General features: G+C 38.4%; 1 protein-coding gene across 1 annotated transcript; it reads left to right on the plus strand.

Moving 5' to 3' along the window:
- The first annotated feature begins 2 nt into the window (after nt 1-2).
- On the plus strand, nt 3-473 carry LOC149148410 (uncharacterized). Its single transcript, XM_089442165.1, has one exon. It carries the CDS (start codon nt 3-5, stop codon nt 471-473), a length of 471 nt encoding a protein of 156 aa, XP_089298291.1.
- The last annotated feature ends 71,616 nt before the right edge of the window (nt 474-72,089 follow it).

Here is a 72,089-nt window from a genome sequence, read left to right on the forward strand (position 1 = left end):
AAATGAGGAAGAGTTTACAACTTGGAAAGGAAATCAAAATAGATTTTGCCTGTTCTTCGACGGCGCCTCTGGTAAAAGTAGGTGCTGGAGGCAACATAAATGATCCTTGGGGGAAAATGTTGATCTCTTATGAATGGGGTCTGGGGGGAACTTCAAATAATAGGGCAGAGGCTTACAGTTTGTTATTGGGTTCTAAGACTCTAAAAAAAAAGGCGATCAAAGACCCAATAATCTTGGGGGACTCGGCAATCATAATTGAAGCAATGGTCAGCAACAGAAATCCATCAAATGCAGCCATGAACATGATTCTCAAACGAATCAGGAACAATCTGGTAAGTTTAGGCAATGTCACATTCAAACACATCTTGCGTGAGAAAAATAGCACAGCTGATCATTATGCTAACATGGCAGTTACCAAAATGGAAGGAGAAATAAGAGAAAATGAGGAGGTTTATCATAATTCGATCCCATAGTTACTGTCCAATCAATGACCATGACAAAATACACATTTTTCCAAACAAATCAGAAGATCAACAAGAGGCAGATTTGAAGGACCATAGCAAATCACTGCAAAGAGATACCAACAACTCAAACAACATGGAGGTCTCGTGACTTCTATCAAAAAGTATTGAGAAAATCAAGGTTCAATCTTAGCCCAAAGTTCAAGGAGGTAAAGCCACTTATTCCCTTGCAGACATGCACAAACCACAACTTTCATGACCATTATCTCACTTGCCTTCCTTCTTTAAATTATGATCCCTCCTTATCCTTACACATACGCAACCCTGTCGATGATAATCCGTAAACTCTGCTCCACACCTTCCTCCTCAGTCCTCTGGTTGCATAACCCATCTAAGAATCCTGGACATTTCCCTCAACAAGTATTTTCCAAATTACTAGTGCGAAGACTCCTCTTCCTTATGCGTGCATACTGCTGACAGTGCCCTAACTAAAGTACTGGATATACACCCTCTGCGTTGTAAGTATATTGAGGGTGAGAGATTTTTCGAATACGTTATCCTCATCTCAATTCTTCAACAAGCTTGCAGTTCAGTCAAGCTCCACATTAGTGTCTTAATACAGTCTCTGTCAATAGCTCAAAGAAGCAAAATAAAACATCCAGACTACAGAAAGCAGAAGTGGAGTCATTTGTTCAAGGGAAGTGAAAATCGATTAAGGCTTAGCACAAACAAGAACTTTAGGAAGCAATACAATATCACAGAGAACCAAACTATAGAAATGGAGTTCAACCCGGTGGAGAAAGCTGCCCAGAATGACAACTGCACCACTTGCAAAGCAAATAAATTCATGATTAGCAAACTTAAAGAAACAATCCAAGACCTTAGATCCGAGATGAAGATGGAGATCAACTATCAAAAGAGGCAGTTTGAGAGCCAGAAAGCTGAAATTATTGCCCTCAAAAACAAATGTGTACATCTGGAGGAGGCTGTTACATTCCTCAAAAACACCACTCTGAGCCAGGAGGGAGAAAACTCAACATATCAGGGCAACAAGCAGAGGTCTCAGCAAGAACACTCTGTAAATCAATACTAATCAGCTATTAAGTTTTCTAAAAGTCTCTAAGTAGTATGTCATGTAAGTTTATCTTGTTATTGTTTCAGTTTGTAAGGCAATATGTCAGAATAGTTTTAGGCTCCTCTAGAATTTTGGGAATCAAGTGTTGGGTCAATTTACTATGAAAATTAACACAAGTATTTAATTATCAATCCGGGTTTGTAGAACTTAGAAGTATGTCCAAAGTCTATGGATTCCAATGGTAGTCAATGTTAGAAGATGAAATATAAAGATTGAAAGAAATACATATTACAAATATAAAATCTAATTAAGTAATTTCTGATTCACTTATGTAATATGTGAGGGATGAGGCTCCTAACTTAGGAGAACTAGGTTGTCCTTCCCTACAATACTACTTTCATGAAGAGAAATCCAAAAGCACTAATTAACAATGGTTTATGATGCAGAAGATGTAAAAGAAGAGGCTCCTAACTAAGGAGGACCAGGTTGTCCTTCTTCACAATTCTTACTTCAAACCAGAAATGCAGAAATAACTTCAAATAAGAAAAGGAGAATGAAATTCAGTTTTAGTTCAAGATCAAATAGAAGGGGAATTTAACTTAAATTCCCGTGTGTTCCTTCATATGTAGATTATAATTAAACCACTATCCATTCAACAACCATCACACATCTAAATACACTTGAAACAAGAACTAATTTATGAAAGCTATGAAAATTTAACCAAGAAGTGCAGTTAGCTTGGTGTGGGGGCCCTCCACAGTAAATCAACCAAGCATGAACAACAAATTGAAATGAAACAGGTTCTTCAATTAACTTTCAATCTTCAAATAGTCTCAAAATCAGATTACATAAATTCTACCCTCTTAAGCCTTCAATAGTCTTGGCTTAAATAGAAGATCATGAAACAAACTGATATAAAGTATCTCTAACAACTATATCTATCCATATCCACCTATCCAAGTCGAATTTATCCAACCTATCACTAAAAATATGGAAAATCCCATGAAATCATAAAACTGCCCTATTTTCTAGGGATTTTCTAAATGATTGGTCCTATTTGACCAGCTTTGACCGGGCCTGATTTAGCTTGGTTTGACCGAACCAATTGGAGTTAGTTTAGTCCTAGTTCCCAAGCTTTCCATAAATGTATCCAGCTCGTGCCCAGGTGTTCTGCAAATATGACATCCTTATAGCTATTACGGGAATTTCTGATTCTGTCCAAAAATTGCACTTGAAATTTGATTTTCATAAAAACTTCTAAAAATTGCAAAATTAAATTTAAATACGTGAATATGCATAAAATACATCAAAATGAGGTGGATGTGATGGAAAATGGATGAAATATATAAGAATTAAGTATGTTTTCTTAAGCAAAATTGGACCAAAAACGAGGGCCAACATCTCCCTCTTGCTGATGTTCAAGCATGTCCTCATGCTTGCCTCCTTTGTTTCTTTGATATTTTGTCCCTGTATGCTGACTGACCTGTTGATTTACCTGTGGATATGACCCTTGAAGATGAAGCTTCCTATTGAGCTGCTTGTAAAAGGATATCCATGCCTTCATGTCCTTTTTCTCCTTCCTTTTCTCTGGCAACTAACACTTTATTTTCAAAAATTTCATTCATAATTTTTACACTGTTGTCCACTCACCAACACCACTTGACACTGTTGTGCACGAGCTTTGTTTTGTCATTTTTTTGTAAATAAGAATGAAACTGGGGTCTTGTACTTGAATTTTTTTAATGCCAATCTTACACTTGGAACTTCGATCTTGAACCTATGCTGCCACCAGACATATGTTAATTCAAACTTTGATTATGTTGCCACCAACAGACTTGGGCTATGTTGTCAATTAGATAACTGGAGTCTTCAGATTTTCAAACCATGTAACTATAACTTGGACTTGGAGTTTTCACTGACAACCAATTTAAATCAAATTTCTGACCTTGATTCTTAACTGAACTCAAACACTCCACGCAATCTACAAAATGAGGGTTGAAAGAACTAGGAAAATATCCCAAATAACAATGAATTGGAGAAAACTGCTTCCTTAGAGCCTAATTGGGTTCATTATGAAGAAAACCCATGTTTTCATTTTTCAAATTTCAATTTAGTTTGCTTAGAAAAAGCAACGAAAAATAGTGCCTTCTTAAAATTGAAATGCATTTCTGGGACTAAATAAAATTTCATGATCATTAAATTTGAAATCAATTTCTCTCTTCAAATGCTTCTCTAGTATCCTGCTTACCTCTTTTCCGATGCCCTTGACAAAGAGATGAAACCAATCCTAAAAAAAAATGAACTTACTGCTTTCGCAAACACAAAAATTTGTATAGAAAGATTATAAAAACATAATAAACATGTTTTTATTAATCTATTTCTTATATTCTATCCTTTGTTTCATCAAAAAAAAAAACTCCTCTGTCTCTGATGTAGAATTCTCTGTTTTTGAATTGACTATGTAGAAAAATCAATATATATATATATATATATATATATATATATATATTTTATTTTTATTTATTTTCTTTATTTTTTATTTTATTATTATTATTATTATTATTATTTTATGTCACAGTGTCTTTTTGTTCTTCGAATTCTCACATAATTTCTCCTCTCTTCAATACAAAATCACCACGTAGTCATGCTGCAATGATCTAAGCTCACTGCGTGCAAAATTTTTCAAAGAATAGCTCACTGTATATATGTCAACATTCATCAAATAACTCATGAAATGGCTTCACTGCATTTTCAAAATCCATAAAAACATTTCTCTCTATATACAAAATCATTTTGATCATGTTTGTATTCATCCTTAACTTATAATGCAATCTCTGTTTTTGCCAAAATTCATCAAAATCCCTTCTTGGTTTTGAAAATTCTCACTGTGCACATAAATGAAATGAATTTTACCAGACAACCATACATGAATGTAATGAATTATGCCCATTGTGTTAAAAATAAGAATAATTTTGTTTTCAAATCAAAATCGAAAATCACAACCATGAGACCATCACTACGCATGAGAAATTTGTGAGATTACCTTATTTGGCCTAAGGACCTCCTGGAATGACTCCTTTGGAGACCAGCGTAACCTTGGTCAGGGGTAACTGCGCTGCAATGCAGGTAGGCCCACTGTGGGGGTGCACTGTAGAGCACTTAGCCCCTCTTTGACCCGCGCTGGGCGAGATAGAGCGAAATCTTCATAGGGTTCTGGGAATATTCCTTGATTCTAGAAGGATCCCATCTCTTATCTGCTCCTGTGAGCTCAAAATTGGATAGGCTATGGATCAATTAACCTGCTATCCTCTCATCCCTTTCTCCATGGAGACTAACTCCAAGTTTGGAAATCCATTCAATACCCTCATTTATGAAAAAACCACGTCCATTTCCTTATATATTGAGCACTCATCATAGTGATCAAGGGTTGGACTTTGATGAATTGTAAGGAGATATTGTTGGTTTGAGGTTTGATTTTATAGAAAGTATTGTTATGCTGCCAGAGTGTTGTGCTTTTGATGTGATGTTGGATGGAACTCAAGCTGGATGAGTGACATTGGATCAGACTTCATGGTTGTAACTCTTCCTTCTACTTAATAAAGTTGTTTACACCTTTTCCCATATTCTTGTCTTTATGTACGATTATTATATGTGTAAATGCTTTCAATTCCATTTGCTTATAGTCGATAGATCTCTTGCTTTGATTGGTTTTTGTCATCTATTTATTATTGCAGGTACTTGTTGAGTGGATTAGGCTTGAGAAGGAGCGATGGGAGCCATACAAAGGAGACAAAGGGAAAGAGAAAGATAACAAGTAGGCCCCTTGTCTTATTTATCTTCTATAGAAAAAGGTTAAATGCTTTAATTCTGTTGTTCTAGGTGTAGGTATCCACCTAGGGAAATTGTGTTTATCCGTAGATGCAAAATTCCACATAACAATGTGAAACGTAGATGTTTCTTGTCACCTAAAAACCATGAATGGTGCCTCCATCACGAGATTCCTTGATCTTCCTACCTAGACCATCAATATCCAAAAGAAACAACAACGAATATAATGAGTAACCTTACTAGAGACCTCTATGTGCTCTGGAGAATTTTTTAGTAACCCCATTTATCAGAACATTGTGGCTTTCCGAAGTAACACACACCATTATCCATTCGACCAGGTCTAGGTTCAAATCAATCTTTATTAAAACCATTCTAAGAAAATGCCATTCCACTGAGTCATATCCTTTACGAAGGTCCAATCTCAAAACTAGAGCGCTTCTTTCTTCTTTGTCTTGATAGAGTGAACACATTCCTAGGCAATGGAAACCACATCATGGATTTTCTGGTTCGATAGGAAACCAAACTGTTCAATAGACAAATAAACAACTAACTTCTCTTTGATCTACATCGCAACTATCTTGGAGATCAACTTATAAGTTATGTTGCATAAAGATAGAGGGAGGTAATCTTTAAAATTTAGAGGATGAGAAGACTTTGCAATGAGGGAAATGAAGTTCGAATTAATCAACCCATCAAATCAAATTATACTTCTAGATTCTTCTACCATCCGCAACAGATCGACTCCCATAATGTAAAAAAATGCAAAAGGATCTATACCATCCAACCGTTCGGACTGGGCATTTGTCCTGCGAGAAAGATCGAAGAACCAATTATATCATCTCCAAAATTATAGGTTGGCTAACAATCACATTATTATCCACCATGAACATGGTGGGATATGATTCTACAAAACAAAGTTGATTTTGTATATCTGTTGCTTCGCAGTCCTTGAAAATACCTTCAAAATATTTGCAGGCCTCAATTTGAATATCATCCTAGATGTAAATCCACACACTCGATTCCATCTCAATTTCCCATATAGAATTGATATTTCGCCTCTGAGAGGCATTTTGCTGAAAAAATCGTGTATTACGATCCCCAATCTTCACCCATATAGCACGACTTTTTAGGTGCCAAGAATCTTCCTAAAACTTCAATATGCACCTCTTTTTCATTTTTGTTTCCTTTAACAAGAATTGGTGTTGGGAATTGGGAAGTTAGTTCCCATTTTCTGAAAAACGTTGTCCATCTTCGTCGCAATTTCCACCAATTCCCTTTTCGTTATCATTTTTTTCCTTTTCCCAATTACAGACTATCTTTTTAAGATTCCTCATCTTATCCATAGTCAACTGTATGCTAGGCCTATCCTTAGGAGCTTAGATAGATGACCAAGAGACCCGAACCATTTTACAAAAATCTAGCTCCTCAAGCAAAATCATGTTGAACTTAAAAGGTAGGCCTTTCCATGACCTCTCTACCTTCCACTGTAAGATAATGAGAAAGTGATATGATAACATTGAATGTGAAACCCACGACCACAACTAACCTAAACATTTCACAAGGTTTTCATGCATCAAAATTTGTCTAACCTTTTACCAATATGTTTAGGTCTGCATCTACCATTTCACCAAGTAGGGGCTAATGGGAAAGGTTGGGCGTCCACCAAATGGTTCTCCGCAAAAAGGTATCAGAAACAATTTCCCAAAGGATCTTCTCGACACCGGGATCCCCAACGTTCCTCTACAGAAATAGTGAAATTTAATTCCCCAACTATGATCATGGAACCAATTCTTAGGATCCCACAATCACCCATCCTCTACCAAAATTATGTCTGTCATTGTGTTATGGCAAATGATTATGGAAACAAGATTGGATGTGAGTAAAAGGTGAAATCACAAAGGTAACAAATTATTTCTTCCCAAGGAGTTTTTGGAATAGACCAACGTTCGGTTTCACTTCGAAGCTTGTGAGAATTAGCTCTTATCTTCACAATGTTCATTTTTTATTAAGTATATATAATTAAAGATCACTTTTTTATTTACATTAATAGGCGTCTAATTTGGAATAAGGTTTCCGTAATTTTAATTCAATTATAAATGAATATTAAGTGGATGCTTTTATAAAATAATCTAAAATATTTTTAATAATATTAAAAATTCAAAAGTTGAGATTTATTTTTAAAGTAGTTATGCTTTTCTTGTATCCATGATAGTGCGACAAAGCCTATTTACAGATTAAGAATCTCATTTTTTTTGTTTTGTTTTTTGTTTTTCTTTGTTTTGTTTTGTTTTTGTTTGTTTGTTTGTTTGTTTGTTTGTTTTTTCCAAGTGTAGAAAAAAACATTGGAGATTCATATTAATGAAATAACTAGTGCATATTTTCAAAAATAGTCATAATATAACTACTTCGTGACCATTCAAAAAGAAAACCAAAGCATGTTCCAACATGAAATCTTATATTGAGTTAGAAAACTCCCCAAAATTTGCAGTATGGAAATCTATAACTCCTAATACAAAGAAGATCAAAACCAAAAGCATTTTACACCCAATTATCAGAAAACAAAGTCCTAACCTTGTCAAGAATGAAAGACTCAAAGACGAAAAACTAGATAAAGTATCTAGTATACAAAAAATTGGAGAAACTTTAACATATAGGGAGGGGTCATGCATTTAGTACCCTGCCATTGTGCTTCTAATTGGGAACCAACTAAATGAGGAGGATGAGTACTGCAGGATTCCGTAAGGGTTTGGGTTAAACCCTAGGTTTTACTGCAACCCTTTTACAATTACTCCACAGCGTACCAATCACCGACAGTTAGCATCCACCTTCCCCGTTTCTGGCCCGTTCGTCGTTTTCAGAATGTCTTCTTCAACTGGTATATTGGGGGATACAATGGAAATTGAGGAGGTCGATTATACCGAGGACCCGCAGCCTGATCGTGTCATTTTCGGGCGCCCTGTTTTCTCATCATCGGCAGCTGGCCCTAGTCTTCCGTCGGGCCCTATTCTGCCAAACACGTCACCGGTGGTTGCCTTGCCGGAGCACTGTTCAGCTCCTCCTTTCGTCGGGTCTATCTCCCTCGGATCCCCTGCTCTGGATATACCTCCCTTATCCCCTGGGACCCTTCATATTCTGTTCGCAATTTCGCCTCCATCGCCCTCTTTCGACCCGAATCCACCCATTTCATCTTTCTTTTCCTCGACGACTACATGTTTTCATTCTACGGTGGCCCCAAACCCTTCTGTCCCCCTACATTTGCCATCGGGTTGCTTCGAGACTCCGGCTATCAAGGTAAAGTCTGCCAAATCCATCCCCCTAGATGGTACCCCAGACCCTTTGACGGATCACCCATCTGCACCTCGTTCGGGGAAGAGAAAAACCAAGTGCGTGAAATCGACCTCAAAGGATATCTCGATCCGATTCGGTGAGACCTTTGCGATCGGGGAAGCGACTTTCATGGCTAGCACAATACTTGTCGGCCATGTTCGTGGTAAGGCGTATTCAACCACTCGACTCACTCTATGGGTAAAGGAAATCTGGGGGGGAATACTCAAAGATTTGCCTGAGGTTCAAATTTTACCTAGAGGTTGGTTTGCCCTCCATTTTTCAAAAGAGAATTACACAGAATTGGTTCTTGCCAGATACTGGCACATTGAGATGGCGCCAGTCCTATTAAAGAGATGGAGCCCTCTTTCTGACCCTGAGCGAGAACAAATTGGGGCTGGTCCACTATAGGTACGCTTGCTAGGGCTCCCTCTAGAGTACCGGTGTGAGGAGGTATTCATTCATATAGGGAATGCCCTTGGGACATATCTTGACCATGACCGCACTTTTGTGGAATCAAGGAATAGAACCCTTGCTCGTATTCTGGTACACTTGGACACTCGCGAGGGTTTGGAGGAGAAGATTACCTTGCATTGGGGGAAATACACCAGGATACAGATTCTGGATTACGAAGGGGTTCCATTTTGATGTTGACGGTGCCACAAGGTGGGCCACATATTCAAAGACTGCCCCCTTATCAAGAAACCAGAGGATACCCCTATATCATCCACTGCACCTTCCAGGACCATTTCGCCGGCTATCCAGCGGTCATCTGCTTCGGGACCTACTCACTCGGCCAACAATTCGCATAAGGCAGTAGACGAGGATCGTAGAACTCTCTTGCTGCCAGTCACTAGGTCTCGGGCAACAACAGAAGCCGCCAAAGCTTTGGGTACATCTCTCTCTCCTCCTATCTCTTATATTACTCACTGCCCCTCTTTGATTGCACCGTCCATCTCTATTGCTCATTGCACTTTTTCCACCTCCCCTGTCATTGCACCATCTGCTCCCTCTTTGCATTCATTATCCACATCCTCCTCTTCACCATCTTCGACTAGGGGCCCAAAATCACATCATTACAATCTTCGTCCTCGTTTACTATCTAGAGAATCCCCGGTGCATTTTTCCGGATTGGGTCATTCCATACCTGGTTCAGCCCCTCTGACTTCTCGGGGAAGAAAATCTGACCTATCAAAAGCTATCAGATGTGCTGGAGCTGAAGTCGCCTCTGGTCGCCAATCTACTCTTGACGGGGTTCTTAGAGCAGTGAACACCCCTGGCAGTTTTCCCCCATGAAATGTCTATCCTTTAACTACAGGGGCATGGCTAGTGCCTCTAAGAAACTAGCCCTGTGCAGACTGATTGAGATTGATCCTGTCGACATTATATTTCTGCAAGAAACCCTAGGCCCGGCTAATCTCATTACCGACACATTAAACTCTATTTCTCCAGGTTGGCACTTTTCGGCTATGGATTCTACAGGGAGATCCGGTGGCCTTGCCATTGGATACAACCCAAGGCATCTTGGGGAGGTCATGGGTTTATGGGATTAGATCTATTTTCGACAGATCTTGGTACCAACCTTAGGGTTATTAACATCTACGGCCCATGTCAACAAAGGGAGCACCTACTTGGCCTCTCCATTTTCTCAGCTGATCATATCATTATTGGGGGCGATCTCAATTTCTCCCTAGGTTATGGTGAATCTTGGGGATCCATGGCCCAAGTGGACTCAATCACGGGCTTTATGACTGATCTTCTTGAGCGATTTAATCTGATAGATGTCCCTATGAACAAACCTCTCCCCACTTGGAGGAACAGAAGGGTGGGTGAGGCTGCCCTTGCCCGTAGACTAGACAGATTCATCATGAAAGGGTCCCTTATACAGCAGCTGCATCACTACAAACAATGGGTAGGAGCTGGAGGCATATCGGATCACTCCCCTATATATCTGGAGATCTTGGGACCACACTATAAGCCAAAAGCCCCATTCAAGTTTAATCATGTCTGGCTTCAGGACCCATCTTATGTTCGTATGGTAACGGATTTTTGGGCTGCAAATCCGATCGATAGATCAGACTCCTTGGCAAAAGGCTTCTGTTCCAATCTATCCAAGCTCAAACACCTCTCTATCAATTGGGCCAGAGAAAAACATCAGAGGGAGAATTCGACTCTTCTGCACATAGAATCAGAACTCTGCTCCCTACTCGATGAGCGAAGTTTGGGGTTTATCACTGCTGAAGATAAATCTCACCTAGTGGAGCTTGAGAACCGGAAGTCTTAGATATTAAAGGACAGAGAGGAATCTATCCGTCTTCGAAGCAGAGCCATATGGTTGAAAGCAGGGGATGACAACACTCGGTTTTTCCATAACTATGCTAAAGGCAGAAAGGTCACAAACACCATCTGGAATCTTCCTCTACCTGATGGAGGAGTGGTTGATACTTTTAACAAGCTCTCCCACCTTGGCTCTACTCATTTTAAGAACCTTTACAAAAATCCTCCTGGTTCGAATATTGCTGATATTATTAATATCGCTAGACACTTCCCCAGATTTGTAAATGAGGATGAGGCTGAGGCACTTTTCGACCCTGTGACATCTGGGGAGCTTGAGGGCACTTTAAAATGGTTCAAAAAGGATAAGAGTCCGGGTCCGGATGGCTGGACCATCGAATTCTACCTTGCATTCTATGAGCTTCTTGGCCAAGAGTTGTTGAGGGTTGTGGAAGAATGCAGAATATCTGGGTCTTTGTATAATGCCATCAACTTGACCTTTATCGCACTTATTCCTAAGTCGGACTCCCCATCCTCCTTCAATGATTACAGACCCATATCACTATGTAACTGTCTTTATAAGATCATTGCAAATCGTCTCCGCCCTATCTTGTCTCGTCATATTGCCCCTCAACAATTTGCCTTTCTAGAACATCGTTAGATTCATGAAGCTATTGGCTCGGCCCAAGAAGCCATTCATACTATCTGGACCAGACACCAAAAGGCCATCACCCTAAATATTGATTTGGCAAAGGCATTTGATCATGTCAGTTGGCTTTACATTAAGATGCTTCTTATCCACCTGGGCTTCCCCCACAATTTCATCACCTGGATCATGGCCTGTATCACCACTCCCACTTTCAGTGTGCTTATCAATGGGTCTGCATCTCATTTTTTCCACTCCGAAAGAGGACTCAGACAGGGATGCCCCCTCTCTCCTCTCCTTTTTCTGATTGTCATGGATGGTCTCAGTCAATTGATTGCATCAGCTAAGAAAGATGGTGATCTCTGTGGTCTCAAGATATCTGATGACTGCTTCCTCACCCATCTACTTTTTGTGGATGATGTTCTTATTTTTCTTGATGGTAGTATCAGGGATTCCCACTCCTTCTCAAAGATCCTCTCTCTTTTCTCATCTGCCACTGGGATGTTAGCAAATCACTCTAAATCTACCATCACTTTTACCTGAACCTCCATCCATGAGACTCATTTTGCTCACCGTTTGTTCCCATACTGTATCAATCCACTATACTGGGGTCTTAAATACCGGGGGTTCTGGATCAAGCCTATCAGCTAGAAAATAGCTGATTGGATTTGGCTCGTTACAAAACTGCAGAAAAGGCTCAACTTATGGAGCCACCAATATTTATCCAGAGTTGGCACTCGCTTGGATTCTCAGAAGCACCTTGGTCAGGCTACACCAAATCTGTAACATATATCTATGGAATGGGAACTAGGATAAACAGATATTTGCATGGGTTGGCTGGAACAAGATAGCGCTGCCCAAAAAATGGGGAGGCTGGGGCCTAAAAGATCTTCCTTTATTTTCACATGCTCTAGCTGCAAAAATCGGGTGGACATTGTTGACTGGACAGAATCTTTGGACTACCATCTCATATCACAAATACATTTGGCCTCAGAATCTTATGGACTGGATTCGGCTTCCAAGTTGGCCCAAAACTGGTATCTCATCTGTCTGGAAGGCACTTCTACACTCGTTGGCTCTCATCAGGGATAATCTGGTTTGGAGAATAAACGATGGATCTATGGCTCGCATCGGTTTAGATCCATGGATTGCAAGTGGTGGTAGACACCAGTTATCCAGAAACCTTATTCAGCATCTACATTCCCATGAGCTTAAGGTCCTAGCTAACATCGCGGACCCTCATAATTCTACCATTTTTGCACAAAGATGGAAATCCGCACAACAAATTGGTATAACACAATGTTGGCACCAAGAATGGTAGGATTATATTACTGCTCTTTCTGAATCTCACATTAGGATCAAAGAGGGCTCGGATGAACTCATATGGCATCATTCTGACAATGGTTTATACACTCCAAAGTAGGGTTATTTAACACTCACTTCACACAAAGTTCTGGTGCATATTAAAAGAAAAAGTCCCCACTGGTGAAAATCTTATGCACCGATCTATCCACGGGCCTACTTGGTGCACACTATGCAAAAGAGAAGCGGAATCGACATCACATCTTTTTCTGAAGTGTACAACCTTGATGGACTTGTGGCAAAATATTTCCTCTTCTATTCGTTTCACGGGCTAATGGGAAGGCAAAGACATTAACAGAGCTTGGGAAAGCTGGTATTACTGGCATAAAGTATCAAAAATACAAAGTCTCCCTTTGATTCTCTGTTGGTATCTCTGGTTGGCCCGGAATTGCAACATCTTTGACAGCAAACCTGTGTGCTGGCCACAGACTGTAGCATGTATTATATCGGCTTTTAACGAGATACCTGAGCCTCCCCAACCTCGATCCCACAGGCCACATGCCCCTCCGCATATTGATAAAAATACCGCTTGGGCATATTTTGATGGCGCAACTCAATAACAGGGTTGCGGAGGTGGTTTCATCCTATACATTAATGAACATCATTATTACAAAGTCAGGATGGGATTGGGGGTTGGCACAAACAATTTTGCTGAACTCATCACTCTTTGTCACCTCATGCATTTTTCTATGGGGCATAACTGCTTGAGCATTAATATATATGGAGATTCGAAGATCATTATAGACTGGTTCAATAATATTGCTGCTTGTCACACTCACACACTCAGTAATATTTTGGATGAAATAAATATTTTTAAGGCTCATTTTAATGATATCACTTGCAATCATATTTACAGGGAACATAACTGCAGTGCTGACGAGCTATCCAAGGCGACCACAGTACTTCCCAGAGGAGAGTGGATAATCCAGGAATAGCGTGGGTCAAATGCATACCAATACTATCACTGCCCTTACATAGACCCACATTACCACAGGGCTGATAGCCCATGAACAGAATATCTGATATTTTTTGGATTTTTACACAACTTTTTGATTATATTGGATAGAATATATACATGACCCTGCGTGGCAAATATACACATTAAATAGAAGGACTGATTATGAACATCCTGCGTGATATTTCTGGTAAATATACTGATATTTTTTGAACTTCTTTGGGCCCTCAGAGGCTGACAGATACTGGCATATGCATTCTGCATCTACAATATGTAATTTTTCAAAGTTAATGAAAGATTACGATTTTTCCAGGGGAAAAAAAGTACCTTGCCATTGTGAACATAACACAAATGAAATTTCCCCGGGGTAGTGTCAATGCATCTCTTTGAAAGTGAGCCGTCGAGTCATTTAACTCCCTGTAAATATGCTCAATGGAGGTGACAAAAAAAGTTCCCTTTAAGTTCTCAACGCGAATCATCTAATTTTATAGGCTGGGAGAAGTAAACTTTTCCTTTTCAGTGGACCAATCGATAACAACTTTCACATCACTATAGCTGGAAATCTTTTCTAATTTTAGTCTACTGGAATTATAGAGCAAAGCCCCACAAAGCGAGAAATTCAGCTCTAGTGTTTGTACCCTCACCACCAGAATTATTTACCTGGGCATTTGGGCTCACATGAATGACAGCTCCACATCCAGATCTTCTTGATTGTGCAACACCATAAAAAAACCAGACGAAAACACAAAAACACGACCATATACAAGAATTTTAGGCAGCTTAAAATTGTGTGGCTTCAATGAAAATTCACCAAAACGTGCACAAATGCTATTATATCTTTTGTCAATGTCCAAAGGGAGGTTCTGAAAAATCAGTTCATTCCTAGCACACCATATTTCCTAGATAATAAATATCAAAACCCCAACGAAACCACTTGATCCATAAAATTTCGTGGATATTCCACTGAATAGTTCATCACAACAGACCTAATAATATGATATTAAAAATATGAGATTATACAATGTTACAGTTTTATTAAACTTTAAGATATGTAGATTTAATTTTAATTAGTGCATGCATGCCAATGGAAATTATGCGAAAAAGTAGAGAAAGACAAAATAAGCACGCACACACACACAAGACACAAGGTATGCTCTCTGGGAAACCCTTTCGGGAGAAAACCCAGCTGGATGGTGAGGCCGCTTCACTCTCTTTCTTTGTTTGGAAATATGGTTGCAGGTGCAAAGAAGTAATGTCTGTGGCCCATGGGCTGCTACAGTGCATAGATCCTCAGTGTGTGCTCTACCTCCTATCTCTCATGGCTATCTTTGCTCAGCTATGGAACAAAATTCTCTTGAAAGAATGGAAATCACCATCCTCCTAGCGGCCCGATTATAACACAACCCGATAGCCTACTAGTGGTTAATTTTGACTACATCAAATCTTAACTAAAGTTACAATATAAACTCTTCTAGAGTATCTTACATAAAAAACATGTGGCTAGCCCCTTTTCCATGAATAATGGGGGCTGACGTGACATCCTCCCAAACTATAGGTATGAAAACATGAAGGCTAACTTATGAGTGGCATAATGTTTGCATACAGACTCTAATTGACACGCTTCTTACGCAGTTGGAAATATCTCCGTGTGTAGAATAGCATGAAATGGTGCAACCCAAAAGAGAAAGTTTTACCCCCCAAAAAATCTCATTTGATGCCTCAGAACACTCCCAAAAGGTTTTAGACCCCGTTTCACCAAACTGGGTCCTGCTAGTAAAAATGGTCCTATGCGCTGGTTCCTCCACTTTTTCCACTCAAAATGCATCGAGATAGATGAAAAACATTATAATGATCCAATCTGGATCACCTCCATTTCAAAGGGATATGATTGACTTGCATACCTTAGATGTAAGCTATACCAACAAGAATCTTAGCATCGTGGCCAAAAATCCACCACATGTTTTCAAACAACCAACTTTTAACTTTTAAAAAACCATTCCAAATATAAGACCCTTTGTTCAATGAACAAAACCCCATCCTGTACCAGTCAATAGTCGACTTGTTCCCCAGATATTCATCTTTAATAAGTGCCTGCCAAATCCCACAACAACTTATGTCTCTCTAGGAGCTCTTGGTCAAAAGAGAAGATCCAAAAGTCTTAAGGTCTAATAGCCCCCAACCATCATACTCATTTCCACACAAAATATCATCCGGGCACACCAGGTGGAATTCCCCCCCTTAGAACTTGACCATCGAAAATTTGCAAAAATGTCCTTGGTTTTCTGTAAGATCTTGTGCGGTAAAACATAGTGAATAAAATAATTTGACATGTGTTGTAGGACCGATTGAATCAAAATATACCTACCTCTTAATGATAACCATTTGTGAGCCCATAGGGATAAACAATTTTCAATTTTTTTAACCAGCCATTGCTAGTACATAGATCGGTATTTGTTTGGCTTCAATCTAAAGCAAAAGTATGTAAAACCACCATCTAGACCAGAGACATTTACCCCAAATAAATTTTCTATTTCTGTAACCACATCGTTTCTTTGAGAAGCCTAGATCAATGAAGATTTCTGATTATTAGAGAATAAATTGGTTACATCCCCAAATTTGTTTATGATGGAAAATAAAATCCTCCATTGTGATAAAAAGACTTTTCCAAATATAAACACATCATCCAAAAACACCAATTGTGAAATAAAGACTTTTCTAGTTACCTGCAAACCACAGAAGAGGCTTGCATCATGTGCTTCCTTGATCTTCCTACTTAGAACATCAATAACCAGAAGAAACAACAATGGAGATAATGAGTAACCTTGCAAGAGACCTCTGTATGCTCTAAAGAAATTTGTAAGAACCCCATTTATTAGAGCAATGTAGTTTATCGAAGTAACACATGCCATTATCCAGTCGACCAGGTCCAGGTTCAAACCAATTTTTGTTAAAACCATTCTAAGAAAATTCTATTCCACATAGTCATATGCTTTATGAAGGTCCAACTTTAGAACTAACATTTCCTTCTTCTTTGCCTTGATAGAGTGAATGCATTCCTGGGCAATGGAATTTGTTTCATGGATTTATCAATTCTATAGGAAACCAAATTGTTCAACAGATAAATAAACATATAGCTTCTCTTGATATGCATCACAATAATCTTGGAGATTAACTTACAAGTAATGTTGCATAAAGAGACAAGGATGTAATCTTTAAAAGTTGTAGCATGAGAAGACTTTGGAATGAGGGCAACGAAGGTCGAATTAATTTTCTCATCAACCAGACGAGTATGTCTGGATTCTTCTACCATCCGCAGCAGATCCACTCCCATAATGTCAAAAAAATGCAAAAAGATCTCTATCGTCTAACTATCCGGACCAGGGCATATTTCTCGCGAGAAAGATCGAAGAACCATTGATATCTACTCCAAAGTGATAAGTCGGCAAACATTCTCATTGTCATCCATCATGAACATGGTGGGATATGCTTCTACAAACCAAAGTTGATTTTGTATGTTTTTTGCTGAGCGATCTTTGAAAATACCTTCAAAATATTTGTAGGCCTCAATTTGAATATCCTCATGGCTATGAATCCATACACCCGATTCTGATTCAATTTCCCATATAAAATTGTCATTTTGCTTCTCAGTGGTGTATTACTGAAAAAACCATGTATTACGATCCCCACTCTTCACCCATAAAGCACAACTTTTCAGATGCCAAGAATCTTCCTGAAACTTCAACATTCACCTCTTTTTCATTTCCCATTCCTTTAACAAGGACGGGTGCATGGGATTTGGGAAGCTAGTGCCCATTTTCTGAAAATTGTTGTCCATCTTCGCCTCAATTTCCACCAATTCCCTTTTCACCATCATTTTTTTGTCCTTTTCCCTCTTACGGGTTGTATTTTTAAGATTCCACATCTTATCTATAATCAACTTCATCCTAGACCTATCCTTAGGAGCTTCAAAAAATGACGAAGAGGCCCAAACCATCTTACATAAGTATGGGTCCTCAAGCAAGGTCTTGTTGAACTTAAAAGGTAGGCCTTTCCATGAACTCTCCCCCTTCCACTGTAAGATAACAGGAGAGTGATCCGATAACATTGAATGTGAAACCCACGACCGCACTTGACCCAAACATTCCATAAGGTTTTCATGCATCAAAAATCTGTCCAACATTTTACCAATATGTTCAGGTTTAGATCTACCGTTTCATCACATAGGGGCTAATGGGAAAGGTCAGACGTTCACTAAATGGTTCTCTGCAAAAAGGTCTCAGAAATAGTTTCCTAGAGGATTTTCTCGACATAGGGATCCCCAACATTCCTCTCTAGGAATAGTGAGATTTAAGTCGCCAACCATAATCATCGAACCAATTTTTAGAATCCCACAATCATCCATCCTCTGCCAAAAAGCATGCTTGTTGCTTTATGGAGCATATGTATTGAGCAAGTGGATTTGACAAGAAGATCCCCTAGTGAAACATGTTTAAAGTATGCCCACAAAAAAGTTGAAAGCTTTTAGATTAAATCATCGGTGATCCTACATCGCTATCTGACCACCAAAAATAAATTAAGAATTTCCTTAATAAATTAGGAGTGGATATTCATAACTAAACAGGTTCTTACATGTTCTTATATATATATATATATATATATATATATCTTCTCTTAATAATAATAATAATAAATTTATAATTTTGTTATTTTTTTTAGCAATGTGAAATATATTATGAAGTATTTTGATATCTATTATAGATTAATACCATTAATATTCCCAAATTATTTAATTTATATGATTATGATTATTAATGTAATATATCTATATATATATATATATATATATATATATATATATATGCAAATATTCTTAATAATATTATTAATAATAAATTTATAATTGCATTATTTTTTTTTAACAATGTGCAATATATTATAAAGTATTTTGATGTCTATTATAAATTAATACCATTAATATTTCCAAATGATTTAATTTATATGACTACACCATTATGATTATTAATATAAAATAATAATAACCTATTAAACTTTTTAAAAACTAATATTTTTATTAATTAATATATTTTATTAATATGTTTTATATACAACATTTTATAATTAGAAATATTTTTTAGTTTTCTAAATGTAATTTTGTTTGAGAAATTTACTAGATAAACAATGATGTTTTTTAGAATTATTATTATATCTGAGAATATCTGAGAAATTTGTGAGATTACCTTATCTGGCCTAAGGACCTCTTGGAATGACTCCTTTGGAGACCAGCGTAACCTTGGTCAGGGGTAACTGCGCTGCAATGCAGGTAGGCCCACTGTGGGGGTGCACTGTAGAGCACTTAGGCCCTCTTTGACCTGCGCTGGGCGAGATTGAGCGAAATCTTCATAGGGTTCTGGGAATATTCCTTGATTCTAGAAGGATCCCATCTCTTATCTGCTCCTGTGAGCTCAAAATTGGATAGGCTATGGATCAATTAACCTCCTATCCTCTCATCCCTTTCTCCATGGAGACTAACTCCAAGTTTGGAAATCCATTCAATACCCTCATTTATGAGAAAACCACGTCCATTTCCTTATATATTGAGCACTCATCATAGTGATCAAGGGTTGGACTTTGATGAATTGTAAGGAGATATTGTTGGTTTGAGGTTTGATCTTATAGAAAGTATTGTTATGCTGCCAGAGTGTTGTGCTTTTGATGTGATGTTGGATGGAACTCAAGCTGGATGAGTGACATTGGATCAAACTTCATGGTTGTAACTCTTCCTTCTACTTAATAAAGTTGTTTACACCTTTTCCCATATTCTTGTCTTTATGTACGATGATTATATGTGTAAATGCTTTCAATTCCATTTGCTTATAGTCGATAGATCTCTTGCTTTGATTGGTTTTTGTCATCTATTTATTATTGCAGGCACTTGTTGAGCGGATTAGGCTTGAGAAGGAGCGATGGGAGCCATACAAAGGAGACAAAGGGAAAGAGAAAGATAACAAGTAGGCCCCTTGTCTTATTTATCTTATATAGAAAAAGGTTAAATGCTTTAATTCTGTTGTTCTAGGTGTAGCTATCCACCTAGGGAAATTGTGTTTATCCGTAGATGCAAAATTCCACATAACAATGTGAAACATAGATGTTTCTTGTCACCTACAAACCATGAATGGTGCCTCCATCACGAGATTCCTTGATCTTCCTACCTAGACCATCAATATCCAAAAGAAACAACAACGAATATAATGAGTAACCTTACTAGAGACCTCTATGTGCTCTGGAGAATTTTTTAGTAACCCCATTTATCAGAACATTGTGGCTTTCCGAAGTAACACACGCCATTATACATTCGACCAGGTCTAGGTTCAAATCAATCTTTATTAAAACCATTCTAAGAAAATGCCATTCCACTGAGTCATATCCTTTACGAAGGTCCAATCTCAAAACTAGAGCGCTTCTTTCTTCTTTGTCTTGATAGAGTGAACACATTCCTAGGCAATGGAAACCACATCATGGATTTTCTGGTTCGATAGGAAACCAAACTGTTCAATAGACAAATAAACAACTAACTTCTCTTTGATCTACATCGCAACTATCTTGGAGATCAACTTTTAAGTTATGTTGCATAAAGATAGAGGGAGGTAATCTTTAAAATTTAGAGGATGAGAAGACTTTGCAATGAGGGAAATGAAGGTCAAATTAATCAACCCATCAAATCAAATTATACTTCTAGATTCTTCTACCATCCGCAACAGATCGACTCCCATAATGTAAAAAAATGCAAAAGGATCTATACCATCCAACCGTTCGGACTGGGCATTTGTCATGCGAGAAAGATCGAAGAACCAATTATATCATCTCCAAAATTATAGGTTGGCCAACAATCACATTATTATCCACCATGAACATGGTGGGATATGATTCTACAAAACAAAGTTGATTTTGTATATCTGTTGCTTCGCAGTCCTTGAAAATACCTTCAAAATATTTGCAGGCCTCAATTTGAATATCATCCTAGATGTAAATCCACACACTCGATTCCATCTCAATTTCCCATATAGAATTGATATTTTGCCTCTGAGAGGCATTTTGCTGAAAAAATCGTGTATTACGATCCCCAATCTTCACCCATATAGCACGACTTTTCAGGTGCCAAGAATCTTCCTAAAACTTCAATATGCACCTCTTTTTCATTTTTGTTTCCTTTAACAAGAATTGGTGTTGGGAATTGGGAAGTTAGTTCCCATTTTCTGAAAAACGTTGTCCATCTTCGCCGCAATTTCCACCAATTTCCTTTTTGTTATCATTTTTTTCCTTTTCCCAATTACAGACTATCTTTTTAACATTCCTCATCTTATCCATAGTCAACTGTATGCTAGGCCTATCCTTAGGAGCTTAGATAGATGACCAAGAGACCCGAACCATTTTACAAAAATCTGGCTCCTCAAGAAAAATCATGTTGAACTTAAAAGGTAGGCCTTTCCATGACCTCTCTACCTTCCACTGTAAGATAATGAGAAAGTGATATGATAACATTGAATGTGAAACCCACGACCACAACTAACCTAAACATTTCACAAGGTTTTCATGCATCAAAATTTGTCTAACCTTTTACCAATATGTTTAGGTTTGCATCTACCATTTCACCAAGTAGGGGCTAATGGGAAAGGTTGGGCGTCCACCAAATGGTTCTCCGCAAAAAGGTATCAGAAACAATTTCCCAGAGGATCTTCTCGACACCGGGATCCCCAACGTTCCTCTACAGAAATAGTGAAATTTAATTCCCCAACTATGATCATGGAACCAATTCTTAGGATCCCACAATCACCCATCCTCTACCAAAATTATGTCTGTCATTGTGTTATGGCAAACTATTATGGAAACAAGATTGGATGTGAGTAAAAGTTGAAATCACAAAGGTAACAAATTATTTCTTCCCAAGGAGTTTTTGGAATAGACCAACGTTCGGTTTCACTTCGAAGCTTGTGAGAATTAGCTCTTATCTTCACAATGTTCATTTTTTATTAAGTATATATAATTAAAGATCACTTTTTTATTTACATTAATAGGCGTATAATTTGGAATAAGGTTTCCGTAATTTTAATTCAATTATAAATCAATATTAAGTGGATGCTTTTATAAAATAATCTAAAATATTTTTAATAGTATTAAAAATTCAAAAGTTGAGATTTATTTTTAAAGTAGTTATGCTTTTCTTGTATCCATGATAGTGCGACAAAGCCTATTTACAGATTAAGAATCTCATTTTTTTTGTTTTGTTTTTTGTTTTGCTTTGTTTTGTTTTGTTTTTGTTTGTTTGTTTGTTTTGTTTTGTTTGTTTGTTTGTTTGTTTTTTCCAAGTGTAGAAAAAAACATTGGAGATTCATATTAATGAAATAACTAGTGCATATTTTCAAAAATAGTCATAATATAACTACTTCGTGACCATTCAAAAAGAAAACCAAAGCATGTTCCAACATGAAATCTTATATTGAGTTAGAAAACTCCCCAATATTCGCAGTATGGAAATCTATAACTCCTAATACAAAGAAGATCAAAACCAAAAGCATTTTACACCCAATTATCAGAAAACAAAGTCCTAACCTTGTCAAGAATGAAAGACTCAAAGACGAAAAACTAGATAAAGTATCTAGTATACAAAAAATTCGAGAAATTTTAACATATAGGGAGGGGTCATGCATTTAGTACCCTGCCATTGTGCTTTTAATTGGGAACCAACTAAATGAGGAGGATGAGTACTGCAGGATTCTGTAAGGGTTTGGGTTAAACCCTAGGTTTTACTGCAACCCTTTTACAATTACTCCACAGCGTACCCATCACCGACAGTTAGCATCCACCTTCCCCGTTTCTGGCTCGTCCGTCGTTTTCAGAATGTCTTCTTCAACTGGTATATTGGGGGATACAATGGAAATTGAGGAGGTCGATTATACCGAGGGCCTGCAGCCTCATCGTGTCATTTTCGGGCGCCCTGTTTTCTCATCATCGGCAGCTGGCCCTAGTCTTCCGTCGGGCCCTATTCTACCAAACACGTCACCGGTGGTTGCCTTGCTGGAGCACTGTTTAGCTCCCCCTTTCGTCGGGTATATCTCCCTCGGATCCCCTGCTCTTGATATTCCTCCCTTATCCCATGGGACCCTTCATATTCTGTTCGCAATTTCGCCTCCATTGCCCTCTTTCGACCCGAATCCACCCATTTCATCTTTCTTTTCCTCGACGACTACAGGTTTTCATTCTACGGTGGCCCCAAACCCTTCTGTCCCCCTACATTCGCCATCGGGTCTATCTCCCTCGGATCCCCTGCTCTGGATATACCTCCCTTATCCCCTGGGACCCTTCATATTCTGTCCGCAATTTCGCCTCCATCGCCCTCTTTCGACCCGAATCCGCCCATTTCATCTTTCTTTGCCTCGACGTCTGCAGGTTTTCATTCTACGGTGGCCCCAAACCCTTCTGTCCCCCTACATTCGCCGTCGGGTTGCTTCGAGACTCCGGCTATCAAGGTCAAGTCTGCTAAATCCATCCCCCTAGATGGCACCCCAGACCCTTTGACGGATCACCCATCTGCACCTCGTTCGGGGAAGAGAAAAACCAAGTGCGTGAAATCGACCTCAAAGGATATCTCGATCCAATTCGGTGAGACCTTTGCGATCGGGGAAGCGACTTTCATGGCTAGCACAATACTTGTCGGCCATGTTCGTGGTAGGGCGTATTCAACCACTCGACTCACTCTATGGGTAAAGGAAATCTGGGGGGGAATACTCAAAGATTTGCTTGAGGTTCAAATTTTACCTAGAGGTTGGTTTGCCCTCCATTTTGCAAAAGAGAATTAGACAGACTTGGTTCTTGCCAGATACTCGCACAGTGAGATGGCGCCAGTCCTATTAAAGAGATGGAGCCCTCTTTTTGACCCTGAGCGAGAACAAATTGGGGCTGGTCCACTATAGGTACGCTTGCTAGGGCTCCCTCTAGAGTACCGGTGTGAGGAGGTATTCATTCATATAGGGAATGCCCTTGGGACATATCTTGACCATGACCGCACTTTTGTGGAATCAAGGAATAGAACCCTTGCTCGTATTCTGGTACACTTGGACACTCGCGAGGGTTTGGAGGAGAAGATTACCTTGCATTGGGGGAATACACCAGGATACAGATTCTGGATTACGAAGGGGTTCCATTTCGATGTTGACGGTGCCACAAGGTGGGCCACATATTCAAAGACTGCCCCCTTATCAAGAAACCAGAGGATACCCCTATATCATCCACTGCACCTTCCAGGACCATTTCGCCAGCTATCCAGCGTTCACCTGCTCCGGGACCTACTCACTCGGCCAACAATTCTCATAAGGCAGTGGACGAGGATCGCAGAACTCTCTCGCCGCCAGTCACTAGGTCTCGGGCAGCAGCAGAAGCCGCCAAAGCTTCGGGTACATCTCTCTCTCCTCCTATCTCTTGTATTACTCACTGTCCCTCTTTGATTGCACCGTCCATCTCTATTGCTCATTGCACTTTGTCCACCTCCCCTGTCATTGCACCATCTGCTCCCTCTTTGCATTCATTATCCACATCCTCCTCTTCACCATCTTCGACTAGGGGCTCAAAATCACATCATTACAATCTTCGTCCTCGTTTACTATCTAGAGAATCCCCGGTGCATTTTTCCGGATTGGGTCATTCCATACCTGGTTCAGCCCCTCTGACTTCCCGGGGAAGAAAATCTGACCTATCAAAAGCTATCAGACGTGCTGGAGCTGAAGTCGCCTCTGGTCGCCAATCTACTCTTGACGGGGTTCTTAGAGCAGTGAACACCCCTGGCAGTTTTCCCCCATGAAATGTCTATCCTTTAACTACAGGGGCATGGCTAGTGCCTCTAAGAAACTAGCCCTGCGCAGACTGATTGAGATTGATCCTGTCGACATTATATTTCTGCAAGAAACCCTAGGCCCGGCTGATCTCATTACCGACACATTAAACTCTATTTCTCCGGGTTGGCACTTTTCGGCTATGGATTCTACAGGGAGATCCGGTGGCCTTGCCATTGGATACAACCCCAAATCCATCAAAGTTCAAGCATCTTGGGGAGGTCATGGGTTTATGGGATTAGATCTATTTTCGACAGATCTTGGTACCAACCTTAGGGTTATTAACATCTACGACCCATGTCAACAAAGGGAGCACCTACTTGGCCTCTCCATTTTCTCAGCTGATCATATCATTATTGGGGGCGATCTCAATTTCTCCCTAGGTTATGGTGAATCTTGGGGATCCATGGCCCAAGTGGACTCAATCACGGGCTTTATGACTGATCTTCTTGAGCGATTTAATCTGATAGATGTCCCTATGAACAAACCTCTCCCCACTTGGAGGAACAGAAGGGTGGGTGAGGCTGCCCTTGCCCGTAGACTAGATAGATTCATCATGAAAGGGTCCCTTATACAACAGCTGCATCACTACAAACAATGGGTAGGAGCTGGAGGCATATCAGATCACTCCCCTATATATATGGAGATCTTGGGACCACACTATAAGCCAAAAGCCCCATTCAAGTTTAATCATGTCTGGCTTCAAGACCCATCTTATGTTCGTATGGTAATGGATTTTTGGGCTGCAAATCCGATCGATAGATCAGACTCCTTGGCAAAAGGCTTCTGTTCCAATCTATCCAAGCTCAAGCACCTCTCTATCAATTGGGCCAGAGAAAAACATCAGAGGGAGAATTCGACTCTTCTGCACATAGAATCAGAACTCTGCTCCCTACTCGATGAGCGAAGTTTGGGGTTTATCACTGCTGAAGATAAATCTCACCTAGTGGAGCTTGAGAACCGGAAGTCTTAGATATTAAAGGACAGAGAGGAATATATCCGTCTTCGAAGCAGAGCCATATGGTTGAAAGCGGGGGGTGACAACACTCGGTTTTTCCATAACTATGCTAAAGGCATAAAGGTCACAAACACCATCTGCAATCTTCCTCTACCTGATGGAGGAGTGGTTGATACTTTTAACAAGCTCTCTCACCTTGGCTCTACTCATTTTAAGAACCTTTACAAAAATCCTCCTGGCTCGAATATTGCTGATATTATTATTATCGCTAGACACTTCCCCAGATTTGTAAATGAGGATGAGGCTGAGGCACTTTTCGACCCTGTGACATCTGGGGAGCTTGAGGGCACTTTAAAATGGTTCAAAAAGGATAAGAGTCCGGGTCCGGATGGCTGGACCATCGAATTCTACCTTGCATTCTATGAGCTTCTTGGCCAAGAGTTGCTGAGGGTTGTGGAAGAATGCAGAATATCTGGGTCTTTGTATAATGCCATCAACTCGACCTTTATCGCACTTATTCCTAAGTCAGACTCCCCATCCTCCTTCAATGATTACAGACCCATATCACTATGTAACTGTCTTTATAAGATCATTGCAAATCGTCTCCGCCCTATCTTGTCTCGTCATATCGCCCCTCAACAATTTGCCTTTCTAGAACATCGTCAGATTCATGAAGCTATTGGCTCGGCCCAGGAAGCCATTCATACTATCTGGACCAGACACCAAAAGGCCATCACCCTAAATATTGATTTGGCAAAGGCATTTGATCGTGTCAGTTGGCTTTACATTAAGATGCTTCTTATCCACCTGGGCTTCCCCCACAATTTCATCACCTGGATCATGGCTTGTATCACCACTCCCACTTTCAGTGTGCTTATCAATGGGTCTGCATCTCACTTTTTCCACTCCGAAAGAGGACTCAGACAGGGATGCCCCCTCTCTCCTCTCCTTTTTTTGATTGTCATGGATGGTCTCAGTCGATTGATTGCATCAGCTAAGAAAGATGGTGATCTCTATGGTCTCAAGATATCTGATGACTGCTTCCTCACCCATCTACTTTTTGTGGATGATGTTCTTATTTTTCTTGATGGTAGTATCAGGGATTCCCACACCTTCTCAAAGATCCTCTCTCTTTTCTCATCTGCCACTAGGATGTTAGCAAATCACTCTAAATCTACCATCACTTTTACCTGAACCTCCATCCATGAGACTCATTTTGCTCACCATTTGTTCCCATACTGTATCAATCCACTATACCAGGGTCTTAAATACCGAGGGTTCTGGATCAAGCCTATCAGCCAGAAAATAGCTGATTGGATTTGGCTCGTTACAAAACTGCAGAAAAGGCTCAACTTATGGAGCCACCAATATTTATCCAGAGTTGGCACTTGCTTGGATTCCCAGAAGCACCTTGGTCAGGCTACACCAAATCTGTAACATATATCTATGGAATGGGAACTAGGATAAACAGATATTTGCATGGGTTGGCTGGAACAAGATAGCGCTGCCCAAAAAATGGGGAGGCTGGGGCCTAAAAGATCTTCCTTTATTTTCACATGCTCTAGCTGCAAAAATCGGGTGGACATTGTTGACTGGACAGAATCTTTGGACTACCATCTCATATCACAAATACATTTGGCCTCAGAATCTTATGGACTGGATTCGGCTTCCAAGTTGGCCCAAAACTGGTATCTCATCTGTCTGGAAGGCACTTCTACACTCGCTGGCTCTCATCAGGGATAATCTGGTTTGGAGAATAAACGATGGATCTATGGCTCGCATCGGTTTAGATCCATGGATTGCAAGTGGTGGTAGACACCAGTTATCCAGAAACCTTATTCAGCATCTACATTCCCATGAGCTTAAGGTCCTAGCTAACATCGCGGACCTTCATAATTCTACCATTTTTGCACAAAGATGGAAATCCGCACAACAAATTGGTATACCACAATGTTGGCACCAAGAATGGTAGGATTATATTACTGCTCTTTCTGAATCTCACATTAGGATCAAAGAGGGCCCGGATGAACTCATATGGCATCATTCTGACAATGGTTTATACACTCCAAAGTAGGGTTATTTAACACTCATTTCACACAAAGTTCCAGATTTGATTGCTTTCTGGTGGAAGGCAATTTTGAAACTCACAGTGCCTCCTCGGATCAGACTATTTTTCTGGTGCATATTAAAAGAAAAAGTCCCCACTGGTGAAAATCTTATGCACCGATCTATCCACGAGCCTACTTGGTGCACACTATGCAAAAGAGAAGCGGAATCGACATCACATCTTTTTCTGAAGTGTACAACCCTGATGGACTTGTGGCAAAATATTTCCTCTTCTATTCGTTTCACGGGCTCATGGGAAGGCAAAGACATTAACAGAGCTTGGGAAAGCTGGTATTACTGGCATAAAGTATCAAAAATACAAAGTCTCCCTTTGATTCTCTGTTGGTATCTCTGGTTGGCCCGGAATTGCAACATCTTTGACAGCAAACCTGTGTGCTGGCCACAGACTATAGCATGTATTATATCGGCTTTTAACGAGATACCTGAGCCTCCCCAACCTCGATCCCACAGGCCACATGCCCCTCCGCATATTGATAAAAATACCCCTTGGGCATATTTTGATGGCGCAACTCAACAACAGGGGTGCGGAGGTGGTTTCATCCTATACATTAGTGAACATCATTATTACAAAGTCAGGATGGGATTGGGGGTTGGCACAAACAATTTTGCTGAACTCATCACTCTTCGTCACCTCATGCATTTTTCTTTGGGGCATAACTGCATGAGCATTAATATATATGGAGATTCGAAGATCATTATAGACTGGTTCAATAATATTACTGCTTGTCACACTCACACACTCAGTAATATTTTGGATGAAATAAATATTTTTAAGGCTCATTTTAATGATATCACTTGCAATCATATTTACAGGGAACATAACTGCAGTGCTGACGAGCTATCCAAGGCGACCACGGTACTTCCCAGAGGAGAGTGGATGATCCAGGAATAGTGTGGGTCAAATGCATACCAATACTATCATCGCCCTTACATAGACCCACATTACCACAGGGCTGATAGCCCATGAACAGAATATCTGATATTTTTTGGAATTTTACACAACTTTTTGATTATATTGGATAGAATATATACATGGCCTTGCGTGGCAAATATACACATTAAATAGAAGGACTAATTATGAACATCCTGCGTGATATTTCTGGTAAATATACTGATATTTTTTGAACTTCTTTGAGCCCTCAGAGGCTGACAGATACTAGCATATGCATTCTGCATCTACAATATGTAATTTTTCAAAGTTAATGAAAGATTACGATTTTTCTAGGGGAAAAAAAGTACCCTGCCATTGTGAACATAACACAAATGAAATTTCCCCGGGGCAGTGTCAATGCATCTCTTTGAAAGTGAGCCGTCGAGTCATTTAACTCCCTGTAAATATGCTCAATGGAGGTGACAAAAAAAGTTCCCTTTAAGTTCTCAACGTGAATCATCTAATTTTATAGGCTGGGAGAAGTAAACTTTTCCTTTTCAGTGGACCAATCAATAACAACTTCAACATCACTATAGTTGGAAATCTTTTCTAATTTTAGTCTACTGGAATTATAGAGCAAAGCCCCACAAAGCGAGAAATTCAGCTCTAGTGTTTGTACCCTCACCACCAGAATTATTTACCTGGGCATTTGGGCTCACATGAATGACAGCTCCACATCCAGATCTTCTTGATTGTGTAACACCATAAAAAAACCAGACGAAAACACAAAAACACAACCATATACAAGAATTTTAGGCAGCTTCAAATTGTGTGGCTTCAATGAAAATTCACCAAAACGTGCACAAATGCTATTATATCTTTTGTCAATGTCCAAAGGGAGGTTCTGGAAAATCAGTTCATTCCTAGCACACCATATTTCCTAGATAATAAATATCAAAACCCCAACGAAACCACTTGATCCATAAAATTTCATGGATATTCCACTGAATAGTTCATCACAACAGACCTAATAATATGATATTAAAAATATGAGATTATACAATGTTACAATTTTATTAAACTTTAAGATATGTAGATTTAATTTTAAATAGTGCATGCATGCCAATGGAAATTATGCGAAAAAGTAGAGAAAGACAAAATAAGCATGCACACACACACAAGACACAAGGTATGCTCTCTGGGAAACCCTTTCGGGAGAAAACCCAGCTGGATGGTGAGGCCGCTTCACTCTCTTTCTTTGTTTGGAAATATGTTTGCAGGTGCAAAGAAGTAATGTCTGTGGCCCATGGGCTGCTATAGTGCATAGATCCTCAGTGTGTGCTCTACCTCCTATCTCTCATGGCTATCTTTGCTCAGCTATGGAACACAATTCTCTTGAAAGAATGGAAATCACCATCCTCCTAGTGGCCCGATTATAACACAACCCGATAGCCTACTAGTGGTTAATTTTGACTACATCAAATCTTAACTAGAGTTACAATATAAACTCTTCTAGAGTATCTTACATAAAAAACATGTGGCTAGCCCCTTTTCCATGAATAATGGGGGCTGACGTGACATCCTCCCAAACTATAGGTATGAAAACATGAAGGTTAACTTATGAGTGGCATAATGTTTGCATACAGACTCTAATTGACACGCTTCTTACGCAGTTGGAAATATCTCCGTGTGTAGAATAGCATGAAATGGTGCAACACAAAAGAGACAAAGTTTTACCCCCCAAAAAATCTCATTTGATGCCTCAGAACACTCCCAAAAGGTTTTAGACCCCGTTTCACCAAACTGGGTCCCGCTAGTAAAAATGGTCCTATGGGCTGGTTCCTCCACGTTTTCCACTCAAAAAGCATCGAGATAGATGAAAAACATTATAATGATCCAATCTGGATCACCTCCATTTCAAACACTCTTCCAGTGAAGGGAAAGACCAAACAAACATTAACTTGAAACCATACAAAACCTAAATCCAGATCACAACAACAAAAGGGCAATGGAGAAATATATGAGTGACATTCTTATTCGAATCCCTGCATAATCCACAAACTGTTGTGGATATTCCAGTGGACAGTTTGTCACAACAAATATAATAATAATATATTCAAATTTTCAAATTTTACACTATTACAATCTATTAAACTTTAAGATCTGTGGATTTAACTGTAATTAGTGCATGCATGTGAATGGAAATTATGCAGAAAAGTATAGAACAAAAAAATAAGCACACACACACACAAGACACAAGATATGCTCTCTGGGAAACCCTTTCGGGAGAAAACCCAACTAGAAGGTGAGGTCACTTCGCTCTCTTTCTCTGTCTGGAAATATGGCTGTAGGTACAAAGAAGTAATGCCTATGGCCCATGGGCAACTACAGTGCTTAGATTGTCTCTGTGTGCTCTACCTCCTATCTCTCTTGGCTATATTTACTCAGCTATGGAAAAAGATTCTCTCAAAAGAATGGAATTCCTCTTCCTCCTAGAGGTCTAGTTATAACACATCCCGATAGCCTACTAGTGGTTAAGTTTGAATACATCAACTCCTAATTAGAGTTACAAAATATATGCTTCTAGAGTCTTTTACATCACAAACATGTGGCTAGCCCCTTTTCCATGAGTAATGGGGGTTGACATGACATACTCCCAAACTATAGATGTGAAAACAGGAAGGTCAACTTCTGAGTGGCATAACTTTTACATACAAACTTCGATTGACGCGCTTCTTGTGCCCTTGGAAAGGTATATGTGTGTAGAATAACATGAAAATGTAGTGCACTAAAGTGATAAAGTTTTACCCCCAAAAAATGTTGTTTGTTGCCTCAAAACGCTCCTGGAAGGTCTCAGACCTCGTTTCGCCAAATTGGGCCCCGTCGATAAAAATTGTCTCGTGAGCTGATTCCTCCATTTTTTCCACTCCAAATGCATAGAGATGGATGAATAACAATATAATGATCCAATTCGGATCACTGCAAAAGTAACAATAGCTCAAACCAAAGAAAATCGTGTTTGCATAAGTTATCCCATGTGAGAATTCATTTTCTCCATGCAAGCCATCCAAAGAGAATGATTTTTGTTAGAAAATTCTAGCTCCAAACCACTCTATACCAACGTCACTCCACATTATTGTGGAGAGAAAGGGAACACAATTATACACCTCTAATGCCACTAGGTTTCCATTTCGTAGATTTCCATTCCAACTTATAGTGTCTTCACAACCATTTAAAGTAATCCAAGCCATGTGTAGGCCTGAAGTATCTTAGTTCCATCTAATATCATTTGAATTTTTCAGCCCGATTGTCTCCACCAATTTCCAAAAAGGACATTGGTTCAGAGGATCATGACCATTATAAAATTGTGCCATTAAGAAAAGACCTTTTCCATGCAAAACCTTTAGAAGATCCACATGAAGGATATGATTGACTTGCATACCTTAGATGTAAGCTATACCAACAAGAATCTTAGCATCGTGGCCAAAAATCCACCACATGTTTTCAAACAACCAACTTTTAACTTTTAAAAAACCATTCCAAATATAAGACCCTTTGTTCAATGAACAAAACCCCATCCTGTACCAGTCAATAGTCGACTTGTTCCCCAGATATTCATCTTTAATAAGTGCCTGCCAAATCCCACAACAACTTATGTCTCTCTAGGAGCTCTTGGTCAAAAGAGAAGATCCAAAAGTCTTAAGGTCTAATAGCCCCCAACCATCATACTCATTTCCACACAAAATATCATCCGGGCACACCAGGTGGAATTCCCCCCCTTAGAACTTGACCATCGAAAATTTGCAAAAATGTCCTTGGTTTTCTGTAAGATCTTGTGCGGTAAAACATAGTGAATAAAATAATTTGACATGTGTTGTAGGACCGATTGAATCAAAATATACCTACCTCTTAATGATAACCATTTGTGAGCCCATAGGGATAAACAATTTTCAATTTTTTTAACCAGCCATTGCTAGTACATAGATCGGTATTTGTTCGGCTTCAATCTAAAGCAAAAGTATGTAAAACCACCATCTAGACCAGAGACATTTACCCCAAATAAATTTTCTATTTCTGTAACCACATCGTTTCTTTGAGAAGCCTAGATCAATGAAGATTTCTGATTATTAGAGAATAAATTGGTTACATCCCCAAATTTGTTTATGATGGAAAATAAAATCCTCCATTGTGATAAAAAGACTTTTCCAAATATAAACACATCATCCAAAAACACCAAATGTGAAATAAAGACATTTCTAGTTACCTGCAAACCACAGAAGAGGCTTGCATCATGTGCTTCCTTGATCTTCCTACTTAGAACATCAATAACCAGAAGAAACAACAATGGAGATAATGAGTAACCTTGCAAGAGACCTCTGTATGCTCTAAAGAAATTTGTAAGAACCCAATTTATTAGAGCAATGTAGTTTATCGAAGTAACACATGCCATTATCTAGTCGACCAGGTCCAGGTTCAAACCAATTTTTGTTAAAACCATTCTAAGAAAATTCTATTCCACATAGTCATATGCTTTATGAAGGTCCAACTTTAGAACTAACATTTCCTTCTTCTTTGCCTTGATAGAGTGAATGCATTCCTGGGCAATGGAATTTGTTTCATGGATTTATCAATTCTATAGGAAACCAAATTGTTCAACAGATAAATAAACATATAGCTTCTCTTGATATGCATCACAATAATCTTGGAGATTAACTTACAAGTAATGTTGCATAAAGAGACAAGGATGTAATCTTTAAAAGTTGTAGCAAGAGAAGACTTTGGAATGAGGGCAACGAAGGTCGAATTAATTTTCTCATCAACCAGACGAGTATGTCTGGATTCTTCCACCATCCGCAGCAGATCCACTCCCATAATGTCAAAAAAATGCAAAAAGATCTCTATCGTCTAACTATCCGGACCAGGGCATATTTCTCGCGAGAAAGATCGAAGAACCATTGATATCTACTCCAAAGTGATAAGTCGGCAAACATTCTCATTGTCATCCATCATGAACATGGTGGGATATGCTTCTACAAACCAAAGTTGATTTTGTATGTTTTTTGCTGAGCGATCTTTGAAAATACCTTCAAAATATTTGCAGGCCTCAATTTGAATATCCTCATGGCTATGAATCCATACACCCGATTCTGATTCAATTTCCCATATAAAATTGCCATTTTGCTTCTCAGTGGTGTATTACTGAAAAAACCATGTATTACGATCCCCACTCTTCACCCATAAAGCACAACTTTTCAGATGCCAAGAATCTTCCTGAAACTTCAACATTCACCTCTTTTTCATTTCCCATTCCTTTAACAAGGACGGGTGCATGGGATTTGGGAAGCTAGTGCCCATTTTCTGAAAATTGTTGTCCATCTTCGCCTCAATTTCCACCAATTCCCTTTTCACCATCATTTTTTTGTCCTTTTCCCTCTTACGGGTTGTATTTTTAAGATTCCACATCTTATCTATAATCAACTTCATCCTAGACCTATCCTTAGGAGCTTCAAAAAATGACGAAGAGGCCCAAACCATCTTACATAAGTATGGGTCCTCAAGCAAGGTCTTGTTGAACTTAAAAGGTAGGCCTTTCCATGACCTCTCCCCCTTCCACTGTAAGATAACAGGAGAGTGATCCGATAACATTGAATGTGAAACCCACGACCACACTTGACCCAAACATTCCATAAGGTTTTCATGCATCAAAAATCTGTCCAACATTTTACCAATATGTTCAAGTTTAGATCTACCATTTCATCACATAGGGGCTAATGGGAAAGGTCAGACGTTCACTAAATGGTTCTATGCAAAAAGGTCTCAGAAATAGTTTCCCAGAGGATTTTCTCGACATAGGGATCCCCAACATTCCTCTCTAGGAATAGTGAGATTTAAGTCGCCAACCATAATCATCGAACCAATTTTTAGAATCCCACAATCATCCATCCTCTGCCAAAAAGCATGCTTGTTGCTTTATGGAGCATATGTATTGAGCAAGTGGATTTGACAAGAAGATCCCCTAGTGAAACATGTTTAAAGTATGCCCACAAAAAAGTTGAAAGCTTTTAGATTAAATCATCTGTGATCCTACATCGCTATCTGACCACCAAAAATAAATTAAGAATTTCCTTAATAAATTAGGAGTGGATATTCATAACTAAACAGGTTCTTACATGTTCTTTTATATATATATGTATATATATTCTCTTAATAATAATAATAATAAATTTATAATTTTGTTATTTTTTTTAGCAATGTGAAATATATTATGAAGTATTTTGATATCTATTATAGATTAATACCATTAATATTTCCAAATTATTTAATTTATATGATTATGATTATTAATGTAATATATATATATATATATATGCAAATATTCTTAATAATATTATTAATAATAAATTTATAATTGCGTTATTTTTTTTTAACAATGTGCAATATATTATAAAGTATTTTGATGTCTATTATAAGTTAATACCATTAATATTTCCAAATGATTTAATTTATATGACTACACCATTATGATTATTAATATAAAATAATAATAACCTATTAAACTTTTTAAAAACTAATATTTTTATTAATTAATATATTTTATTAATATGTTTTATATACAACTTTTTATAATTAGAAATATTTTTTAGTTTTATAAATGTAATTTTGTTTGAGAAATTTACTAGATAAACAATGATGTTTTTTAGGATTATTATTATATCTGAGAATTATTATTATTATACCCACAACTTGCATTATATAACATATTCAATTTTTCATTGACTAAAAAAAATTAAAATCTATCCAAAATTTAACATTATGAAATTAAATTTATTATTTTTAAATAAAATTTATTTCTATTTATCTCAAATATGATTGGTTGAAATGTCTCCCCTTTTATTGTGTAATGATAGCAAAAATTGACTTTTGTGTACTCTATTATTAATTACTATGTACTATATCACCAATTACTATGTACAATAAATATAAATAATTTGAAAAATAACATTATATATTAATTACTATGTACCATAAACACAAATGGTTTGTAATTAAATTAAAAAGTTCCATTTTTATGAGTTTTATTTTTTAATTTAAAAAATATGTAAAATAACATGTGTACAATTTGTACAGCGCTCATTATATCAATATATACTCTAATGACATGACATGTGTACTATAATATAAACATTATATTAAAAAATTGTCATCATTCAATATTAAATAAATAATTATTAACTTGTTATCATTCTCTTCAATGTCAATTGTATGATGATGACGATGATTTTTTTATTTTATTTTATTTTTATTTATTTATTTTTTAATTTGGCTACTCCTATATTAATACAGAATATAATTACAGAGAGGCTGAGGCCTCGAGAGTTCTAGCCCAAAAGAGGGCATGCTTACAAAAAATCACTTGAGAAACTAACCAGAAAACCTGCCTAATGACTTGCTTTGAAACTTGATTTATCTCGAGACTGTAGCTGAAAACCGGGACAGAGTGTTTGGAATCAGTCAAAAACTCAGTGCTGCACAACTCTTTCATGACCGGAAGATAACCATAAACAGGTTGACCCATGAAAATATCCAAGAGGACAGTAACCACGTTGACCATGACAATAACCAAAATACCGGGGAGTGCCGCCCGCGTAGGGGAAACCGGCAAGTCAAAATTAGTATAAGACCTGATCCTGAGAATTGTAAAACTAGAAATGACTTTGGATCCGGAAGGGATTAGGCTTCTTCTTACAGCAACTGAACAAAATAGAAGGTGCAGACCTGTTCATTCATCTTGCGAGGATAGCGGCGATTCTTCAACAATGCGGCAGTCGAATTGGTCAGAATCTTCAGATTCAAAGGGTTGGCCCTCTTTACCTGAAGAACCACCCCCTGCAGGAGTGCTCAGACCAGCGTGGATGGTCGTTTCCTGTATTGCTGAGCCACCAGGGTCCTTGCGTTGAGTAATCTCAATCTGCGAGGAATCGTTCTTGTCTTCCATCTTCGGCTCCAAGGGAGCCCCTGGACCAACAACTCCCGAACCGACAGCGTCTTCATACAACTCAATGGTGACTGTCGCAATGAAGGAGGAATTGCCTAAGGAGCAGGGGAAGCGAAAGCGAGCTATGTGAGATTGGGAGTGGTGAGAGCACGCTTCGGTGTTGAATTGCCCTCGTCCCCTGCCACGACCACTTCTGGTCACAAGGTATCTATCAAAGTAGAAGTCCGAGGCATCAGACGAAGGGTCCGAGGTCGTGGAGGAAGGCTGGCGGGAGACATGGCCACGGGAGCTACCTCTTCTACATCTCATCCTTGAGCGAACTCGGGGCATTTTGAAGTTTGCAGGAGGAGCAGAACAAACAACAGCGGAGGAGACTGAGAGGGGGCGACAGAGGAGGATGCAGAACTGATTAATAGGAGCATGAAAACACTGATGGATGGCTACACCTTGATCCCGAGCCAGACAGTAACCTGAACTGTCTCGAGATCGAGGAACTTCAGTCTCGTTAGACCAACTTGAGCACAAGGGAGGAGCCAGAATGAAAAACAGGCAGAGCGCCATTGTAATTAAACTATCAAACTGGAATGCGGTCAGGAGCTGCATTAAGGCTGCATTTAATTTGTTGTCCTGAACCATTAATACATTTCTCATGCGAAGCCGGCTGGCGATGGTGATGAGCCACGCGCCCACCCTCCACGCCGCCATCTTGCTGCACGCCATACTAAACACCCGCATCCGGGTATGATGACGATGATGATTATCAGACCTAAAGAAATGAATTATTTAGTTTGATTTAAGATTTTATTCTTATGCTCAAAAAGCTTGGAGAGAAGTCTCCCGAGCTCACTGTAATTTTAATAATGTAAAAGGCTAGGAAGGTCAGTGTTTATTTGCCAAAAACATATTCAATTATATTAAGAAATAAATAAAAAAAGGTTAAACAAATATTCATATAACTTATTTTACAATTTTATTATTATTGAAATACATACAACACATCATAACATTAAAATATTTTATTAAACTAAGCCGGAAGGAACGCTAGCTATACAACCTTGTTCTTGATGTGTTCAAACGTAAACTTATGACGATATTCTTTTGATTGATATCTTTATATTGCATATTTTAAAACAATCATTCTCTAACATAATATCTACCTATTCAACGTTATGGAGATAAGTTTTTTTTAAGCTAATTAATAAATTTTACATATTTTGGATGTGTGAGAATGTTTTGTGTGGTTTATGTGTGAGGTTAATACTTTTTTTTGAATTTTATGTTCAATCATGTTTAAAAAATTTCGTGGTATTCCTATTAATTTTATAATATTTTCGGAACTTTATGATTATGAAATGATAACAACTTATTTACACTATTAATAATTAAATGTATTTTATTTTAAAGAAATTAAAGTATAATTTTAAATTTTCAAAATAATATTATAAAAGGGAGTTGTTTTTATTGTGATTTTTTTGGATTTTTTGGTGCTGGAATTGGTGGAAAAAATTGAGGTGAAATCTTGATTTGTGTTATTTAAGGTGAAATCTGTATGGATTCAACACCTTGGAAAACCCTTAGGGCACTTGGATTGTGCGGGGGTTACCAATCAAACTTGAGAAATTAGACCGAAAAAACCCACCAAAAAAGCTTTCAAATTAAAAATATCCAAAATCAAACTCTAACAATATAAATATTAAATATAATTTTAGCATGTCTCACCCACAGAAAAGCTTCCAAATTAGAAATATCCAAAATCAAACTCTAACAATATAAATATTAAATATAATTTTAGTATGTCTCTTCTCCCTCGCAAAAGGCACAACCATCCCTTATTAGGCTTGATCCTAGGTCACTATGCTAATGTAGTCCATTCTCAACTAGTTGTGCTAATGAGACTTGACATGTACCTTTTTATCTTTTAATTAGATATATTCTTGTATGAACAACTATCATATGCACTAAGTTATGGTTTTTTAGGCATGTGATGCTATAAACCATGGTATTGTGGCAAAGTTAGTTTATTTTTAAAGTTAGTTTTTAATGCTTATCATAGCTTGATGTCTATTGACTTTTACATACCATTTAATTTATATGGTTGTGCTAGTGATATTATTTCTTACACAATTAATTAATGCTTAAAAACTTCCAAACTTTATTTATGAGAACACAACATTTTTCTAGAGTCATCAATGTCCATCAATTAGGGATTTTACTAGAGTCATCAAAGCCCATAATTAGTGTTAGATATGACAAGGCTTTATAACCGACAATAGATAATTTCCAAATTAAAAATATTATTAAGAAAAAACAATTATATATATATATATATATATATCCAGTATGGTGGTAGATCTCACATAAAAACGTAAACATGTTAAACGTAAACATAAATGTAAATGTAAAGAGCCTAGTATGGGGTAAATAGATCTCACATGAAAACATAAATGTAAAGGTAAATGTAAATGTAAAGAGCCCATTATGGGGTAGATTTCATATAAAAAATTAAACATGTAAATGTAGATGTAAACCTATATAGTTAGACCTACACGATTTCAATTTTGAATCTCATCATTGGGCCAAGAGGCGCTCTACAACTCAGTGTGGGGGTAGATCTCACATAAAAATGTAAACATGTAAACTTAAAGGTAAATGTAAATGTAAATATAATATCAACCCTATTTAAAAATCAATCTAATTATTAATATGTATAAATACAATATAAATTTAAAATATAAAGAAGTTTACAAAACACTCAAAATAGATGCATGGTAAATAAATAAAAATATAAATAAACTAGAGGTATGGTAATTTATTTATTTATTTATTTTTATTTATTATTATTATTATTATTTATTTATTATTATTATTATTATTATTATTAATTTATTAATTTTTTTTTTCTTCTTCTTCTCGGTATTTACTCTAGAAGTATGGTAAATAAATAGAAATATAAATAAATTAGAGAGACGCTAAATAAATAAAACCTCCTTTTATATTTATTCCATAAACCTCTTTATATTTAAAGAAAACTCGAAAAATATGTTTTATTCAGGTGAAGCCTATGAGCCAAATACCATGGGACAAATAATTAATAATACCATGGGCCAAATACCATATTTATGAAAGAGGTACGGTAAATAAATAAATCTAAAAGAGGTATAAAGAGGTATGATAAATAAATAAAAATATATCAAATAGGATTAGAAATCAACATCTAATTATATACCAAGCCTATGGGCCAAATACCATGGTAAATACCAAGTTAAAGAACAATGAGGGGTGGTTGAAAGATATTAAGTGTAATATCGGAGTTAAACAAGGTTGCCCCCTCTCCCCTACCCTATTTGACATTTACATCGACAAGCTAGAACGTTGTTTAGAGGAAACAGGATGTGTTGACACGATTTGGGACAGTCATCATCCTTCTTCTCTAGGTTGATGATATTGTTCTTCTCGCAAGGTGCCCATCTGATCTTGATAAGCAACTTATACTTCTTAAGGATTTCTGCTCTTCCATGGGTATGATTGTTAACACTGACAAAACAAAAGTTATGATTATCAAATCCAAGAAGGACACTTATGCTAATTTTATGTATAACAATAGTAACTTGGAGGAAGTGTCTTCCTACAAGTACCCAGGAATTGATATTCATCACAAGCTCAACTGTAACTATAGCATTGAGAAAATGATTAATGGGGGATGAAAAACTTATTTTGATCTGGAAAATAATTTTAAAATGACAAACCTCGTAATGTGGGATAGAAAGAAGTTCCTCTTTGAAACTTTAGTCACTCTGGTTATCTTATATGGATGTGAGATTTGAGGTTGTAGCATCTCTAGAGAATCCTGGAGAAAGATTGAGCAAATCCATAAGCGTTTTATAACGTATAACCTCAAAATTAAAAGCAACACACCCTATCCTGTTCTCCTCATAGAAGTGGGTCTTTCCCCTATCGAGAGCCTAGCTATGACTAGGTTTCTGTTGTACAAGCACAAACTCAATAACATAGGAGACCATAGACTTCCTAAGCTAGCTTTAAATTCTAGCAAAAACCACCTAAGGCTCAAATGAGGTTGGTATAAAGACACCAGGACCTGGTTAAACCATTGGGAGATCGGCAAGAATGTTGCATTGCAAAACATTAATAACATTAAAAATATTGTTACTTCTAAGTTCAAAGAAAAAATGTGGTTGAGAAAGATTTAGCAGCTAAAGGAAAATTAAGATATTATAAGGAGGTCATCAACCCCACCCTAGAAGCTCAAAATTATCTCTCTGTTTTAACTAGCTCAAAGAAGAAAATTAATATAGCCAAGATTAGAACGAACTCTCATGAGCTCCATAGTGAAACCGGTCGTTGGGCAGTTCCTAAAACACCATGGATGGAAAGGTTCTGCCATCTCTGTGAGAATACAAACATCGAGGATGAAAATCACTTCCTCTTAGAGTGCCCCGCTACAACCACATTAGATCTTAGTTTCAAAATGTTTGTTGCAATACTGACCTTCTTAGCCTTTTACGTTGTTAAAATTACAGTGAGCTCGGGAGGCTTCTCTCCAAGCTTTTTGAGCATAGGAATAAAATCTTAAATTTAATTCGTTTCTTTAGGTCTGATAGACAAAAGTTTGGTCTTAGTGGACGTTAACCATCATCATCATCATCAAAAGAGATATGATAAATAAATAAAAATATAAATAAACTAGAGGTATGGTAAATAAATAAAATATTTATTTCTATTTACTCCATAAACCTTTTTATATTTCCTAACACTCAAAAAATAGGTTTTATTTAGGTGACCCCGATGGGCCAAATTATTATTAATACCATACCAAAAAAAATATTAACCCTAATATTAATATTAAAAGATTAATATTATTATTATTATTAAATATAATATTCATATTAATATATTATAATATTAATATTATTAAATTTAATAGCTTTGGATTAATAGAATATTAAATTTGTTTTTTTTTCACAAGAACGGTTATGGATTGTATTAATGAAGCGGTCTGAATACCAGATTTTTGATTACATTAGGGGTGGGCCCGATCCAAATGGAGTCGATCTTCTGAGATATTATAAGGCATGTATTCCCCTTCCAACTCCTTTTGGGATCAGCAATTGAGCTTATTTTTGAGATTTGCCCGAGCTTGAATATACACACAAACTGCTTTAAAATCAAACAGAAAAACATAACAGCTGAAATGGTTAAGGAATTGGGTCCCAAGTTTCGTCCCCGTCTTTTTTCATTGTCCCGACAGAGAGATGCACAACTTTATTGGCTTCTAGATCAACTTCTTTGTTGTTGTCTCTCACCACATGAAAATATTTCAGATTTTGGAACAGCTTCGCCACGCTTCTAATTCTTTGGATCAGCCTTGCTAATTTTAAGTCCCGGGGCGTAGAATTGGTCACCATGAGTTTTATGATTACTTCGGAGTCCCCAAAAATATTTGCTTCCTTGATTTCTAGCTTCAAGAGCCACTTGAGACCTTGGTAAAGGGCTAATACTTCAGCTTGGATGCTGGAATTGATTCCCAAACCCCAGGCAAACTGAAGGATCGATGAACCATCGATGTTTTTAATAACTTCTTCCTGCTCCAGCGTTGCCAGGATTTCCTTTTGTTGCTCCGTTAAAGAATAGGGAGTGCACCTTTTGCCCGGGGAGCCAGTTTAGAAAGTCTTCGCTATTTTTTCCCCTTATTTGCCATTCCTTAAGAGGGACCATCCTTATGACAGTTTGGTGAAATTGCAGGTTCAAGGAGGTCCCCCAATCAATATCTAGCTGATTAAGGTTCGAGTCGTCTTTTTGATCTCCCAGACATTCTTTTAATTGGATCTTTACCTTGGCCGCAACCATCTTGGGATTGTGCTGAATGCTTCTGAAGATTCTGCTGTTGTGCTCTAACCAAATCTGCCAGCAACAAATTTTGAGCAATGATGACCAGGCCGCTTTGATCACTTTATTTTTGGGGAAGGGACTAGGGTAGCTGGATTTCCAGTTGGCGAACAGATCTGTTATAGAGGCAGGGAGCTCAAATATAGGATTCCAATAGTCCATCAGTTCTATTCAGACCTGTGTAGAGAAATTGCAATTGAGGACGAGGTGCGTGGCACATTCCGCAGATTCTTTGCACAAGGAGCACCTGGATGGGCCATGGAATCCACGGCTCTGGAGATTGTCCTCGGTTAGAATTTTTCTATGGCATAGGAGCCAACAAAAAATGTCGATCTTGGGCAACGAGGGGATACCCCAGACAACCTTCCACGGGGCCAGATCAGGAGGCACATTTGGCATTGATGCAAGGTGCGCATATCCCTGGGCAATTGAATAGCCAGCCGACAGAGCGCCCCAGCCTCGCCTGCCATTTCTTCGGATATGCGAGGGTGCAGTCCCGTTCAGAAGCTCGCGGAGGTGGATGGATTCTTTGTGAAGTTCAATAGAATATTAAATTTGTTATATTATAATATATATTAATATATCATGATATATATTAACTCTAGATATATATGGGAGGGAAGAACAAAGACATAGAGTGATAGAGGTGGAGAGATAGGGGAGTGACGAGGGAGAGATGGAGATAAACTTAAAGATACGGGAGAGGAGGAATGAAGAGAGAAAGAGGGAGATGAGTGATGTAGATAAGGGTAGGAGAGGGAGAGAGACACAAAGATGGAGCGAGAAGGAGAGAGGGAGGGAGATAGTGAGAGGATTGGAGGGTGGAGAGAGAAAGAGAGAGAGATGGGGGAAGAGAGAGGAAGGTAGGAGAGAAAGGGAGAGAGAGGAAGGATGAGAGAGAGGAATTGCAAGAGAGGAGGAGAGAGGGAGGGAAGAAGAAAGACATAGAGAGTGAGAAGTGGAGAGAGAGGGAGTGACAAGAGAGATGGAGAGAGAGAGAGATAAAGGGAGAGAGAGTATGTTTAGGGGTGAGATAAATACACAAAGAAAGAGAGATAGAGAGAAGGGGGGGAGAGAAGGAGAGAGGGGGGGATATAGTAACATAGTTGGAGAGAGAGAGAGAGAGAGAGAGAGAGAGAGTACTTGAGAGAGGAGGAGAGTGATGGGCGAAGAGAGAGGATTGGAGGGAAACGAGAGAGTTATGGGGGAAGAGCGAGGGAGGTAGGAGAGAAAGGGAGAGAGAGGAAGTACGAGAGAGCGGACTAGAGGGAGGGAAGAAGAAATACATAGAAAGTGAAAAGTGGAGAGAGAGAGGGGGTGACAAGGGAGAGATGGAGAGTGAGTGTGTATGTTTGGGGGTGAGATAAAGAGACAAATAAGGAGATATGGAGAGAATGGGGGAGAGAAGGAGAGAGGAGAGAGGGAAGGATATAGTAACAGAGTTGGAGAGAGAGAGAGAGAAAGAGAGATGGATTTGGAGGGGGAAAGAGGGAGGTAAGAATAAAGAAATAGAGAGAGAAAGGTGGAGAGAGAGGGAGATAGGGTAACAAAAGGGAAGAGAGATAGAAGCAGGGGAGAGGGAGAGAAGGGGAAGAGAGAGGGAGGGAGAGGAGGGCGGATAGATAGATAGATTGGAGAAAGAGAGTGTATGTTTTTGGGGTGATATAGATAGACAAAGGGAGATAGAGATAAAGATGGAAAGTGAAGAGAGAGACGAAGAGAGAGATGGAGAGAGGGAGGGAGGGACAAAGAGATTGATATATATGGAGTGAGAGAGCATGTGTGTTTGGGGGGTTGAGATAGAGAGACAAAGATGGAGAGATGGAGGGAGATATATATATATATATATATATATATATATATGGAGAGGTGAGAGAGGGAAGAATATTTATTGCACTAGATGCATTGATTTCAGTTTAGATGGTGATTTCTAATCCTATTTCATTGCTTGCACTAGACACATTGATTTTAGTGTAGATGTTGATTTCTAATGATATTTGATTGCTTGCACTAGATGCATTGATTTCAATTTAGATGATTTCTAATCTTGATTGCTTTCACTAAATGCATTGATTTCAATGTAGATGGTGATTTCTAATCTTATTTGATTTCTTGTACTAGATGCATTGATTTCAATGTAGATGTTGATTTCTAATAATATTTAATTGCTTGCACTAGATGCATTTATTTCAATGTAGACGATTTCTAATCCTATTTTATTGTTTGCAATAAATGCATTAATTTCAGTGTAGATGGTGATTTCTAATCCTATTTGATTGCTTGCACTAGATGCATTTATTTCAATGTAGATGTTGGTTTATAATTCTATTTGCTTACTTGCACTAGATGCATTGATTTCAGTGTAGATGTTGGTTTATAAACTTATTTGCTTACTTGCATTAAATGCATTGATTTGAGTGTAAACGTTGATTTCTAGTCGTATTTGATTGCTTGCATTAGATGCATTGATTTTAGTGTAAATGTTTTTTTTAATATTATTTGATTTCTTGCATTAAATGCATTGATTTCAATGCTGATTTTGATTTATGATTTGATGTAATTAGATGTATGATGGTACATTAAAATTAAAGTGTTTGGATTAATATTGTGCATTGATTTAAGAGTAAGCATAAAAAGTTATTGACAATGTACATTGATTTTTGTGTTATAGTAATTCAACCTATTAATATTGGAGAGAAAAAGAGACAAGGTATGATGTTTACTACAATATCTCGAGCTAAAGTTTAACCTGTCCTTTTCATATAATCAATATGATAAAACAAAAAAAGTAACAAGGGTGGGAGTGTATGTTTTTGGGGTGATATAGAGAGACAAAGGGAGATAGAGATATAGATGGAAAGTGAAGAGAGGGAAGAAGAGAGAGATGGGGAGAGAGAGGGAGGGATTGAGGGATTGATAGATATGGAGTGAGAGAGCATGTGTGTTTGGGTGGTTGAGATAGAGAGACAAAGAAGGAGAGATGGAGGGATATATATATATATATATATATATATATATATATATGGAGGGGGGAGAGGGAAGAATATTTATTACACTAGATGCATTGATTTTAGTTTAGATGGTGATTTCTAATCCTATTTCATTGCTTGCACTAGATGCATTGATTTTAGTGTAGATGTTGATTTCTAATGATATTTGATTACTTGCACTAGATGCATTGATTTCAATGTAGATGATTTCTAATCCTATTTGATTGCTTTAACTAAATGAATTGATTTCAGTGTAGATGGTGATTTCTAGTCTTATTTGATTGTTTGCACTAGATGCATTGATTTCAATGTAGATGTTGATTTCTAATAATATTTGATTGCTTGCACTAGATGCATTGATTTCAATGTAGATGATTTCTAATCCTATTTTATTGCTTGCACTAAATGCATTGATTTCAGTGTAGATGGTGATTTCTAATCCTATTTGATTGCTTGCACTAGATGCATTGATTTCAGTGTAGATGTTGGTTTATAATCCTATTTGCTTACTTGCACTAGATGCATTGATTTCAGTGTAGATGTTGGTTTATAATCCTATTTGCTTATTTGCACTAGATGCATTGATTTCAGTGTAGATGTTGGTTTATAATCCTATTTGCTTACTTGCACTAGATGCATTGATTTCAGTGTAGATGTTGGTTTATAAACCTATTTGCTTACTTGCACTAGATGCATTGATTTGAGTGTAAATGTTGATTTCTAATCGTATTTGATTGCTTGCATTAGATGCATTGATTTCAGTGTAAATGTTGTTTTCTAATCTTATTTGATTTCTTGCATTAGATGCATTGATTTCAGTGTAGATGTTGATTTATGATTTGATGTAATTGGATGTATGATGGTACATTAATTTTAAAGTGATTGGATTAATATTGTGTATTGATTTCAGTGTAAGCATAAAAAGTTATTGATAATGTCCATTGATTTATGTGTTATAGTAATTCAACCTATTAATATTGGGGAGAAAGAGAGACAAGGTGTGATGTTTACTACAATATCTCGAGCTAAAGATTTAACCTGTCCTTTTCATATAATCGAGATGAAAATACGACAAACGTAACAAGGGGGACAATAAGAATAGTAGAAGAAAATAGTTTGAGATTAATCACAATGAAAGACTATTTGTAATTTACTATATTCTTATTATTCACATTTTCTATCATTCAACGCTATTACATTGTCAATTTACATTCAAAATTCGTATTTCATCATTAAAGTTATTTACAATATTTATCATCTCAACAAACTGAGATAACTAAGAAAATTTAAAATTAAATGATTAGATATTTAGCATATTTAAAATGACTATATTTAATATTAGGTGATTTTACATATTATTGATAAAATCAATCCTCTATTCCATAGATTTTCTTTGGCCGCACACGACTGAAACCAGCCTAGATCCATCTTAACTCTGGATCTATCAGGATCAAATCTCTGGAGGTGGAAACATTTCCTCAAGTTTTGCACTCAAAAAAAAAGTTTACACCTCAAGAGATTTGATCCCTCTTGGCGCTTGATAGATCCCGAGTTAAGATGGATCTAGGCTAGTTTATATAATGCTTGGATTGAACCTTGAATCTCATAATTTACACAATGCTTAGATTTGAACTTTGAATCTCATAATTTACACAATACTTCATAACACGCTAATTGCTAAATGAATTACCCCGTGGAATTTCTTTAATCTTATTGAATATTGCAATAAATGCTTAAGTATTTTCATTTTAAGTTATTTAAAAAACTTAAAATAGTTTTATTTAGTATTCTTAAAAGGGTGACACTTAATTGACTTATGAGTATATATTTCAAAATAATTTTTGATCCATGAATATATATTTCAAAATAATTTTTGTTCCATGATGTGAAGGTTATTAGGTCAAAACTTCATAGGTACAAATCATGTTAAGGGTTGGTGTGGCTCAGACATTCCAATGATTTTTAAGGCTTAAATGTCCTTGGATCATAGTTTTTCAAATCACAACCCTCCAATAATTTTTAAGGATTAAATGTCATTGGATCATGGTTTCTTAAGTTACAACCTTCCAATAATTTTTAAGGATTAAATGTCCTTAGATCATGATTCTCAAATCAAGCCTGAAAATCAAACTTAGACAACTTTACAAACAAAAAAATTATAAAAATATTTTAAATTAAATGATTAAAAAGTATACGATTTTTGAATTATAAACCTATGACATTTTATAATTTTAAAAATATTTTAGATAAAATGACTTTTAAATAAAAAAATATATAACATTTAATTAATTAAGCTACGTTGAATGAAATAAGATAAATTAATATATATAAATTTTAAATTTTAAAAATATGATAGGTTATTAATGGGCATACATCAAATTAATTTAAATGAAGTAACTTAATAATTGACCTTTTACCAGAATCAAAATAAGTGAAATTCTAAATATCATCCTATTAAAATTCACACGTTTTTAATAAATATAATCAAAACAATAAATAAACAATCTTCTTTTTAACCTTTTTATACCAGTTGTGATAGAATAAACCACTCGAAATAAATAAAAAATAACACCAAAATAATCACAAAACTCAAACATTTTATTGAAATAAATGATTGAATAGCTTTATAACTATAATTAGTTAATTGATTCCATCCTCATTGGGGTGAGGATAAATGATATATGACTTAAATAATATATATATATATATATATATATATATTTTTGCAAAATATATAATTTTTAATAAATTGAAGAAATAAAATTATTATAAAATTTTACAAAACCCAGCGTAAAAAGATTTGGATGAATTTCAAGGTAAAATGTGCAGAGCAGACCTTTCACATGATCCCAAGTACACGGATTTAGCTGAACGTCGAGCAAAAATGTGCACAGCAGACCTTCCAAATCTTTGCTCAGAAAACCTGTAAATTTAATTTGTTGAAAGAGCTACTTCGTTCACAAATAATCAATAGAAGCAACACGCGAGGCCAGAGGTTCGAATCTCGTAAAGCACTAGTAAAACCCTTTTCTTGAGAATTCATGCCTTCTGCTACAAGTACTCAGACTCAGAGAAAATAATTGACGGAGAAAAATTTTCAAAACACAGTACGCCTCGTATCCCGTACGCCTATCTCAAACACCTGATATTTCGAGAAGATATAATCAGGGTTTTGAATGGGCCGAACCTCAAATTTCTCGGATATGCTGTAATCAGGGTTTTGAATGGGGCGAACCTCAAAATTTTCCGATATGCTGTAATCAGGGTTTTGAATGGGCCGAGTCTCAAATTTCTCGGATATGCTGTAATCAGGGTTTTGAATGGGCCGAGCCTCAAATTTCTCGGATATGCTGTAATCAGGGTTTTGAATGGGCCGAACCTCAAATTTCTCGGATATGCTGTCATCGCCGTGATCTCTGTCGCTCACTGTGATGTTCTCATCCAGAATTGCAGATTCTGAGGGTTTCATGCCATTGAAGCACTGCAATTCATCGACAAGCTTGGGCGCCTTGACTTGAGGACTACTGTACCGATCATCAGAATACAAACAATATATTTCTTGGTGTTGAATACTGGAAGACGGGGGCCTCTTTTGTCCAGTGAGGGACTGAACAACAGCACAAAATTCAGATGCGGTCGTTTTGACCATAATAGTAGGGTTTGAGATATGGACTACCCTCGCCGCTCCAGCTGTGCATCTTTTAGAGTTGCAGGATCCTGCTTTTGAACTTATGCCTTTAATAACGTTCTCCGCCATGTATATTTTTCCGATAGGTTTGAATTTGGAAAAGAATTTCTACCAATTCTGTGTAGTCTGTATGTGATAACAGAAGCTAATAAATTGAGTTAATATGGAGATGTTGAGAGCTCCAGAGTTAGTAGGTTCATCGAATATAGACATGTAACATTCGAGCTGCGGATCTTATCATATTATAGTGTTGCAGGAAGAAACACGTAGAGAAGTCATCATAACGTGGGAATGGGAGGGATCATTCCTTAACCTATGTCACCGTTATTTTTTTTGTTTCTAGAATCATTTCTTAGAATTTTAAGAAGACTCATTATGAAAATTTGAAGGATGTAAGTATATTTTAAATTTTAGAAATTTTGGTTACTCAGGTAAATTGTAATTTTTTTTGTTTCTAGAATATTTTTTTAGAATTTTAAGGATACACGTTTTGGAAAATGTGAAAGATGTAAATATATTTTAAATTTTAGAAATTTTGGTTTGTTAGATGTAAATTGATATAACTTGAGTGGGCCTAATGGTTAAGAACATGTGTTTCTTCCTAAGAGGTCATTGGTTCAAAACCAGAGGGGGTAGAAAATGTATGCCTTCGTATGAGGCATTGGAATCGGAAAAACATTTCATTTTGGAATGAGTATGTTAACATTGGTTCTTTAGTAGTGCAATGAAATCAGAAAAACATTTCATTATTTCATTTTGGAATGACTATGTTAACATTGGTTTTTTAGCATTGTCTTTTCAGTGAGGGGACTATTAAAGGTTGGGTCAACTCATCATTAATTTGAATAATAAGAGGATTGAATTGCAAAAGGCAAAAAACAAGGAAGCTATCTAATTTTGTGGACATAAAAAAAATCATTTATTTCATAATGGTGATAAAAATGTGTGGTTTAAACTTTTTATTTTTGGGAAAGAGTTCTCTCTAAAACAAATTATTTAATATTATTAAAATAGATAATAGAGTGTTTTTAATATTTCTAAATTTTATAAAATTATTATGTATTTAAAATAATAATTTTATTAAAAGTTATATTAATTAAGATTTATTTTAGTTTGGATTTTTAAGTGTTTAAAAGATCATATTACTAGATGATTTTTTTTAGTGTAAAATTTGAGATTTTTTTAGATTATATAAAATTTATTTAATATTATTAAAACATAATATCAAAAAATTATATGGGCAAGCGATGGAGAGAGTTGCTGTGGATGACCATGCACAACTTTAGCTGTTGCAGCACCTAGTGCGAAGCAACGCTAGCAGCGCCTCAGCGGCCTCCCACTGCTGAGGGTCGATCCACAGGCTACGGAATGAGAGATCACAACACCATCCAACATTTCCCCCCCCCAGATTGTAGTTGCCCTTAGTGGCCTTCTGCTGTTGAGGTTTGAGCATTATAGACCCATTAGGGGATGAAGACCATCACCCAGATCATCAGCAAGAAACTGAAGTAACAGCAAAAGCCTTTGCCTCCCTTATTTCTGCAATGGGTCCGACGAAGAGCCGACCATCAGTTTCAAATTTTGTTAAAAGAATGGAAGAAATACCAGAAATATCTCTTCCTCGTGCTCTCCCAAGAAAAGCAGCATTCTCCCTAGCAGAATGAGGATTAGTAGGGCAGTTTACCAGGTTGTGGCCATCACCCAAGATTGTCCAAAAATGGGTAGAAAGAAACTGGTCTGCATCAATAAATGGGAAAATATCAATCAGGTTCTGTGGTAGAGGGTACTACACCTTTCAATTCGAAACCAAAGAGGACCGAGATTTGATATTCAAGAATGGTCCGTATTTTATGGATACAAGGGGACTATATTTGAATAGATGGACACCGGACTTTGATCCAGAAATGGATGTTCCAAACACTACACCTGTATGGGTTAGATTGCCGCATCTTCCCCTCCACTGCTGGGGAGACGATTCAGTTAAAGCCATAGGAAATGCAGTCGGGAAATACATAGACAGATGTGAGCCAAAAGAAAACATGCATGCATGCACCCGAATCTGTGTAGAAGTGGATCTAGGAAAAGGACTCCCATAAGCCATCAAAATCAAAGTGGACCAGTGGACACACATACAATAGCTGGACTATGAACAAATTCCCTTTAAATGCAAGGTATGTCATGAATATGGTCATTTTGCAAATAGATGTACAAAAAATAAAGAAAATGAAAGCGAAAAGATTGAGGATCTGGAAAATAAATGGGAATAGGTCAAACAAAAGAAGACAACTAATAAACAATCAACCCAGCCCTCTATCCAGCCCACAACATCCATTGAAGCCCTCCCTCTCGCCAAAAGCAAACTTCGCCAGTCATAATCCCCTGCTCCCTTCAGCCCCCCATCCCCTGGACCCAAATCTAGATCTAAATCTAGAACCCCTCACTCTCCCAACCCCCCTCAGTCTCCTCATTCCCCCAGAGGTTCAACTCACCTCTCTCCTCCTCCCTTAGTAGACAGAATATTAACAAGAAATCAATCAAAGGAAGCATTTCCAAATGCAGAAAACCAAAAAAAAGCTGGAAGAGAGACAAATAAAGAGCTAAGGGATGAAACAACAACAAAAAAAATGGCTCTAGGAACGCAACAACCTATGGATACTTACCTAGGGAAAAGCATAGGAAACAGGGAGAAAATCCAGCAAAAGGGGAAAAGAACCATGCACCACCCAACAAGTAAATAATGATAATAGTCTCCTGGAATTACAGAGGAATGGGGGCACCATTTAAAGAAAATGCAACAAGAGACATACTGACAAAAGAAAACCCAGATATCCTTATGATTAAGGAGACAAAAGCAAACAACCAAGAATCTGAAAATATTAACAAAAAGTTCAGACACTGATGAGCCCCAAAAATGTACAATTATTTGGGCTCATTCAACCTCCTAATTTGGCTTAGTCCACCATTCTCATTTGTTTAGTGCATGTTTTTGATTATTTTTATGTTAATAGAGTGAATTTGGTTAGTCATTATGCCAACAAGTCTAATGGGTGCTTTGTGTAGCCTTTTTGGTCAACTTGGAGACAAAATTGAAGGTCTTAATGAGCACTTGGCAGCCAAATTCGTGGGAGAACAAGCTAGAGGATTTGTAGGAAGGTGTCCCCCTCATTTATGGGCCCTTACCTCGAATTCTCCACCATCAGCTCGGAGTTCAAGGGCCACCGAATCAATCAGCTCAAGGGCAGCCAAGCAAGTCAAGTTGGACTGCTGTTAACTACAAGTCTTGGGCAGCCAAGTCCCTAAATTTTAGGAGGACTGTTGGGTCCTCAAATTGTATAAATAAGAGGGCTTAAGACCTCATTTCAGTTAGTCATTTTTGGGATTAGCTAGTTAGTCAATTTGGTTAGCCAATTAGTCTTTTTGTAAGCCAGTTTTGGCATGATGTTAGACTCATGATTATTCAATAAAGGCAGGCAGCTTTGGATTCAATTCTGAGTTTTTAAGGGAGCTATAGCTCTCAGGTTAGGGCCCAACCTGAGAGCAATAGACCTCCTCTTCCTTGTATCGTTACTTGTTTCCTTGCAGCACTTTATTTCCTTTGTTTTGACATGCATTTAGAATTTCCAGTTTGCTGATTTGATTTGTTTTGTGTGATTGAAGTAGGATTAGCTTATGGTTTAAGTGCTTTTAGTTGTTTAGATTAGAGGAGGAGGATTGTAATTCATTAGAGTCAAGAAAAGGCTGATAGTGCACTCGCTGCCATCTCTGGTTAGAGGTTGGGGGTGTGGGCTATACCAACCACCAAAAAACGCAGTCTTATGCTTTCATGCAAGATGCCACATAGTTATTTTAATTATAGATCCATGCATGCACTCTTTCTCCACTTTAGTTCTCTGTTCCTGAGCCATCACAAGCCTCATTTCCATCCTACCTATTCACCCATACACTTCCTCCACTCCTCCATCACCCAAAACTCCAACCACAGACCTTCCTGTAGAAATCCCGAGACTTCCTGTAGGATCCCCTGCAGACATCCTGTAGAAGCCTGCAAACTCGGTTGCTGAGCATCTGAACGTGTGGAACTTCTGTGGGATGATGTTAGAGATCCCCTGGAACCTCTCCTAGCCCCCCTGACCTTTCCCAAGCTTTCTCTCCCTTCGCACCACCTCTGCACAGCCAAACCCTAATAAGGAACAAATTCATAATCACTCCATCCACTTAAGCAAAATACAAAAACAATGTTCTTTTTCATAGAAGTAGTTTGAGTTCATGCATTTCACATCATTAGAAGTAATGGCATCAGTTGTAGACATTTGCACTCTCACTATTGCACCATAGAGGTTAAACTAGTCAGATTAGGGTTTACTAGGGTTTCCATGCTTTGGTTGGCTTTCAGTTCATTGTTGCAAAGTAGATCAATTTCCCTTGAGATAACCTTCGTCCATCATTTAGAAAGCTTCTTCTGAGAGCATATAGAAGTTGGCTTGAGCCTTAGCGGACTTGTGCCAGCTGACCAAGTGACAGCTGCGACAAGAGCTAGTACTTGTGCATACATCACCGTCGCTTCCAAGTTTGTACGAACTACCGGGTTGATAAAATTAGAGATAGGGAGCCCCAGGAGTTGTAGCATTATTGCTACAATACTGGAGCCCACCAGACACTACGAAGGGGAAGCAATTTAGGCAACAGGAGCATAAGGAGGTATCTGCACAATTTGGGAAAAAGGAATATGGGAATTAATAAAAAAAAACAGATCAGCATTGGATATTAACGGATTTAAGGCAGATCAGCACAAAAGAGAGATACAGGGTCATAAATATATATGCCCCCAATCACTATAAGGAGAAAGAACAGTGCTGGGCAACACTGAAGGAAGCATTACAAGAAACACAAGCTGGGAAAATAATTCTAGGAGGGGACTTAAATCTAGTTAGAAGTATAGAGGAAAAGTTTGGAGGAAACTATCAAGCGGATCCATCCAGGAATTCTTTAGAAGAAATAATGGAGTAGCACAGCCTTCTGGACATCCCTCCAAATAATGGAAAATATACCTGGAATAACAAGAGAGTGGGTAAAAGTAATATAAAAGAAAGGTTGGATAGAATTTTGATTCAAGAAAACATAGCAGCAATGTACAACTCTATCAAATCAAAAATCATTCACACCACAACTTCTGATCATAAACTGGTTGTAATAGCATTGGGAAAAATGGAAAATCAAGGCCCACTCCCTTTCAGGTACAACTCAACCTGGGACAACATAAATCAACGAATTAGTTAAAACAGTATGGGAACCAAGAATATCAGGCTCACCACAGTACATTTGGGAGACGAAATTAAAAAATGTAAGATCTAAGCTGAAGGAATAAGCAAGATTCAAAAAAGAAGAAGAAGAAGAAGAAGAAGAAGAAGCTACAACAGAAAATGGACAACATGCAGGCTGAAAAAGAAGGTAAAGAAGAAAGCAAGTAAGATTACTTAAAACATAAATAAATCTTTTGGGAAATATACAGGGAAAACAAGAAAGAAGAGGAAGAGGCTAGACTAAAATCCAGAAGCTTATGGCTCAAGGCATGGGATAAGAACACCTCATTTTTTTCACAACAATATGAAAATCAGAAGAGCAAGAAACCAAATAGAAAAAATTCAAGTGGAAAACCAAGAAGTCAAAGGAGCGAAAGAAATAAAAATAACAACTTACAAGCACTTCAAAAACTCACTTTCAGCATATAAGAAATGGCTTTACAACACACAAAAAGGAAAAATAAAAAAATAACAAAACAAAGATATGTGCAAGGATCTCACAGAAGAGGAGATAGTGGAGGCCATATGGAATCTGCATCCAGATAAATCACCCGCGCTAGACGGATTTACAATAGCTTTCTACAGAAACCATTGGCATACAATGAGAAATGACTTTTTAAGAATGGCGAAGAATGTTTAAAAAAAAATGGGAAGTCACACAAAATCTTCTTATCTAGCTCTGGTCCCAAAGGAGTGAAACCCCTCCACCTTCAACAGGTTCCGACCCATCTCTCTATGCAATTCCTCTTATAAGATAATAACAAAAATAGTGGCAAATAGAATCAAGAAAGTGCTGCACCTAATCATATCAAAAAATCAAGGAGGGTTTGTTCCAAACAGGCATATCATTGACAATGTTATAATAGTCCAGGAAGCTGTCCACTTGAGTATTCTAAAGCAAGAAAAAGGTATGATAATCAAATTAGATATGGCAAATGCTTTCGATAGAGTCAACCACCCATACCTAATGGTTGTACTCCAGAAACTGGGCTTTTCAAAAGAAATAATAGAAGTCATACAGGAATGCATCTCTACCCCCTGGATCACTCCCCTCATAAATGGAAGACCCAGTGAATTTTTCCAAAGCACAAGAGGCCTCAGGCAAGGCTGCCCTCTCTCCCCATTTCTCTACATAATAATGGTAGAGACCTTAAGCAGAGCATTGAAAACTCAGAGAAAAGAAAGAACTATCACAGGGCTGAGAATAGCAAAAGGAATAAAAACCATAAACCATTCCTTGTTTGCAGATGGCACATTGTTGCTAGGAGGAGCATCAACACTAATAGCAAGAAGATTCAAAAAAATTCTTGATGCATTTCTACAGGTGTTAGATGGGCTATAAATAATACAAAATGCAGGATCTATGGGTGGAACATTCCGTTTAGAACCATGCAAAGGATTTCATAAATCAAGGAAATCCCAGCACAGGAAAATTGAAATCACTTCTTTTACCTGGGACTACCAATATCAAAAGAGTGCATGAAGGCATAAATATGGGCAAAACAGATTGAAAAAATGCAAGACATGATAAAGAATTGGGGAATGATGTGGCTAAATATGGCTGGAAGGGTGATATTTTTTTTTGTAAGGTTCAGCGAGACTTTATATTAATAAAATACAATAAAATACATGATGCAGAGTGGGAGTCGATGGGACCTCCCTGTGTCTGCCTTTGTACAACTGAGCTGGTCTAGTCTCTGCTCTCACGCTTTTTTTTTTTTTCCTTCGAGTGGGTCACTTTCAGCTTGTATAATTGTCAGTAGATGCAGATATGGAAGAATCAAAGGAGCCTGGCATTCACTATGCTTGCTGGTCTACCTTGTTTATGGTGTGGCATTTCTCTCTGAGTTCCCCCTCCTCCAAGTCTTGCCAGAGGACGTGATAGTCTTCACTATTGGATTGAACGCTAGCATTGGCTATGGTGTCGGCCAACTTATTTGCAGTTCTTCTGACTGCTTGAAAGGTAATGCCTTGAATGTTGCCGAGATGGGCTTGCAGATCCTTCAGGATTGCCGAGAGCCTCCAACTAGGTGTGATCTTGTCCACTTGAGTGTCGTTTTGAAGTTTTCTCATTATCTTGATCATAATCTCCGAGTCTCCTTCCACTATCAGGGGTAGAAATTTGTAGTGGTCAGCCAGGGTGATGCCTTTGATGAGAGCAATCAGTTTTGCAGCGTTGTTGGTGTTGTTTCCCAGATTGCCATGGTAGATAAGCTGGATATTCCCCGTGTGGTCCCTGATTGCTCCACCGTACCCGGATTTTCCTGGGTTTTGCTTTGACGCGCCATCGAAGTTTAGTTTGAATGCTGGAAATGGCGGTGTTCCCCATTTGTCCTGCTTCATCGCTTCTGTGGTCTGGTTCCTGCCTGTAGGATTGGTCCGGGCTTTGAGATTGAGGATTTGGACAATCCTTTGATCCTTTGGTGACAGGTTCCCCTCTTGCGGCATTATGTCCATGGCGTGGATCGTTTCTGTTATTAGCTGCCTCGTTTTTTCCATTAACCTATCCACTGACATCGCAGAGTTCTTAAAGATTCGAGCATTGCGCTCTTTCCAGAGAATCCATACCACGGCTCCCGGAATGAGGTTCCATGCCCTATTGATCAGATTATTGGTGGACATGGTGGATCGCCAATTGCTCAAGGTAAGGCAGATCGAGTCTCTATTTCTATCGGTTTGCTTGAAGACAAAAGCTATATCATCCCATAGCGCATAGGCGGTGGGGCATGTGTTGAGAATGTGGTTGAGCGTTTCATTATCATTCTCGCAGAGGGTGCATCGAGAGGCTCCAATGAAGCCCTGTCGTTGTAGATTGTTCCAAGTAAGCGCTCTGTTGTGCATGACCAGCGAAGAGAACATGGTTATTTTGGGCCAAGTGCCTCTAGTCTAGAGGGCGTGCCATCTGGGGTCCGGTTTCCAGTCAGGTGAAGCAGCGATGATTCTGTAGGATTCTTTTAGATTGAAAGTTCCTTTAGAGTTGTTTCCCCATTGTAGGATGTCTTCTCTGGTTGAGGTGAGGATCCTGCGCTGTTCTAGCTATTGTAGGAGTTGTTCTATATTTCCATTGTGGTCTTGAGTTGGCCATTGATCTTTGGTTAGCCATTTTTGCCAAGTGGTGGTCACTGTTTGGGGTTGCCAATAATCTGCTACCTTTTTTAGCCCTGCCTCTTGCATGTCATTTTTGAGTGTAGTCCAATCTGGGTGGTCCAGAGGAGGGAGTTGCTGCCAAGCATCCTCCCAAAAGAGGGCAGTGTTGCCTTGGTGCACTTCCCAGAAGTAGTGCTGCTGAACAATGTGTCGGTTCTCCCATACTTTGTTCCAGAGGGGAGAGCCTTGAGTGTTGCCAGTGAGCCTGATGAGGTCTTTGTCCTGTATTTGATTTGTGTACTTTGCTTTCCACAAGGTGCCCCATAGGGAATTAGGATTCTCCACCCATCTCCACCATATTTTTGCTGCAATAGCCTTGCTTAGGATTTCAGGATCTCTTAGGCCCAGTCCTCCTGCCAGCTTTGGTTTGCATATGTCTGTCCACTTGAGGAGGGCCCATTTGCGCTTCTTTGAATCTCCATTCCAGAGGAAGGACCGCTGGATGTTCCGAATGGATTTGTAGACTGATTTGGGTGCCGCAAGGGCTGAGAGCATGTAGGCCGACATTGTTTGAAGAACTGATTTGACCAGTACTAGTCTGCTGGCCATGTTTAGGGCTCGATGAGTCCAGCTGCTTAATCTGGCCTTCATTTTGTTGAGGAGATCTTCCCAATTTGCAGCTTTAGGGCGTATTCTGAAAGTGGGATGCCGAGGTATTTGGTTGGAAGGGAGTTCCTCTGAATCTTGAGAATTTTGCTAAGATTTCTCTGCACAGGAATAGAAGTGTTGAAGAAAAATAATTTGGATTTTGTTAGATTGATCTCCATACCTGAGGCTTCCTTGAAAGTACTTAGCACCTTTTTGAAGGTTCGAGCTTCCTTTACTGTGGGGGTTCCCATAAGCATTGTGTCATCAACAAATTGTTGATGCGTTACTATGGGTCTTTGATGCGCAACTTTGATGCCTTTGAGCTGATTCGTTTGGACTGCTTGGGATAGAGATCTTCTGAGGCCCTCTGCCATGATGACAAAGAGAAAAGGTGACAAAGGATCTCCTTGCCGTATGCCTCTGGATGGGAGGAATGGTTGTAAGGGGCCTCCGTTCAGCATGATTGAGAAGAATGCTCCTGAGACCATTTCCATTATCCATTTTATCCAAATCTGACTGAAGCCGAAAGCCTGGAGGATTTCTCTGATGTATGTCCAGCTGATTTTGTCAAAGGCCTTGGAGAGGTCAAGTTGAATGAGCATGCCCAGGATCTTTTGAGTTTTGATAGAATGCAGCACCTCCTGGTTGAGAATGATGCTGTCAGTTATCTGTCTTCCTTCAACATATCCAGACTGTTCATGAGAAATGATTGAGGGAAGGATGGGTTTAAGTCTGTTGGCCATCAATTTTGAGAGGATTTTATAGATGACGTTGCAAAGGGCTATAGGTCTGAATTTGTCGGGGGAGTCAGCATGATCAGATTTGGGGATGAGGGTGAGGAAGGTAGCATTGATGGCCGGCAGCACTCTCTTGGTTCTGTGGAAGTTCTTTATCAGATTGAAAAGGTCTGCTTTGATGATGTGCCAGCAAGCTTTGAAGAATTCAATTGTAAAGCCGTCTGGTCCAGGGGCTTTGTCAGAGGCCATGGTGAAGACGACTTCTTCAATCTCCTGCTTAGTGAACTCTCTTAAGAGAAGGGAGTTTTGCTCCTTCGTTACTAAGGGGGGAATAGCACTAATGATTTTGTTGATAGCTTGGGTTCTATCTTGATTGGGCTCAGAGAGCAGTGACCTGAAGTATAAATTTAGTTCGGATCCTATTTGCTCTCTGGTTGAGACCTTAGCACCATCATCTTTTTTGAGGGATAGAATACGGTTGTTGGCTCTGTGTTGAATGGTTGATTTATGGAAGAAGCTTGTGTTTCGTTCCCCATGCCTTAGCCACTGCACCCGTGATTTTTGTTTCCATAGCAGCTCTTCTTGTCTTAGCCTATCTTCCCATTGCTTTTGGAGGTATGATTCTTGAGCTAACCTATCCTAGTTAGGCTCGTCCTTGATCATTAATTGTTGGAGGCCCGCCATTTTTTCCTCGAGCTCTTTTTTGGCTTGAAAAATGTTACCAAATGTGTTCTTGTTCCAACATTTGAGCTTGGTCTTAATGTTCTTGAGCTTTTGCTGAAAGATGTACATAATGTTGTCGCTCTTTACAAGGGTTTGGGTCCACCAACTTTGTATATTTTTCATGAAGGTTGGGTGATCTATCCAGAAGCTTTCGAACCTGAAAGGCCGGTTTTGGGGCCTGATCATATTGGTGAAGGGCAGCTATACTGGCCAGTGATCTGATCCCCCAATGGGCAGAATGTTGGTTTCCATGTCTAGATTCTGGAGCATGATGGATTCTGATATGAGGAACCTGTCAAGCCTTGATGCAACCTGTCTATTTCCCCCTTGCTTATTGTTCCATGTGTGTAGACCATTGACTGTGGGAACATCAATGAGTCTAGATGCTGCTATGAAGGCACTGAAAGCTTCCACATCTTTATCCAATCTTCTTAGGCCTCCTTTCTTCTCTGCTAGGTTGGTGATCATGTTGAAATCGCCACCTAGGATCCAGTGGTTGGAACCATGGTGTTGTCTGATTTCATTCAAGTCTTCCAGCATTTTGAACTTCTCCTGAATTCGCTGAGGTCTATACACATTGGTTATGCATATCGTTTTTTGTGAGTCTGGCATGTTGAAGATGACTGATAGCAAATGCTTAATGGACATAGCATTCTACATAAAAAGCTTGTTTTTGTTCCAAAACATTAGGAGCCCTCCTGCTTGCCCAATGGCTTTTGTGCTTGTGCATTGAAAGCCTTTTGCAAATAGTTTCTTGAGCATTTCTATGCCGTTGGATGAGCATTTGGATTCTTGTAGTAAGACAAGGTTTGGGGATTGCGTGAAAAGACGGTTTTTGAGGATTCGTCTTTTGGAGGTGCCATTTAGCCCTATGATATTCCATGTTGTTATCTTCATTGAGAAATCTTTGGTGTGGATAGGACCAGATCCCTCATTTTTCCTTCATTAATTAGGCGCCTGCCGAGTTCTTGTATTTGTTGCTTTGTCGATTTTCTCCCTCGTTTTCTTCCTGGACCTTTCGACTTGTATTGGTCCAGGTCTAGGTTGGCTTAGATGCTTGTTTGGCTGCTATCTCCCCATTGCTTTTTGGCTGCATTCTGATTAAGATATTCTAATTACAGGTATGCCATTTTGATTTTCTCCAAGTGTTCCTGGGGAATGGCATTCACTCCCTGCTTGGACCATTGCTCGGTGACCTCCTGGAGATCCAGGTCACCCAGGATTTCTTCCAGGGGATTGATAGGAGCAGTTGAGGGCATCTGATTTGGATGAGTTTCTGTGCAAGGAGGGGTATGCAGAGGATCAAGGCTTGTATCGCTGTGGTCAGAGTTGGGTTGTGGGATTTGAGGCTGTTTCTCGGTTTGGGGATGGTCTGAGCTTGGGATGGAGATGATTGAAGGGTTAGATGGTTGAGACTGCCTGGGTGGATCTTGAGTCGGGGGGGGGGGGGGGGGGGGGGGGGGGGGGGGGGCGTGGGATTCCAGAGGGTTTTCAAATGGATCAAGGTTGCCTAGAACTTCAAAGCTATTTTGTTGGGTGGGGATTGGGTTGGAGGGGTGTTTCAGAGGATTTTTCCCTTTCTGCTTTTTGCTTTTCCTGGCAACAGGGATGTAATCTGGGGACGGGTTGTCTACCTTGTCTGCTTGGGGTTGAGGTGGGGGTTGATTTAGGGGGCACCCATGACTAAGATGTCCGTGTTGTCGGCATTTCCTGCATCTAAAAGGGATATTTTCATAGTCGATGGACTGCTTCCAATGAATTCCTTTGTGGATCAGAGCAATATGACCTGGGAGAGGTCCTGAGACATCCATATAAACACAAATTCTGGCATAGGCAGTGTATTTACCTTGAGATGTGAGATATGAAGTTTTGATGAAGATGCCCAACTTGTTCCTGATGGCTTCCAGGATCCGCTTATTCCAATAATCCACCGGCAAGGAGTAGAGTCTGAGCCAGACTGGAACTTTTGTGAAATCTTCCTGCTCTGGAACAAAGTTGGGCTTCCAGTACGTTATGTAGAGTCCTGCCGAGTTGTAGAAGTATGGGCCTCCTTCGAAAGTGCGATCTCTGTCTTCCCTGTTTGTGAAGATGATCGTGAAAAAATTCCTTGCTCCTAACTATAGTTCATAGTTCCCTTTGGGCTTCCATTTATGGTTTATCCACCAGCAGAGATCTTTTTCATTGAGTCTCGCTCCCATGAAGCGACAGATTAGGGCATATTTGCACATGTGATCTCTGTATTCTTCGATCCATGGGTCTTAGATGATTAATGAGGGTGTTTCCTTCGATATCGGTTTGTAGGGGGATGATCCTGTTGCTCTACTTTGGCTGGGGACACTTCTCTTAGCCGCAGATCCGTTGACTTTCGAGGTATAGTTTGTCGTCAGAGCTTTGCCTCTGTCCCTGGATCGGGAGGCAGATGAGGTGAAGGCGGGCTCAGGAGGGAGGCTGCCGAATACGAAGGGGCCGAAGGCTGGGGGGGTCGATCCCCCTGAGGGTGTTCATGGATCGTTGTGTCTAGGGTTTAGTTGCAGGATTGAGCGTTGCAGATCGCGCTTTCGGGTTTCCTCACCAAACAAATTCGGTAGGATAGTGAGGTTATCAGTTTGTAAGGGTGATATTAATCAAAGCTCTCCTTGCTGCATTACCGATCTATCAATATGCAATAATCATGGCACCAACAAGTGCCCACAAACAAATGGAATTAATCCTAAGAAGTTTCCTATGGCAGGGTGGGAAGCAGGAAAACAAAAATTTTAGCTTGGTCAGGTGGGAACAAGTAGTGCTACCATATGAACAAGGAGGCCTGTCCATTTGATTACCTGGGTTCATGAATACAACTCTGGGAATGAAAATAGTTCAGAGACTCATAACAGGTAAAGAGAGCTGGTGGAAAAAAAACCTCATCAATAAATACATGGATGGTTCCAAGGAAAAAATGCTAAATGGAAACATTCCAATAAGACAAAGCACCCAAGTATGGAAGCTAGTTAAAAAGTAATTCCTCTAATGAGCAACCATATCTCCAAAATCCCAGGTAATGGAAAAACAATGTCAATTTGGGAGGACAAAATCATGGGAAAATACCTAATACAGGATAATCCAGAAATTGAAGGCATTCAAGAATGGATGAAAGGAAAAGGCTTTAACACTTTACATTCAATCTCCTTGTGGGATCAAAAGGAATGGCAGGAATGGAAAATCCCAACAATTCTAGCAAACCTGGAAGGACAATGGAATAAAATCAGGCAACACTTAAAGGGGGCAGCACCAATTCACTACGATGAGGAAGATAATTACCTTTGGGACCCAAGTAATGGGCAATACATAGTCAAAACTAGATATAAAATCCTCCAAGATCAAACCAATCAACAAGACTGGGATGCTCGGAAAATAGCATTGAAATTTGAAAGTTTTCCTAAGATAAAAATTTTCATTTGGACTTTATTAAAAGGAAAGATCTTGAACAGTGAAAATTTAAAAAAAGAGGCTTCCAAGGGCCATCACGATGCCCATTATGTCAGCGGGCTGAAGAAAACATTCAACACTTATTTCAAGAGTGTAAATTCTCAAGAGAGTGCTGGGAGTAGCTTATGAGCCCACTAGAAATGAATATAGACTTTGGAAAACCATTGCCGGAATTTCTCAGAACACTAGAGAAAGCCTACCCATATGCAACAAAGAAGAAAGTCACAATTCTAAGAATATGGAAATGTATCCCAATAGTTCTATGTTGGCAAATTTGGCTGACTTGAAATAAGTGCATCTTCAAAACTCAAAATCCAAGAATTAGGAAAACATTATCAAAAACCTGGGGACTAACTTCTGAAATCCTCAATGAAAAAGGAACTGCACCAACGGACTATAGTGTCCTCCAACAAGAAGAAAGAGTCTGGCACAACAAAGCCATAATAAACAACAATGGACAAAAAGGACAGAGAAAAGAAAACTCAGGAAAAAATTGGAAATTAAGAATGACTGAAGAGGAAATTGAAAGCTGGAAAAAACTTCAGAATAGATGTTGTTTGCATTTTGATGGAGCCTCTAAGAATAATCCAGGAAAGGCAGGAGTAGGGGGAGTAATTCTCGATCCAAATGGGAAAAAAACTGTCACCTATGAATGGGGATTGGGACAAATTTCAAATAACAAGGCTGAAGCTTATAGCTCGCTGATGGGGACAAGAATGATTAAAAAAAGAGGAATCCAAAACCCAATAATTTTAGGAGATTCAACCATCATAATCGAGGCAATGGTTCGAAACAAAAGTCCAAGCAATGAGTTTATGAGTAGAATCATCAAAAGAATCAGAAGGAATTTAGAAGGTTCTGGCAATGTAACCTTCAAACATATACTGAGAATACATAACCAGTAGGTGGATCACCATGCAAATCAAGTAGTGGAAAAGAAGGAAGGAAGAGTCCATGAGAACAAAGAAGAATACTATCATTCAGTGCCATAATCTCAATCTAAAATGATAAGATTAAAGTTCTATAAAATCAAGGGACAAAGCAAGTGGAATAAGGGAAAAAATCAAAAAAAGAAAAGCACAACACATAAAAGGACGCACAACCCAAAGGAAAATCAGAAAAGCATGGGTAAGCAGAGGAAAATTCATGACAACAGGGATCTTCACATGAGCAAGGTCAGAGAAGGCAATCCTGGTCACAAGGCTCATGAGACAACATATCACTGCTCAGGAGAAAAACGATCCAGGAAGGACGATCACACTCAAGTGGCAGCTTCCAAGTGCAAGGCATGGGATGATCGAATGGGTTATAACAACAATGGTAGGCCAATAACCAACAAGTAAGTCTATGTTAACAGATCCTCCATTAAGCGCAGAGTGATTTTGCCTGATCTAAGTTCTTCTCCACCATTCATCGTAGCCTCAGATCGCTCTTAGAGCCCTGCGATCACCAACTCTCGACTCTTTGTTTTATTTCAAATCGTACAACAATCCCTTATAGCAGTCGATCTCTGTCTCTTACCATCCCCTCCATATTCGCAGGCTTTCTCTCAGTCCAATAGTCACCCTCGCCACATCTCTTGCACTCTGCTCTCTACCTCTCTTCAACCGTCATCCAGCAATCACCGCAACAAGCAAAAACTTCTGCTATCTATTACCAACCCCTCCATATCTGTAGGCCCCCTCTTAGCTCTTTATACTCCGTGGATACATCTAATATAGCCACTCAAAATATTCAGGACAACGGTCAACAAAACAGATCACTTCAGGACTAAAGGATTGCAGTCAAAAGCAACAAAGCAAGAGGAAGAAACAATCAAATGGAGTTTAACCCCATTGAAAAGGCAGCTACAAACGACTCATGTCCAACATGCAAAGGAAACAAGATCATGATACATTGGCTGCAACAGTCTCTCAAGGATCTTAGAAGCGAAATGAGAATGGAATATAGCTTTCAGAAGCAAAATATGGTAGTGCAAAAAGAGGAGATAATGGGACTGAAAACTAAATGTAAGCATCTGGAAGAAGCATGGAATACTACAAAAACAAAACTATGAGCAGCGAAGGAGAGAACTCAATCAACAACAACAACATGAATCAAGCAGCTCAGGAATACTTAGTCTATAAGTCACAAATCCCAGAGAATATATGTTATGTAACTTTACTTTCTTAGTAGGTCAATTTGTTAGGCAGTACTCTAGAATAGTTAAAAGAATCTATGAAGTTTTGAAATCAAGCACAGGAGATGGGACTGCGCTCCTATGTCACTGCTTAGTCTTTTATCTCAATATAGCTGAATGTAATAGGAGCTTGCTCCACATCTTTTTTTGGTAATATATCAACTAACCGATCTTGTAAAAAGATAAAAATATATTATTAAAACATATAACTGAGTGTTTTTATATTTATAAATTATTATATATTTAAAAATATTTTTTATTTAATTAAAACAATAATTTCATTAAAAGTTATATTAATTTAGATTTATCTCAGTTTAGATTTATTAGGTGTTTAAAAAGATCAAATTATCACTGGGAATGATTTTTTTTAATGCAAAATTTGAAAAAATTTATTTAATTTAATATTATTAAAATATATATTTAAAAATATATTTTATTTAATTAAAACAACAATTTTATTAAAAATTATATTATATTATTTATATTAATTTAAATTTATTTAAATTTAGATTTATTAAGGGTTGAGAATGATCAAATTATTAGAAATGAAAAAATAATTGAATTTAAAATTTTAGAAAAAATTTAGACGTAAACATATTTAATCTATCTCAACAATTACTAAATCTAAAATTAAAATAAATCATACTAATATTAACTAGCTTAAACATTTTTTTTTACCGATATACAATTAAATATATTCATATCTATGAACAAACTCGAAAATAATATATTGATATCTATGAACAAACTTGAAAATACAATTTCTGGAAAGAGCGGATTTTCAAGTATAGGCCATTCCAATCTAGGATAATTATGATAGATTCCTACATCCCATCCAAAAAATGTTAAAATGGCAGGCCTTAATTAGAGCATGGAGATGGGTTAGGGTCTGTAACATTTGCATAAGGGTTAGGGTTGGATAAATTCAAATTTTGCCTCAAGGCCCTCATGGCTACTACTAAGAAAGTGCCTAAATGGCCCACCAATTCTAAGTTTGATCCTTAACTTGAGTGCTTGCATAACTACATTAAGTACCTAAATGGCCCACCAATGCCATAACTTCAACCTTAACTCTGGCTGCCTATATACATACCTCAAGTTGCTAGCACGCATGTGGAAATGGAACCTGATCAAAGTATAGTGTGAAGTCCCTAATATTTAAACCTTGGTTGTGGAAACTCTATGTAAAAAGTATAAGTCTTATTACTCTACTTTGTAGCTAACCATTGACCATTATTCCTTAAAGTAGGGAATTCTAAGTGTCATAACATGAGGAGGGGTTTCAAGCCTATATTTACATACATATTTTCTATCCATTTTTGAGCGTGTAGGTGAATGTGTAATCATTAAATTATTTAATTATAAAATAAAAATTATATTATGATGCAATTATAAATGACATTTTAATATAAATAAAATATTAAATGACAAAATTGCTTCTAACTTTAGTCAAAACCCCCACCTTTGCCTCAAGCGTGGGTGGCATAAGGATGCCTAGTCTTGGCTCAACCATTGGGGGCTAAATGAGGCGATCTTGATGGGAAGCAAGGATAGTGTCTAATTAAGGATAAACTATGGGATGATAAGGAGCTGGAGGGTAAAACAAAGCTAAGATACTATAAGGAGGTGATCAACCCCACCCTTGATAACGAGAATTATCTCTCTATTTTGACCAGCAATAAGAAAAAAACGAACATCACTAGGATAATAAATAATTCCCATGAGCTTCGAAGTGAAACTGAGCAGTGGTCTACTCCCAAGGCTCCTTGGGACGATAAAATGTGTCAGATATGCGATACTAATAGGGTGGAAGAGGAAAAACACTTCCTTTTAGACTGCTCGACTCTTACTCACATCCACTCTCAGTTCCCTAACATCTTCCACACTACCAATCTTCTTGACATGCTAAGCCAACACAACTATAGTGATTTTGGAGCACTTCTTTCCCTTCTTTTTTATCATAGAAATAATATTTTGAAGAATTGTAATTAGATTCTTCTTCTTTTCTTAAGGTCCGATACACCGCATTGGTCTCAGTGGATTTTATTCATCATCATCATCATATATATATATTGATAGTATATATCTAGAGTTGACATTGAAATATTTTGTTTATGATTCACTTTCTACATATCAAAATGTTGATACATGCCCAATCATATTTGAAAATAAAAAACATATATCCATAGGACTCTCTCTCATTATATTTCCTATAAATATTTTAAAAAATGTTATGTGTCAATAACATATTAAAAAACAAATGAATTACAAATCTCCCTACTAATGGAATAAAATCTCTCTCTCTCTCTCTCTCTCTCTCTCTCACTATATATATATATATATATATATATATATATCCCAAAAGGACTGGTATTTTCATTCAAAAAATGAAAAGTGCATTTAGTAGGATCTGCCTAGATCCTATAGTGGCAAGAAAATTGGGGCATGCAGGCCCATCGATAAAACCCCAAAGGGTGCAAAAAAATAATCCAAAAACCACAGGAAATAGAATGTTGGCCAAAAAATCAGCCAAAATTATGGGCATAGGTCACCGAGATAGCTCCAAAAAACATGTCCAGAGAAGAATTTCATTAAAAATTGGGTAGAGGCTATAGAATTTCCCACTGTAGATCAACAGATTATGCAATACCCTAAAGAAAAATACAAGATCTACTTCTACAACAAACTTTGTGGAAGCTTAATCGAATATGAGCAAGATCAAATATAACACATATAACTGAGAATGAGGAAGCAATCACACGTGAATACATAAGAATGCTCTGGGGAAAGCCTTAGCCTAAAACCCCGATCTCTGTAATATCATACAAGTGGAAATATGTTCATATTACACAAAGCTTCAGCTCACAAGCCATCTAGCTCTCAGCACAATCGAATAATACAACTCACAGACTAAATAGACACAACATATGCCTTCCTCCAACACTCCAAGCCTCCTATTTCCTTGTGCAATTTCTCTTGGGGTCCAATGTTGCCACTGTTTGAATTGGCCTCATCACACAACCATCAAACTCAAAAGTAACTGCACAATCTCCAAGGAATGAATTCCTTCTGCATGCAAGAGATATCCTCCATGGAATATTCCTGTAACTGATAGTACATTGTCCCATCACTTGATCTCAACTGGGTCTCTGACTGAATTGACATGCATGAGTTATTTATGAGAGAATATTCAGTTATCTGAAGTGCAACAGTTACATGCATGCATGCATTATCTAACTGAACTCACAATCAGTTCCACAAATTGTTGGAACCAATCTAACTAGACTTAACTCAGATAACTGAGCTAACTAATTACAACTCAAAGTACAACTCATCCTGATCTCCTTTAATCAAGGGATAACTTCCTCAATCAATGGAGAAATTGTTGCACGTCATCACATGGACTTCATGTTTGATTTCCTACAATTAATTAACTCAAGATGAATTAATTAATTATTTTACAAACAGCTGCTAAGATCAAATTCGAATTTTACTTCTCAATTTCAGTTCAGGGACTTACTAAAATTGGAAGGTATCCTGAAATGCTATTTATAACAGTGCTATTTTTAGCACTTCTTGTTGCTATTTTCAACACCCCCTCTCAACAAGAAAGGGATTATCAGTAACCCTAATCCTGTCTCTGTGGAACTCGAACTTGCATTTTGACAATGCCTTAGTCAAAATATTTGCATCCTGTTCCTCGGTCAAAACATACAGCAACAACATGATCCTCTTGACCACACAGTCTCGAAGATGGTGATACCGCATATCAATATTCTTGGACCTGTCATGAAAAACTAGATTCTCAGAGAGTTTGATACAACTCTGATTATTGCAGTAGATCACAGTTGGATCCATCCTTTGACCAAACAATCCCACTAGAATCTTCCACATCCAAATGGCCTCACATGCAGCTTGACTGGCAACCATGTATTCAGCCTCTGCTGAGCTAAGTGCAACTGACCTCTATTTCTTGCTGTAGCAGGAAATTGCAGCTGAACCAAGGTTGAACATTCCTTCAGAAGTGCTCTTCTGGTCTGATGGACTCCCCGCCCAATCCGCATCTGTGAAGCCCTAAATCTTCACTCCCTCTGTTTGTCTATTCCACAATCCATACTGAGATGTGCCTCTGAGGTATCTCAGCACATGCTTCGCTGCCTTCCAAAACAGCTTGGTAGGCTGAACCATAGCTTGACTCAGCTGGTTCACCGCAAAGCATAAGTCTGGTCGTGTGTTCACTAGATACATAAGTGAACCCACAAGCTGCCGATAAACAGTAGCAACTACTACCTCACCTGAAGTAGCATCCTCCTTCCTCCAGTTACCAGCTAGAGGAGTCTGCATGGGCTTGCACTTCTCCATGTGGAACCGCTTGAGTATCTCATTGGCATACTTGCCTTGAGACACAAAAACTTCCCCATCCTTCTGCCACACTTCCATGCCTAGAAAGTAGTGCATAAGACCCATGACTTTCATCTCAAACTCTCTTGCAAGGTCCTCCATGCAAGACTGGATCAGCTGATCATCCCCTGTAAAAATCAGATCATTGACATAAAGAACAATGATCAATGGCTTACCTTCTACCATGATGTGGTAAAGGTTCACATCTGCTTCACTCTTGGTGAAGCCCAACCCAGTGAAATAGCTGTCAATCCTAGTGTACCAAGCACGAGGTGATTTCTTCAGCCCATACAAATCCCTCTTGAGTCGGCACACATGTGACTCACGATCAAAGGTCTCGAAACCTTCTGGCTGCTCAATGTACACCTCCTCCTCAATCTTCCCATTGAGGAATGTTGTCTTCACGTCCATCTGATGGATCTTCCAACCCATCTGAGCTGATAGTGCCAACATCGATCTGATAGATGAGTACCTTGCTACAGGAGCAAAGGTCTCATTGTAGTCGATCCCCTCGACCTGTGAGAAACCACGGGCAACAAACCTTGCCTTATGTTTCTCAACACTGCCATCAACTGCCTGCTTTACCTTGTAAAGCCATCTGGAACTCACCACTGACTTGTCCTGAGGTCTTGGGACAACATCCCAAACACAGTTCCGAACGATGGAGTCGTACTCCTCCACCATTGCATCAACCCAGACTGGTTGTTGCACTGCCTCCTCGAATGAAGAAGGCTCGGACTCTACACACTCCCCAACCAGGGCCATGTAACCAGTGTATTGCTCGGGCGACCTCCTCTGTCTGCGTTGAGAAGATGGCTGTCCCACATTCTCTTGCGCATCCAGCATCAACCTGTTAGCTTCCCTTGAGCGTTTCCGCCCATCTCTGGAAGACTCAGCATGAGTGGATGTCTTCACTCCCAGATCCTCTACATGTGGCTACTCTGCATCAATCTGAGGCTCCTCCTCCTTAGGAACTGAAAGTTCCTCCTCTACATGAAACTTGAGCTCCCTCTCAAGTGATACTCACATGGCTTTCTGCTTGTCGAACTTTAGATCTTTGCATACCACTGTCCTCTGATTGGTAGGAAGGAACACCCGATAGCTGTGGGGTGTATCCTTGTACCCCACAAGTATTCTCAACTTAGTTGTTGGATCTAGCTTCTTCTGCGCATCTTTGGTCACACAACAATAAACCGATGATCCAAAGATTCGGAAGTGACTCACATCTGGTCGCTTCCAGGAAAAAGCCTGCATAGGTGTCTTCATTCCCAGTATATGGTGCGGGCTTCTATTATGTAAGTGTACTGTTGTATTGCATGCCTCAACCCACAAATGCAGTGGTAGGCTTTGGTCATGCAACATCGCTCGAGCTGCTCCCACAATCGATCTGTTCTTCCTTTTGGCCACCCCATTCTGTTGTGGGTTATGGGGTGCCATCAACTCCCGTTTAATTCCTTTTGCAGTGCAGAAGGCCTTAAACTGTTGGGAGACATACTCTCCACCATTGTTGCTACGCAAGGCCTTTATTTTCTTTCCAGTCTCTTTCTCTGCCAAGGCTTTAAACTCACAAAACCTCAAGAAGGTCTGATCCTTTTTTTGCATAAAGGAGATCCAACATCTACGAGAAAAATCATCAATAAAAATAACATAGTACCTTTTTTTAGCAGTGGAGGCTGTAGAGAATGGTCCACAAACATCTATGTGAACTCGCCCCAGGATTGCTCCAACTCTACGGTCTCGATCCTGAAAGGAAGATTTTGCATACTTACCCAAGGTACAACCTTTGCATGTATCCGTCTACTCTAGTTTTCCCTTGGGAAGTCTGGTAGAAATCTAATACATGATCTTTAGGGCTCCATGGTGCAAGTGGCCCAATATTTGCTCGCCAACATCTTGGCTCTGCACCATCTCAGCTTTGGAACTCAATGTAGCACAATCATCTACCTCCAGCTTGTAGATATTCTTTACTCGAATCCCGATCCTCTTGGTCTGTCCAGTGCTGATATGCCTCAGGAATACCTTTCCTTTACTAAAGACCACATCATAGCCTTTATCTTCTAGCATAGCAACATACACAAGATTCTTCCTTAGACCTAGTACATACTTTACATCAGTCAGGGTGAGAGGAGCTCCATGCTCCCTCTGAAACACAACCGTACCTTCACCTGAAACACGGTACTTTCCATCATCGCCCATCTCGATCC

This window comes from Pinus tabuliformis, chromosome 9 (assembly GCF_031772625.1).
Source record: "Pinus tabuliformis cultivar Carrire ecotype Pingquan chromosome 9, CPIR1, whole genome shotgun sequence".
Taxonomy (NCBI): Eukaryota; Viridiplantae; Streptophyta; class Pinopsida; order Pinales; family Pinaceae; genus Pinus; species Pinus tabuliformis.

Coding starts and splice junctions, on each gene's coding strand:
- LOC149148410 (XM_089442165.1), top strand. CDS start 3: ATGAGGAAGAGTTTACAACTTGGAAAGGAAATCAAAATAGATTTTGCC.